This window comes from Nomascus leucogenys, chromosome 10 (genome assembly GCF_006542625.1).
Source record: "Nomascus leucogenys isolate Asia chromosome 10, Asia_NLE_v1, whole genome shotgun sequence".
In the NCBI taxonomy this organism is placed as follows: domain Eukaryota; kingdom Metazoa; phylum Chordata; class Mammalia; order Primates; family Hylobatidae; genus Nomascus; species Nomascus leucogenys.
This window is the reverse complement of record NC_044390.1, coordinates 2,591,419-2,652,366: the sequence shown is the minus strand read 5'-3', so window position 1 is coordinate 2,652,366 and position 60,948 is coordinate 2,591,419. Positions and strand designations below refer to the sequence as shown.

The 60,948-nt window shown below is 46.4% G+C and overlaps 1 protein-coding gene across 1 annotated transcript; it reads left to right on the top strand.

Annotated features, from left to right (window-relative positions):
* The first annotated feature begins 512 nt into the window (after nt 1-512).
* NLRP5 (NLR family pyrin domain containing 5) lies at nt 513-51,382 on the top strand. Its single transcript, XM_030821798.1, is given in 15 exon segments — nt 513-571; nt 4,419-4,798; nt 6,393-6,458; nt 13,241-13,297; nt 14,276-14,332; nt 15,308-15,364; nt 19,896-21,492; nt 25,587-25,757; nt 26,517-26,684; nt 30,982-31,152; nt 33,872-34,042; nt 43,060-43,230; nt 46,243-46,413; nt 48,096-48,266; nt 51,250-51,382. Coding segments are annotated over 15 exon segments (3,600 nt in total).
* Nucleotides 51,383-60,948: the final 9,566 nt, after the last annotated feature.

The following is a 60,948-nucleotide window of genomic DNA, read 5'->3' as shown; positions in this document are numbered from 1 at the left end:
TTTTTTTTTTTTTTTTTGAGAGAGAGAGTTTTGCTCTTGTTGCCCAAGCTGGAGTGCAATGCCACAATCTTGGCTCACTACAATCTCTGCCTCCCGGGTTCAAGTGATTCTCCTGCCTCAGTCTCCTGAGTAGCTGGGGTTACAGGTGCGCACCACCATGCCTGGCTAATTTTTTGTATTTTTAGTAGAAATGGGGTTTCACCATGTTAGCCAGGCTGGTCTCGAACTCCTGGCCTCAGGTGATCTGCCCGCCTCAGCAGTAGCGTCTTAAGCCTGAACGCTTGTGTACTGTAACATACTCTTCTGCTCAGGACGTCTCGATCTGGCCGGTAGCTTTAGAGCAGGTGGTGTTCAGGGTTCCCATGCATGCTCTGTGCCAGCCCTTCCGACCACCTCTCTTGTTGCATCACTGAAACCCCACAGTAACCCTTGAAGAGGTAAGTACTCTGATTTCCAGCTTCCAGAGGAGAGCCCAGCCTTAGATTTTCAGTTACTTTCCATGGGGATGTATCATGAAGGTTGCAGGACTTGAACTTGGAGCTGTCTCTCTGCTCTGAGCATCACCACGGGAGTCAACAGCCTCTTAGAGTGGAGTTACCTATGAGGAAACTGACCCTCGGCCTTGGTACAATGACACATGGATCTAATCCCCTGCCCTAGCTGCTGCCTGCTGTAATGTTATTAGCAATCTGTTGTAGCAGAACACTCCCCAGGGTAGAAAGAAAATGAAGGAATGCAGGAAAAAGCCTATTAGCTTCTCCAGGGAGGTGGTCAACCCATGACGGTTGTCCAGGGACTGCCACCTCTCCACTCTTTCCCATGACAGTTGTGCAGGGACTGCCACCTCTCCACTCTTTTCCATGACAGTTGTCCAGCGACTGCCACCTCTCCACCCTTTTCCATGACAGTTGTGCAGGGACGGCCACCTCTCCACTCTTTCCAATGACAGTTGTGCAGGGACTGCCACCTCTCCACTCTTTGCCATGACAGTTGTGCAGGGACGGCCACCTCTCCACTCTTTCCAATGACAGTTGTGCAGGGACTGCCACCTCTCCACTCTTTTCCATGACAGTCGTCCAGGGACTGCCACCTCTCCACTCTTTTCCATGACAGTCGTCCAGGGACTGCCACCTCTCCACTCTTTTCCATGACAGTTGTCCAGCGACTGCCACCTCTCCACTCTTTTCCATGACAGTTGTCCAGCGACTGCCACCTCTCCACTCTTTTCCATGACAGTTGTCCAGGGACTGCCACCTCTCCACTCTTTTCCATGACAGTTGTCCAGCGACTGCCACCTCTCCACTCTTTTCCATGACAGTTGTCCAGCGACTGCCACCTCTCCACTCTTTTCCATGACAGTTGTCCAGCGACTGCCACCTCTCCACTCTTTTCCATGACAGTTGTCCAGGGACTGCCACCTCTCCACTCTTTTCCATGACAGTTGTCCAGCGACTGCCTCCTCTCCACTCTTTCCAATGACAGTTGTGCAGGGACTGCTACCTCTCCACTCTTTCCAATGACAGTTGTGCAGGGACTGCCACCTCTCCACTCTTTTCCATGACAGTTGTCCAGGGACTGCCACCTCTCCACTCTTTTCCATGACAGTTGTCCAGCGACTGCCTCCTCTCCACTCTTTCCAATGACAGTTGTGCAGGGACTGCCACCTCTCCACTCTTTTCCATGACAGTTGTCCAGGGACTGCCACCTCTCCACTCTTTTCAATGACAATCGTCCAGGGATTGCTACCTCGCCCCTCTTTTCAGAGGCCCTTCCCATAAAGAGGGTATTTGTGATAACATGTTTCCTGTGTCCCAGGGGAAAATGTGTACCCACGTATATCACCTCATGTTTTTTTTGTTTTTTGTTTTTTTGAGATGGAGTCTCACTCTGTCACCCAGGCTGGGTGAACGACTCCCGGGTTCACGCCGTTCTCCTGCCTCAGCCTCCCTAGTAGCTGGGACTACAGGCGCCTGCCACCACGCCCAGCTAATTTTTTGTATTTTTAGTAGAGACGGGGTTTCACTGTGTTAGCCAGGATGGTCTCAATCTCCTGACCTTGTGATCCGCCCACCTCGGCCTCCCAAAGTGCTGGGATTACAGGCATGAGCCACCGCACCCGGCCACCTCATCTTGTAAAGCATATTAAATTACTAAATCAGAACAGGGTTAGAAATATTCAAACTTGGTCGGGTGTGGCCGAGGCAGGTGGATCACGAGGTCAAGAGATCGAGACCATCCTGGCCAACATGGTGAAACCCTGTCTCTACTAAAAACACAAAAATTAGCCAGGCATGGTGGTGCATGCCTGTAATCCCAGCTACTTGGGAGGCTGAGGCAGGAGAATTGATTGAACCTGGGAAGCAGAGGTTGCAGCGAGCAGAGATCACGCCACTGCACTCCAGCCTGGCAACAGAGCGAGACTCCATCAAAAAGAAAAAAAAATAATAATCAAATGTGGCTGGGTGCAGTAGCTCATGCCTGTAATCCCAACACTTTGGGAGGCCAGGGCAAGAGGATTACTTGAGCCCAGGAGTTTGAAACCAGCCCGGGCAACATAGTGAGACCTTGTCTGTACTTTAAAAAAAATTAATAAAAGGGCCTGGTGCAGTGATAGCAAGCCTGTGGTCGCAGTTACTAGGAAGGCTGAGGCGGGAAGATTGCTTCAGCTCAGGGGTTCGAGGCTCCAGTGAGCTGTGACTGCACCACTGTACTCCTGCCTGGGCAACAGCAAGACTCAGTCATTTAAAAAAAAAAAACAAAAAACTTGAGCTTATTAAATGGATTTTAGCTACCTGACCTCTCTAGGCTCTTGTCTCCCACCTCTATCCTCCTTTAAGTGTTTTCTTCTGTGTATTTTATAATTTATCTTCTGACTCTCCTAATTAATGGAAGTAATCTCAGCAAGCCCATCTTAAAACTTTCCCATGGAAAGAATGGTAGGCAGAAGGAAAGACAGGGGCTAACTACTGGGGACAAGTTTGTCCCTGCAGATCAAGGGAGTATAAAGCAGGTGCCCCGTCTAAGCAGGAAGAGCAGAAAATCAGTGTTAACAGAACCTGCCCCCTGCAGGCTGATTTTTACCTCGGTGGGATGCTTCCAGTTCCAGGGAGGTGACATGACAGGACCTTACTGTGTATCTGCAAGTTTAGCTCAAAAACTATAAATGCACAGATGTCAAGCAAGGGTGACCTCACACCAATACCGCCCCTCAGAAAATGACAAGCTGCTGTCTGCCCAAGTCTTTAAAATGTTTTATTACGTGGTATTCCTTCGATTGCTTTGTTGTCTACCACAAAGTAATGGTGGGGGAAAACAAGATTTGCTCAAACTGGCCAACCAGTACTGGCTGTCACTATTTATAGAGCTCTTATAATGAAAACAAAAAAAGGAAATTGGAGAGATTTCGGAATTATTCCTGGGGCCTTATAACAACTGCTACATTTTGATGTCATCACAGACCAGGCTTCTAGACAACTTGGAGGGGTAATTCACAGCAGAGGTCCTGGACGTGCACCTATAAAATGAGTTAGCAGGTAGGGATGGAATTGGTCCTGATGGTGACTTATGACATTAATCTTTTCATGTGCTCATTAGCCATTTGTGTAGCTTCTTTGGAGAAATGGATACTCAGACCCTTTGCCCATATTAAATTGGATTGTCTCCCTATTAGTGCATGTATATTATCTAGATATAAATCCCTTATCAGATATGACTTTCAAGTATTAGTTTATTTTTACACCAAAACTGTTTACTATGTTTATGGAACCTGATGTTAACAGGTGTAACAGAAATCAAACTGATCTAAGAACCCTGTAACTGGTTATTAGTAACTGGTAGGAATCTATTTGCCAGTGGTTTTTTGTTTGTTTTTTGAGACGGAGTTTCACTCTTGTCCAGGCTGGAGTGCAATGGCGCAGTCTCAGCTCACTGTAACCTTCGCCTTCCAGATTCAAGCGATTCTCCTGCCTCAGCCTCCTGAGTAGCTGGGATTACAGGCATGTGCCACCACTCCTGGCTAATTTTTTTATATTTTTAATACAGATGGAGATTCACCATGTTGGCCAGGCTGGTCTCGAACTCCTGACCTCAAGTGATCCACCTGCCTTGGCCTCCCAAAGTGCTGGGATTACAGGCGTGAGCCACTGCACCCAGCCATTGCCAGTGTTTTTGAGTATGACATACTAGCCAAGAGCATCTGTGGCACGCCTGTCCAATTTTATTCTAAGATGCTGTTTGGGAACTAAGGGTACAGACAACAAAATGTCCCAGCACTGATGTTCCAGTAACAGGATAAACAGATGCTGTGGCAACAAATGTTTCGTCCATGAAGAATTGAAAAAGAGAAGGCTGTTCATCTAGTGAGGTGATTGACATTAGTTGTATCAACTTGAGAATTTGCTGCAAGATCCTCTTTTGAGTCTTGTCACTCTTTCCACAGGTCCTACTTGCTCCATATTACCAAAGAATCCACTTTTCCCCAAAAACCTGAGTTCTCAGCCTTGTATCAAGATGGAAGGAGACAAATCGCTCACTTTTTCCAGCTACGGGCTGCAATGGTGTCTCTATGAGCTAGACAAGGAAGAATTTCAGACATTCAAGGAATTACTAAAGAAGAAATCTTCAGAATCGACCACATGCTCTATTCCACAGTTTGAAATTGAGAATGCCAACGTGGAATGCCTGGCACTCCTCTTGCATGAGTATTACGGAGCATCGCTCGCCTGGGCTACGTCCATTAGCATCTTTGAAAATATGAACCTGCGAACACTCTCGGAGAAGGCACGGGATGACATGAAAAGTAAGCGAGACTTGGGGCAAGTCTAGGGCAGGGGAGATGATTTCAGGTTCTCATGGGAACAGGGAAGAATCATTGTTCAGTAACCGGGTCCACCTCTGCAGTGTGAGTCTGAGCTGTGAGAAGGATCTCATTGGTCATCGTCACTGGCTGGAAATTAGTGTAGTCTCTAGCCTGTAAAATAATGGAGGAGGGAGAAATGGGTAGACAACAGCTCCACCCACACGGACTTCACTGAAGTTAATAGGATTTGAGTTGTAAGTGCTAAGCTTGAGCTCCGGCGCTATCACGGGTCGGCTGTGAGACTTTGGGAATGTCTCCTTCTGTTCTGACCCTTGGATCCCACATCTTGGAACAGGAAATGTGATACTGTGTGTGCCATTGCAAAAGTTCAATAATGTAATGCATAGAAAGTGGCTAAGAACCTCATTGGCTGATAACATTGGTAGTTGTTGGGTGCGAGTCTCGTGCTTGGCCATGGGATGAAGGACTGAGGTTCCAGGTGCTCATCTAAGGCTTGGACTTCCTTAGACTATTGGCGTCCATAGTGCAGCAAGAATTCGGATCAGATTCTGTGATTATTTTAGGGTATGTAGGAGAAAGGTCATTTAGAAAATAGCAGTTCTTTTTTATCTGGAGGATCTCTCCAACTGTAGACAGAAAACAAATCCCTTGACTGAGCCCCTGAATTAGCCCTACAAATACAGGTGTGGGCTGGACGCAACGACTCACGACTGTGGTCCCAGGACTTTGGGAGGCTGAGGTGGGCGGATCACCTGAGGTCAGCAGTTCAAGTGGTGCGATCTCGGCTCACTGCAAGCTCCGCCTCCCGGGTTCACGCCATTCTCCTGCCTCAGCCTCCCAAGTAGCTGGGACTACAGGCACCTGCCACCACGCCCGGCTAATTTTTTGTATGTTTAGTAGAGACGGGGTTTCACCGTGTTAGCCAGGATGGTCTCGATCTCCTGACCTCACGATCCGCCCGCCTCGCCCTCCCAAAGTGCTGGGATTACAGGCGTGAGCCACCGCGCCCGGCCACAAGACAGTTTTTAAGAACTAAATGCAGAGAGAGAGAACACAGTGTCATGGGTGATACCCAAGTTTCTGGCATGATAAACTGGGTGGATGGGGTTCCATCACCTCACCCCATGGAAGAGATGTTTTGCGAAAAGTAGATTGGGGGATGGGTAGTCAAGTTTGGACCTTGTAAGTTGAAGGCACTTGTATTTGGGTAATTCATAGGCACCTAGTGAGTCATTGACTAACTGGGTCTGGAGTTCAAGACAGGTCTTGAGGAGGACTCCTGAAAAGAAGCTTAATCACCATAATTAACCTCATTGTGTGACTTACCCAAGGCCATCCAGCAAAACGGGGGCCAGAGAATTCTTTGTAAACCTCTGTTTCTTCATTGTGCTTCTTCTGGCTCAGGAAAGTCTGACTCTGTTGTCTCCGTTATAGGCCAATCATGGAATAAACTGAGATCCTGAGGGTTGTCTTGGTTCCCCTCCATAATCTGGGCACAGGACATTCTTATCCTTGGCTTGGGTAATTACAGTGACTTCGTTGAGGCCAATCTCCCTTTTTCTTTGTCTTGCAGGACATTCACCAGAAGATCTTGAAGCAACAACGACTGACCAAGGATCAAGCAAGGAAGAAGTGCCAGGTTAGTGGGGTGGAGCTGGGGGAAATAGGATGTGCTTAAAGACATGTGGCAGCCAGTCTGCATCTCTAGGTGGTACGACCATGACTTCTGATAGTCCAGTGTTCTTTCTAGTCTAACTACCCTACCATTAGCTGACTGGATGGGTTCTGAGGATCTGGTAATTCTGGTCTTTCTCTTTCCAAGTTAAAGAGTTCTGTGGCCTGGGGCCAGGCCAGTGGCTCACTCCTGTAATCCCAGCAGTTTGGGAGGCCAAGGTGGGTGGATCACCTGGGGTCAGGAGTTCAAGACCAGCCTGGCCAACATGGTGAAACCTCGTCTCTACTAAAAATACAAAAAAATAGCCAGACGTGGTGGTGGGTGCCTGTAATCCCAGCTACTTGGGAGGTGGAGGCAGGAGAATCACTTGGACCCAGGAGGCAGAGGTTGCAGTGAGCCGAGATCACACCACTGCACTCCAGCCTGGGTGACAGAACAAGACTCCATCCAAAAAAAAAAAAGTTCTGTGGTCTTCAGGCTTTGTTATAACTTGAGGACTTCCCGTCTTCAGTTTGGGTAACCTTATGACCCTACTATGACAAGCTCCTCCCAATAACCCAGTTGGGAGACTTTGGTGGAAAGAACCAGATAGCATGAAACCAGATTCAATACAATTCCCCAAACATTTGAGCACTGACCTCGTGCCAGCCACTGCTCTGCATATTTACAATACATCATTGGCCGAAGCACACGTGTTCGTGAAATTCACATGTTGTGGGACAGGAAAGACAAACCAAAAAACTAAGATGACACCAGGGAAGGCAAAACACACAGGGAGAAAGGCAGGCTGCCTAGACACCATGAATTCTCCGCTGCTACCTGCGCCACCACCATCTTGCTCAGCTCCCAGCAGCCACTGTTGACCGTGAAACCTAACCTGGTTTGGAAGGGGTTGAAACCAACCTCATTTTGATGGAGCTTTGCTCAGGCTGTGGGTGGGAAAGAACTCTTCAAAGCTAACATCTGAGTAACTGGCATCTGAGTCAGAGGCTCTGAGTCCCTAAGGTTCTACATTGCTCACAGTTTGTCAATCTAGGCTTCACCAGGTGAGTGACGTGTTATCCTTCATGTGATAAAACTGCATCTCAGAGGTTTTATAAGTTACTGAATGGTGGCTTAGAGCATAAAATAAACACACAGACTAACCTTGATAGTAGGACTGAAACAAACCTGACAAAAGCCGGGGGTCTTGCCATCAGCCACGTTAGGAGATCCCTCTGAGCTGCTCCTGGACATGAGAACTACCACTTCTCGAGACCACGTGGATCACGCACTGTGCCAGTACTTGAGCTCTTGCTTCTCAATCCTATGTGGTACTGACTGTCGTTAGTTGTCCAGTGATACCCAGAAGCGCAATGGCACACCAAAATCTCACATGGTTAAATTGAGGCAAGGTGGGCTTGTGCCAGAAAGACTTGACTGCAGGTGTTATCCATGTACAAAGATGAAGGCCATCAGAGACACTCTACCCTCAAGGAGCTTACATCATAGGGGATCACAGGCCTTCATCATTGCTCCTAATTGGCTGGGTATGGAAAGGTGTCCCTCAAAGGCTGGGAGCAGTGGCTCATGCCTATAATCCCAGCACTTTGGGAGGCCGAGGTGGGTGGATCACCTGAGGTTGGGAGCTCGAGACCAGTCTGACCAACATGGAGAAACCCCATCTCTACTAAAAATACAGAAAAAAAAAAACTAGCCAGGCATGGTGGCACGTGCCCATAATCCTAGCTACTCAAGAGGCTGAGGCAGGGAATCACTTGAACCCAGGAGGTGTAGAGATTGTGGTGAGCCACTGCACTCCAGCCTGGGACACAAGAGCTTAACTCCATCTCAAGAAAAAAAAAAAAAAAGAAAGGTGTCCCTTGAAACTAAGCCAACCCAACAAATGCAGTTGTTTTTTATCGAGCTATAGAATCAAATGCGGTATATGTATACAATAGTATATTATTTGGCATAAAAAGGAATGATGTGGCTGGACACGGTGACTCATACCTGTAATCCCAGCACTTTGGGAGGCTGAGGCAGGCAGATTGCTCGAACTCAGGAGTTTGAGACCAACCTGGGCAATGTAGCAAGACCCCACGTCTACCAAAAAATAATAAAATTAGCTGAGTGTGGGAGTGCGCACGTATGGTCCCAGCTACTTGGGAGGTTGAGGCAGGAGGATTGCTTGAGTCCAGGGGGTTGAGGCTGCATTGAGCCATGATTGTGCCACTGCACTTCAGCCCGGGTGATAAAATGAGACTGTGTCTTAAAAAAAATATATATATATATATATACATACACACTAATGTATGCTGCAAGATGGATGGACCTTGAAGACAGTAGGCTAAGTGAAGGAAACCCCTCACAAAAGGATATATATTGAATGATTCCATTCATATAAAATGTCTAGAATTGGACAATCCATTTAAATACTAGAAGCAGATTAGTGGTTGCCTAGGGCTGGGGCGAATGGGGAAACGTAGAGGGTGAGGACTAAGAGGGCAGGGTTTTTCTCTTTGAGGGTGATTAAAACGTTCTAAAATTGTAGTGACGGTTACAATCTGAATATTCTGTCATGATTGCACACTTTCAATGGGTGAATTGTGTGATTTGTGAAATTTATTTCTATAAATCTATTACAAAACTCTAGAGAAGACAATAAGATACATCCATCCGAAGTCAGCATCGTACATATGATGATTCCAAAGCCCAGAGAGACGGATTTGCCCAAGAAAGATCAGCCAACGGCCTGATTTTTTTTTTTCTTTCCAGACTGAGATGTCATCTTCGTGTTAGATCTTTTTTCTTTTCCTATTTCTTTTTTTTCTTTCCCCCCCAGAGTCTCGCTCTGTCACTCAGGCTGGAGTGCAATGGCTTGATATTGGTTCACTGCAACCTCTGCCTCCCAGGTTCAAGCGATTCTCCTCTCTCAGCCTCCCAAGTAGCTGGGATTATAGACACACGCCACCACGCCTGGCTAATTTTTGTATTTTTGGTAGAGATGGGGTTTTACCATATTGGTCAGGCTGGCCTAGTACTCCTGACCTCAGGTGATCCACCCACCTCGGCCTCCCAAAGTGCTAGGATTACAGGCATGAGCCACCACACCCAGCCTAGATCTTATAAATTTTATGTAACTTCAGATTCTTTCATCTCTTACGTGGCGAATCTATTTAGTCTAATAGATTGAATGTATTATGATGCTCAAGGCATAGTGGCTGCTTGCTTTTTTTTTTTTTTCTTTTTTGAGACGGAGTCTTGCTCTGTTGCCCAGGCTGGAGTGCAGTGGTGTGATCTCGGCTCACTGCAAGCTCTGCCTCCCGGGTTCATGCTATTCTACCGCCTCAGCCTCTCGAGTAGCTGGGACTACAGGCGCCAGACACCACACCCAGCTAATTTTTTGTATTTTTAGTAGAGACGGGGTTTCACCATGTTGGCCAGGCTGCTTTAGAACTCCTCACTCGTGATCCTCCTGCCTTGGCCTCCCAAAGTGCTGAGATATTACAGATATGAGCCACCGTGCCTGGCCTTTTTTTTTTTTTTCCAGATAACTCGATGCAGGTTTACGTATCATAAAATCTTCAGAATACAATTCAAAAATGTATAAACATGAAACTATCATCATAATCCAGTCTTAGGACATTTCCATAACCCCCCAAAACAATCCTTCAGCAGAGACAGCAAGGGGGAGAAAACTGGCCTGTCTTATTTTTGCATAATTTGGAATGATCTTACGATTTATTTTCCCAGAACCTGTTGCTGTAATGAATGACACTTACAGACTTCTTTCAAGTGTTAAACTGCTGTTGCTTTCCTGGAGTATCTGTGACATAAGCACTATTACATACCTTTGATACACTTCTGATACAGTTTGCTGATTAGTCACTTCGAATTTGGCATTTGTGTTTGAGTGAACTGGTCTGTAATCTCTTCATATACTTTCCTTGCTTTTTTAAAGTTGAGAGAAAATTCACATATCATAAAATTCATCTTAATACAATTCAGTGTTTTATTGTATTAACAAAATTGTGTAACCATCACTGCTATCTAATTTCAGGAAATTTTCATCACCCCAGAAAACCACATACCTATTAGCCATCATTCCCCCATACCCAGCCCCTGGAAACCAGTCACCCACTTTGTGTCTGTGAATTTTGCCTTTTCTGGACTTTCCATATAAATGAAACCAGACATTTTATCGTATTGTGTGACTGGCTTTCTTCATTTAACATAATGTTTTTGTTTTGAGACGGAGTCTCGCTCTGTCATCCAGGCTGGAGTGCAGTGGTGCGATCTCAGCTTACTGCAACCTCTGCCTCCTGGGTTCACACCATTCTCCTACCTCAGCCTCTCGAGTAGCTGGGACTACAGGTGCCCGCCACCATGCCCGGCTAATTTTTTGTATTTTCAGTAGAGACGGGGTTTCACTGTGTTAGCCAGGGTGGTCTTGATCTCCTGACCTCGTGATCCGCCCACCTCGGCCTCCCAAAGTGCTGGGATTACAGGCGTGAGCCACCGTGTCCAGCCAAAAGCCTTTTCATTTCTTTAAGGTTGTTAGCTGTGATCCTTTTTCATTCCTGACTCCAGTAATTTTAGCCGTCTCTTTTTTTTCTTGGTCTGGCTAAAGGTTTGTCAATTTTGTTCTTCTCAAAGAACAAACTGCTAGGTTTATTTTCTCTATTGTATTTCCATTCTGTATTTTGTTTACTTCTGTTCTTTATTCCCTTTCTCTGCCCATTTTGGGGTTAGTTTGCTCCTCACTAATCCCAAAGGGGGTTCTTTCCTACTTTAAGGTGGGAAGTTATATTATATTTCAGATCTTTCTTAGGCATTTATGGCTATAAATTTTCCTTTATGCACAGCTCTACCTATACGCTGTAAATATTGCTGTTTTGTTTCCACTCATTTCAAAGTATTTAATTCCCTTTTGTTTCCCCTTTGACCTACTGAGGATCGTGTGGCTTCACTTCCATATATTTGGAAATTTTCAAATTTTCTGACTGATTTCTAATCTTATTTCATTGCGTTAAGAGAGCATACTTTGTGTAATTTCAAGGCACATCAACTTGAAACACGTTTTATGCCTGATATATCTATCTTGGAGAAGGTCTGTTTGCAGTTGAGAAGGGCATGTTTTCTGCTGTTGGGTGGAGCGTTCATTTGATACCTGCCTTCACTGTTTTCCGTATCGGTAAATAGCATCACTGTATGCCTGGTCATTTACACCAAAAGCTTAATCATATTTTTTGTTTGTTTGTTTGGTTTTGAGATGGAGTCTCACTCTGTCTCCCAGGATGGAGTGCAGTCACACAATCTTAGCTCACTGCAACCTCCACCTCCCAGGTTTAAGCAGTTCTCGTGCCTCGACTTCCTGAGTAGCTGTATTTTTTTAATATTTATTTTCTCCACCTTATATCTAGCAAATCAGAAGATCATATGGTCTCTACCTGTAATATATGACCCATTTTTACATAGTTCTTCCCATCTGCTGTATTTAAAGGCATTTCATTTGCGTCTCAAACACAATCCACTTTTACATACAAGCAATTTTTCATACAATAACCAAGGCGATCTAAAAATTTACACCTGTAACTTTACTCCCATGCTTAAAAATCCTTAAATGGTTTTTATTCTGTTTGTGATTTTTAAAAATCTATAATTTTTCTCTAATTGACAAGACAAAGACCACCCTAATGATTATTCTTTAAAATGGCAAATCTATTCTCATATATCCTAAGATGAATTTGTATTTAGCCTCACATGGTAACTATTTCCTGATAAATATATATAAGTGGTTATTCTCAGTCAGTGGTAGCTACTGTATGCCAGAGGCTGTGTTATTACTCTACTAAATCATCTCCACAGCAACTCAACAACATAGGAACAATTTCTTTGCTTTTGTAGATGAACATACAGAAACATGTAACATCAGTAACTTGATGAAGATCTTACAAGTAGTTTATGACAACTCACATTTGAGTCCTGTGTCTAATTCAAATCCTTAATTCTTTTTTTAAGAGAGAGAGTTTTGCTGTATTGCTGGGACTACAACGCAGTGGCTATCCACAAGCACGACTGTCGCGCATTACAGCCTCAAACTGCTGGACTCAAGTGATTCTCCTGCCTCAGCCTCCCAAGTAGCTGGGACTACAGGCATGTACCACAACATCTGGCTCGAAGATGCTAAGATCCTTAATTCTTAACTGTAGGTTTTACCCCTCATTTAATTTTTGTATTCTTATTTTTTATTTTTATTTTTTGGAGTGCAGTGGCATGATCTCAGCTTACTGCAACCTCCGCCTCCCAGGTTCAAGTGATTCTCCTGCCTCAGCCTCCTGAGTAGCTGGGATTACAGGCACGGGCCACCATGCCTGGCTAATTTTTGTATTTTTTAGTAGAGATGGGGTTTCATCATATTGGTCAGGCTGGTCTCGAACCTCTGACCTCTGGTGATCTGCCTGCCTCAGCCTCCCAAAGTGCTGGGATTACAGGCGTGAACCACCACGCCCAACCTACCCTTCATTTTAATAACTTGTGCGAGGCTCTCCAAGGAGAAATGAGCCTGGGACCCTCACCCTCAAGCTTTGAATTAGTGCTCATTGTACTAGTGCACTCTGTCTTCTAACTGAGCCAGTGGTCGCCATGTTTTCAACTGGCCAGAAAATTAAATATGGCATGACTAAGCTTATCTTGGGGGGTGTCTGACATCTCTGACTTGAATAATAAACACAAGTATGTTGGAATTCATTCTTCTTTTGCAGAAATTTCACAAGCTATGGAACAAGAAGGTGCCACAGCAGCAGAGACAGAAGAACAAGGTGAGGAAAATAGATTTATTCCTTGGTTGCCCTCCTGGAAAAAAGCTGGGTGAAAGAAGTGTAAGTAGTTTAGATTTCAAGGGTATGTAGTTCAGATTGCCTTTCTTCATTCTGATTTGTCTCTGGTGTCAACCCCTTCCCTTCAAGCTCTTGATCAGTACCATGGATAGAGCTACACAAGTTCACTGTGGTTATCTACAGTCAGATACTATGAAGACAAAATTCTAAAGAACCCATAATTCTAGGGGACTCGAATCAATCACAACTTTCTGTGATGGATGCTAAACATATGGCCAAGAGTAGTCAAATGCTTTCTTCAAACTTAAGTGGCAGTAATTATTTTCGTAATTCCTTCTATCAACTAATATGTACATGAATACCTGCCACTGAAGAATTGTGCTGGAATTACAGTGGTAAGAAAAACATGTCTTGCCTTCATGGCATTTTTTTTTTTTGAGAAGGAGTCTTGCTGTGTCACCCAAGCTGGAGTGCAGTGGCACGATCTTGGCTCAGTGCAACCTCTGCCTCACAGGTTCAAGCGATTCTTCTGCCTCAGCCTTCTGAGTAGCTGGGATTACAGGCACCTGCCACCGTGCGCAGCTAATTTTTGTATTTTTAATAGAGATGGGGTTTCACCATATTGGCCAGGCCAGTCTCGAACTCCTGACCTCGTGATCTGCCCACCTCGGCCTCCCAAAGTGCTGGGATAACAGGCAAGAGCCACCACACCCTACCTACCCTTCATTTTAATAACTTGTGCGAGGCTCTCCAAGGAGAAATGAGCCTGGGACCCTCACCCTCAAGCTTTGAATTAGTGCTCATTGTACTAGTGCACTCTGTCTTCTAGCTGAGCCAGTGGTCGCCATGTTTTCAACTGGCCAGAAAATTAAATATGGCATGACTAAGCTTACCTTGGGGGTGTCTGACATCTCTGACTTGAATGATAAACACAAGTATGTTGGAATTCTTCTTTTGCAGAAATTTCACAAGCTATGGAACAAGAAGGTGCCACAGCAGCAGAGACAGAAGAACAAGGTGAGGAAAATAGATTTATTCCTTGGTTGCCCTCTTGGAAGAAAGTTGGGTGAAAGAAGTGTGGGTAGTTTAGATTGGGGTATGTAGTTTAGATTTCCTTTCTTCATTCTGATTTGTCTCTGGTGTCAACCCCTTCCCTTCAAACTGTTGATCAGTACCATGGATAGAGCTACACAAGTTTACTGTGGTTATCTACAGTCAGATACTATGAAGACAAAATTCTAAAGAACCCATAATTCTAGGGGACTCAAATCAATCACAACTTTGATGGATGCTAAACATCTGACCAAGAGTAGTGAAGTTCTTTCTTCAAACTTAAGTAGCAGTAATTATTTTTGTAATTCCTTCTATCAACTAATATGTACATGAATACCTGCCATTGAAGAATTGTGCTGGAATCACAGTGGCAAGCAAAACATGTTTTGCCTTCGTGGCATTTTTTTTTTTGAGAAGGAGTCTCGCTGTGTCACCCAAGCTGGAGTGTAGTGGCATGATCTCGGCTCAGTGCAACCTCTGCCTCCCGGGTTCAAGCGATTCTTCTGCCTCAGCCTCCCGAGTAGCTGGGATTACAGGCACCTGCCACCGTGCCCTGCTAATTTTTGTATTTTTAATAGAGATGGGGTTTCACCATATTGGCCAGGCCAGTCTCGAACTCCTGACCTCATGATCTGCCCACCTCGGCCTCCCAAAGTGCTGGGATAACAGGCAAGAGCCACCACACCCTACCTACCCTTCATTTTAATAACTTGTACAAGGCTCTCCAAGGAGAAATGAGCCTGGGACCCTCACCCTCAAGCTTTGAATTAGTGCTCATTGTACTAGTGCACTCTGTCTTCTAGCTGAGCCAGTGGTTGCCATGTTTTCAACTGGCCAGAAAATTAAATATGGCATGACTAAGCTTATCTTGGGGGGTGTCTGACATCTCTGACTTGAGTAATAAACACAAGTATGTTGGAATTCATTCTTCTTTTGCAGAAATTTCACAAGCTATGGAACAAGAAGGTGCCACAGCAGCAGAGACAGAAGAACAAGGTGAGGAAAATAGATTTATTCCTTGGTTGCCCTCTTGGAAGAAAGCTGGGTGGAAGAAGTGTAAGTAGTTTAGATTTCCTTTCTTCATTCTGATTTGTCTCTGGTGTCAACCCCTTCCCTTCAAGCTCTTGATCAGTACCATGGATAGAGCTATGCACGTTTACTGTGATTATCTACAGTCAGATACTATGAAAATTCTAAAGAACCCATAATTCTAGGGGACTCGAATCAATCACAGCTTTGTTTGTTGGATGCTAAACATATGACCAAGAGTAGTCAAGTGTTTTCTTCAAACTTAAGTGGCAGAAATTATTTTTGTAATTCCTTCCATCAACTAATATGTACATGAATACTTGCCATTGAAGAATTGTGCTGGAATTACAGTGGTAAGAAAAACATGTCTTGCTTTCATGGCTTTTTTTTTTTTTTTTTTTTTTTTTTTTTTTTTTTTTTTTTTTGAGAAGGAGTCTCGCTCTGTGGACCAGGCTTGAGTGCAGTGGCACAATCTCAGCTCACTGAAACGTCTGCCTCCTGGGTTCAAGCAATTCTTCTGCCTCAGCCTCCCGAGTAGCTGGAATTACAGGCATGCCACCACGCCTGGCTAATTTTTGTATTTTTAGTAGAGATGGGGTTTCACCATATTGGCCAGGTCGGTCTCGCACTCCTGACCTCGTGATCTGCCCACCTCAGCCTCCCAAAGTGCTGAGATTACAGGCATTTGCCACTGTGCCCAGCCGCCTTCATGGCATTTATCGTCCAGACTTACACATTAGCGAAATCATATGGAGTGAAGATGAGTCTAAAGTGCTATAACTTTGCAGGATGATGATTAAACAGCCAAGGATGTAAGAGCAGGTTTCCCTGAGAAACTGTTGATTGAGGCTTTTTCGTTGAGATATAATTAGGATTTTATATACCATAAAGTTGACCCTCCTGAAGTATATGATTCAATTATTTTTAGTCTATTCAGTTATCCAACTGTCATCACTAATTCCAAAACATTTTTTTCTCCCAAAAAGAAACCCCATACGCATTTGCAGTCACCAATTTCCTCTCCCTCAAAACTCTGGACAACCACTAATCTACTTTGTGTCTCTAAACTCTCCAATTCCAGATCGGTCATGTAGATGGAATCATATGATACCTAGTTTTCCGTGACTGGCGTCTTTCACTTGGCATAATATTCCAAAGCCCGTGTTGCAGTGTGTATGGGCACTTCGTTTTTGTTGCTGAATAATATTCCATTGTATGGAAAGACCCCATTTTCTTCATCTGTTGTTCAGTTTGTGGGAATTTGGCTTTTTTCTCCCTTTGGGGCTGTTAACAGTGCTCCGTGAACACTTGCGTCCTAGAAGGCAGTGATGGAAAGAAGTGACTTGACTAGCATGAGATATTCAAGATATGAAGCTAACTGGAATTGGTGATTGGCAGAGTTCTGAAAAAAGGGGCTCTGGGAATTGCTCTGACCTTCCTTCTGGAACGATCTGGTGGGTGGTGATGCCAGGAGCCAATGACTAACATTTTGAGCTCTGAGACAGCTTCAAGCTGGGCTATTATCCCACCTATGCAATATAATGTCAATCCTATGTGAGCTACGTAATCATTCACTCAACCAATATTTGAAAAACTAATGGTTGCCAGTGTTGTCAACTTTAAATTGGGATGAATAATATACACAAATATTGGTGACATTTTTAGAATAGTTACTCTGGTCTAGGCACTGTTCTCCACATTTTGATTGTCAAGACACCTTCATGCTAACCTAGTAAGGGGAGATACTCACACTTTCCACTCCACCCCCTTTTTCAAACAGGGTCTTGCCCTGTCACCCAGGCTGAAGTACAGTGGCACAATCACAGCTCACTGCAGCCCCTAACTCCTGGGCTGAAGCAATCCTCCTGCCTCAGCCTCCTAAGTAGCTGGAAATTAGGCATATGCTACAACATCTGGCTAATTTTCATATTTGTTATAGAAAGGGGGGATGGGGTCTCGCTATGTTGCCCAGGCTCGTCTTGAACTCCTGGCCTCAAGTGATCTGCCCATCTCAGCATCCCAATGCACTAGGATTACAGGGATGAGCCGCTATGCCCAGCCAATATCCCTATTATGGAAATGAACAAATTACCATATACAGGATTAATGGGAAGCTACAATTAAATTTATGTAAAACAAGAAAAACAATGAGCTCAGCATCTGCTCCAAAGTAGGGTCACAAACACAACCTTGTTTTCTTGTTATCACTTAGAAAAAGCCTATGAGAGAGTATTTTTGGTTAGAAGTAAAAGATGAGGTTTTTTGTTTTTTGTTTTGAGACTGAGTTTAGCTCTTGTTGTCCAGGCTGGAGTGCAATGGTGTGATCTCGGCTCACTGCAACCTCCGCCTCCCAGGTTCAAGCGATTCTCCTGCCTCAGCCTCTCAAGTAGCTGGGATTACAGGCATGCGCCACCATACCCAGCTAATTTTGTATTTTTAGTAGAGACGGGGTTTCTCCATGTTGGTCAGGCTGGTCTTGAACTCCTAACCTCAGGTGATCCACCTGCCTCGGCCTCCCAAAGTGCTGGGATTACAGGCGTGAACCACTGCACCCAGCGAGACAAAAGATGAGTTTTTGATGCTTTGAATTTGCGGTCCTGTGACCCCTTAAGGGGCGAGTTAGACACATGAGTCTGGAATTTTAGGAAAGAAGCCCTCAAGGAGAGGATTGGAACCCTGAGTGTAGACGTGATAATTAAATTCATAGAAAAAGAGGTGTTTGAGGAAGAACCGAAGGAGGCCTGAGTTTAAACGCAGACTGTCTTCCTGGGGTTTCCCTCCCTCTGTAAAAACCTACATTCCAGTGGCACAGCCAGTCCTCTGAGGACAACAGGGTCAGTCTGAGCTCAGCAAATAGAGGCTCCAATCTTAAGGTGTCCTTCCCGTGGTTTTAACACGGGTCTGTTAATGGCTTCCCCTGACGTGGATGACAGACGGCCCTCCGTTTCCATGGGTTCTGTGTCCATGGATTCAACTTAACCATCGATCAAAAATATTCAGGAAAACTCCACAAAGTTCCAAAAAGCAAAACCCGAACTTGCCACATGCCAAGCAGTGCGTCGAGTCCACACAAATGAAGCGAAGGGTAGGCATCGTGTTAGATATTATAAGCAGCCTAGAGATGTCTTGAACTACGTGGGAGGATGCGCGTAGGCTATTTGCAGTTACACCATCTTATATCAGGGACTTGAGTATCTGGAGATTTTGGTATCATTTGGGAATATCCTGGAACCCATCCTGGACAGATTCAGAGGATACAACTACAATGAAGTGTAATTTCTAGAATTTTTATGTGGAGACTTTGCATACAGTTAGTAATTGTATTACACATTTGTGCAGAGAGACTCTTGCTGCCTTTTTAAAGTAAATGGTAGTACCAGTAAACTTAAGGTCCCAGGATATGAATCTTTTTCATGTTCATTGAGTACCTATCAGATATCAGAGGCTGAAGAGGCTGGAAGTATTGAGGCAAAAAGACAAGGTATTTTTCTCATGGAGCTTACATTATAAGCTAGGGGCTGACAAAAACTAAATGCATAAAAGAATTGAAGTTTGTGATAAATGTCAGGTGGTATAAAATAATTATAGTTTGTGCTAAGTTTCATTTTTTCACATTTTCAGGCCCTGTGCTAATGTTGAATGCATATTCTTAAATCTTTATCAGGTGGGCCGGGCACAGTGGCTCACGCCTATGATCCGAGCACTTTGGGAGGCCGAAGTGGGCGGATCACTTGAGGTCAGGAGTTCGACACCAGCCTGGCCAACATGGTGAAACCTCATCTCTGCTAAAAAAAAAAATATATATATATATGTATATACACATTCAAATTCAGATTGGCTTCAGCTGGGCACAGTGGCTCATGCCTGTAATCCCAGCACTTTGGGAGGCCGAGGTGGGCAGATCACGAGGTCAGGAGATCGAGACCATCCTGGCTAACATGGTGAAACCCCATCTCTACTAAAAATACAGAAAATTAGCTGGGTGTGGTGGCGGGCGCCTGTAGTCCCAACTACTCGGGAGGTTGAGGCAGGAGAATGGGGTGAACCCCAGGAGGCGGAGCTTGCAGTGAGCCGAGATTGTGCCACTGCACTCCAGCCTGGGCAACAGAGCAAGACTCTGTCTCAAAAAAAAAAAAAAATCAGACTGGCTTCAAATTTTGTTTCCTGATTTATTTTTATTTTGAGATGGACTCTTGCTCTGTCACCAGGCTAGAGTGCAGTGGTGTAATCTCAGCTCACTGCAACCTCCAGCTCCTGGGTTCAAGCGATTCTCCTGCCTCAGCCTCCTGAGTAGCTGGGACTACAGGTGCCCACCACCATGCCTAGCTAATTTTTGTATTTATTAGAGACGGGACTTTGCCATGTTGACCAGGCTGGTCTCAAACTCCTGACCTCAGGTGATATACCCATCTCAACCTCCCAAAGTGCTGGGATGACAGGTACGAGCCACCGTGCCTGGTCTGTTTCCTGATTTTCATTCTACCCTCTCTGACCTCAGGCCTTGGAGGTGACAAATGGGACTACAAGAATCACGTGATGACCAAATTCGCTGAGAAGGAGGATGTACGTCGTAGTTTTGAAAAAACTTCTGCTGACTGGCCAGAAATGCAAACGTTGGCTGGTGCTTTTAATTCAGACCAGTGGGGCTTCCGGCCTCACACGGTGGTTCTGCATGGAAAGTCAGGAATTGGGAAGTCGGCTCTGGTCAGAAGGATCGTGCTGCGCTGGGCGCAAGGTGGACTGTACCAGGGAATGTTCTCCTACGTCTTCTTCCTCCCCGTTAGAGAGATGCAGCGGAAGAAGGAGAGCAGTGTCACAGAGTTCATCTCCAGGGAGTGGCCAGACTCCCAGGCCCCAGTGACGGAGATCATGTCCCGACCAGAGAGGCTGCTGTTCATCATTGACGGTTTCGATGACCTGGGCTCTGTCCTCAACAATGACACGAAGCTCTGCAAAGACTGGGCTGAGAAGCAGCCCCCATTCATCCTCCTACGCAGTCTGCTGAGGAAAGTCCTGCTCCCTGAGTCCTTCCTGATCGTCACCGTCAGAGACGTGGGCATAGAGAAGCTCAAGTCGGAGGTCGTGTCTCCCCGTTACCTGTTAGTTAGAGGAATCTCTGCGGAACAAAGAATGCACCTGCTCCTTGAGCGCGGGATCGGTGAGCATCAGAAGACGCAAGGGTTGCGTGTGATAATGAACAACCGTAAGCTGTTCGACCAGTGCCAGGTCCCCGCCGTGGGCTCTCTGATCTGCGTGGCTCTGCAGCTGCAGGACGTGGTGGGGGAGAACGTCGCCCCCTTCAACCAAACGCTCACAGGCTTGTACGCCGCTTTTGTGTTTCACCAGCTCACCCCTCGAGGCGTGGTCCGGCGCTGTCTCAATCTGGAGGAAAGAGTTGTCCTGAAGCGCTTCTGCCGTATGGCTGTGGAGGGAGTGTGGAATGGGAAGTCTGTGTTTGATGGTGACGACCTCATGGTTCAAGGACTCGGGGAGTCTGAGCTCCGTGCTCTGTTTCACATGAACATCCTTCTCCCAGACAGCCACTGTGAGGAGTGCTACACCTTCTTCCACCTCAGTCTCCAGGACTTCTGTGCCGCCTTGTACTACGTGTTAGAGGGGCTGGAAATCGAGCCGGCTCTCTGCCCTCTGTACGTTGAGAAGACAAAGAGGTCCATGGAGCTTAAACAAGCAGGCTTCCATATCCACTCGCTTTGGATGAAGCGTTTCTTGTTTGGCCTCGTGAGCGAAGACGTAAGGAGGCCACTGGAGGTCCTGCTGGGCTGTCCCGTTCCCCTGGGGGCAAAGCAGAAGCTTCTGCACTGGGTCTCTCTGTTGGGTCAGCAGCCTAACGCCACCGCCCCAGGAGATACCCTGGACGCCTTCCACTGTCTTTTCGAGACTCAAGACAGAGAGTTTGTTCGCTTGGCATTAAACGGCTTCCAAGAAGTGTGGCTTCCGATTAGCCAGAACCTGGACTTGATAGCAGCTTCCTTCTGCCTCCAGCACTGTCCGTATTTGCGGAAAATTCGGGTGGATGTCAAAGGGATCTTCCCAAGAGATGAGTCAGCTGAGGCGTGGCCTGTGGTTCCTCAGTGGTGAGTGCCCCAGGCAGATTTATCCTATGCCATGTGCTGAGCTCTGTGTCTCCACTGCTGGGACTTGACATGACTTCCAGGAACTTCAAGGTCCCAGATAATTCTTTCAGGATGAATGGCCCAGATGACGTCCAGCTGGCTAAAATGCCAGGACCCGAATCTGGCTCATTGTCCACACCTGGGAAAGGTCTTTCAAAATACAGGACCCCACCCAAGACTCGAAAGGAAAGGCTCTGGGGTTGAAACCCAGGAATATGTGGTTTATTTTATTATTTTGAGTCAGAGTCTCGCTCCGTCACCCAGGCTGGAGTGCAGTGGCACGATCTCAACTCACTGCAAACTCCACCTCCCAGGCTCAAGCGATTCTCCTGCCTCAGGCTACCGAGTAGCTGGGACTACAGGCGTGCACCACCATGCCCAGCTAATTTTTGTAATTTTAGTAGAGGGGATTTCGCCACGTCGGCCAGGCTGGTCTCAAACTCCTGACCTCAGGTGATCCACCTGCCTCAGCCTCCCAAAGTGCTGGGATTACAGGTGTGAGCAAGCCCCTCCCATCAATGTGACCGCTCAGGTTTGTGGACTGCTTATTTGGTGTGGGGTCCAGGGCCGTGCTGTCCAGTAGAGGGTTCTGTGATGGAAATATTCCACGTGCGTTGTCCAGTAGGGCGGCCACCAGCCTCGTCAGCCTGTTGAGCATCTGAAACGTGGTGAGTGAGACTGCGGAGGTGAAACTCATCTCACTCCATTTCAACTCATTTGTATTTTTTTCTTTTTTTGAGACAGAGTCTCGCTGTGTCACCAAGGCTGGAGTACAGCAGCATGATCTTTGCTCACAGCAACCTCTGCCTCCCGGATTCAAGCGATTCTCCTGACTCAGCCTCCCGGGTAACTGGGATTATAGGCAGCGCCACCATACCTGGCTAATTTTTGTATTTTTAGTAGAGACAGGGTTTTACCATGTTGGCCAGGCTGATCTCGAACTCCTGACCTCAGGTGAGCCACCCGCCTCGTCCTCCCAAAGTGCTGGGATTACAGGCATAAGCTGCTGTGCCCAGCCTCATTTGTATTTAAATAGTCACATGTAGCTGATGCTTACTGAATAGTGCAGGTCTAGAAAACACACTTTGCTGGACCGTCTCGATGTCATCCTCCTATGACCCAGAACACAGCAGTGAAGAATGTGGACAGGATTGGTAGATGAGGATTGCTTGAGACCAGGTTTTTGAGACCAGCCTGGGCAACAAAGTAAGACCCTGTCTGTGGACAGGCCGGGTGCCGTGGCTCATGCCTGTAATCCCAGCACTTTGGGAGGCTGAGGTGGGTGGATCACGAGGTCAGGAGTTTGAGACCAGCCTGGCCAACATAGTGAAACCCTGTCTCTACTAAAAATACAAAAATTAGCCAGGGAGTGGTGGCACGCGCCTGTAGTCCCAGCTACTCAGGAGGTTGAGGCAAAAGAATTGCCTGAACCCAGGAGGCAGAGGTTGCAGTGAGCCGAGATCATGCCACTGCACTCCAGCCTGGGCGTCAGAGTGAGACTCCATCTCAAAAAATAAAAAAATTATAAAGCATCAAATTATCACATGGGGCTGGGCGCGGTGGCTCACGCCTGTAATCCTAGCACTTTGGGAGGCTGAGGCAGGTGGATCACATTAGGCCAGGAGTTCGAGACCAGCCTGGCCAACATAGTGAAACCCCATCTCTGCTAAAAAATACAAAAATTAGCCGGGCATGGTGGTGGATACCTGTAATCCCAGCTACTCAGGAGGCTGAGGCAGGAGAATTGCTGGAACCCAGCGGGTGGAGGTTGCAGTGAGCCAAGATGGTACCACTGCACTCCATCCTGGGTGACAGAGTGAGACTCCATCTCAAAAAAAAAAAAAAAAAAAAAAAAACAATTCTCACATGGAAGAGGTCTGGCACAGCACCTGGTGTGTGCTGCAGCCTTGATAACATGGCAGTTACCCTTGGTTGGAAAACAATTAAGTACAAATGCTTGCTTTTTAGGAGGCGAGCTCATGTCAGTGCAGAAAGAAAGAACAGCTTGCCCTTTACCTTGTTCTTTCCACAGCCAAGGGGAGTCACAGCCTGGGCAATTTTCCTGTAGATTGGCTGAAAATGTGCACAGCCACAGGCTAAGCACTGAGATGGGAAATTTACATATCATAAAAAGTCACAGCTACTCGTGTTCACAGCTACCCTGTGCTATACTTCCCATTCACTTTTTTCGAGACAGAGTCTCGCTCTGTCACCCAGGCTGGAGTGCAGTGGCGTGATCTCGGCTCACTGCTACAACCTCCACCTCCTGGGTTCAAGCGATTCTCCTGCCTCGGCCTCCCTGGTAGCTGGACTACAGTTGCCCACCACCACACCCAGCTAACTTTTGTATTTTTAGTAGAGATGGCGTTTCACCATATTAGCCAGGCTGATCTTGAACTCCTGACCTTGTGATCCTCCCGCCTCGGCCTCCCAAAGTGCTGGGATGACAGGCGTGAGCCACCGCGCTTGGCCTCTATTTTTCTTTTATTCTTCGGGGCAAAGCTGTGAGGTTAGCTCCCTGTTCACAAACGTGGGAAGGTATACACTCAGACACGTGGGAAGGTATAAACTCAGACAGGAGATGATTGCCAGTGGATGGGAGACTAATTGCTCCGGTTTTTAGGTGTACGATATAATATTAACTACAGGCACGACATTGTACAACAGACCTCTAGAACTTTTTCATCTCACATCACTGACACTTCACGCCCATGGAACAATAACTCCATCTCCCCTGCTCCCCAGTACCCTGGCAGCCTCTGTTCTACTTTCTGCTATTTTAGATATTTCAAAGTAGAATCATGAGCTGAGTGTGTTGGTGGCTCACACCTGTCATCCCAGCACTTTGGGAGGCCAAGGTGGGTGGATCACTTGAGGTCAGGAGTTCAAGACCAGCCTGGCCAACATGGTGAAACCCTGTCTCTACTAAAAAATACAAAAACTAGCCAGGCATGGTGGTGGGCACCTGTAATCTCAGCTACTTGGGAGGCTGAGGCAGGAAAATCACTTGAACCTGGGAGGCGCAGGTTGCAGTGAGCCAAGATCATGCTACTGCGCTCCAGCCTGGGAAATAGAGACTCCATCTCCAAAAAAAAAAAGGTAGACTCATGCAGCATTTGTGCTTCTGTGACTGGTATAGCTCACCTAACATAATATCCTCCAGGTTCATCCACGCTGTCAAAAATGGCAGAATGTCCTCCTTTAATAGTCCATTAACGTATGTATCACGTGTTCTTGATGTGTTCGTCCATGGATGGACATGTAAGTTTTCCAGATCTGAGCTATTATGAAAATGCCAGTGAGCGTGGGAGACCAAATGCCTCTTCCACATCCTGATCTCAGTTCTTCCGGGTATATACCCAGACGTAGGATTGCTAGGTGGTACGGGTAGCTCTATTTTAATATTTTTTAGGAACCTCTGTACTGTTCTCCATAGCTGTTGCACAGTTTCACGTTCAAGTGGGGCTGGAATTGAAGCAAAGATCTGATGCAGGGCCGGGTGTGGTGGCTCACACCTGTAATTCCAGCACTTTGGGAGGCCGAGGCGGGGGTAGATCATGAGATCAGGAGTTCGAGACTGTCCTGGCCAACATGGTGAAACCCCATCTCTATTAAAAATGTAAAAATTAGCTGTGCATGGTGGCATGCGCCTGTAGTCCCAGCTACTCGGGAGGCTGAGGCAGGAGAATCGCTTGAACCCAGGAGGCAGAAGTTGCAGTGAGCTGAGGTCACGCCACTGCACTCCAGCCTGGGCGACGGAGCAAGACTCCATCTCAAAAAAAAAAAAAAAAAAAAAACAAAAAAAAAAACTGGTTCAGGAGCTAGCAGTTCCTAGTCATGCCTGCATACCCCCTCGGGTACTGATATATCTGGGAGGCAGGGTGGATGCAGGGCTAGTCATGCAAAGCGTGATGGAAGCTGCTACATTGCCTCAGAGGCTCTAAAGCCACCCCGGTCTCACCTGGATAGCTTGGTCCCTCTCCTCCACGTGTTGCCACGACTGCTCACGTTAAACTCCATCCCACGAGCCCGTGTTTCTATCCCCCCTGACATAGGATGTGGGGTAAGACCCTCATTGAGGAGCAGTGGGAAGATTTCTGCTCCGTGCTCGGCACCCACCCTCACCTGCGGCAGCTGGACCTGGGCAGCAGCATCCTGACAGAGCGGGCCATGAAGACCCTGTGTGCCAAGCTGAGGCATCACACCTGCAAGATACAGACTCTGATGTAAGGCTGCCCGCCCCCTACAAGAGAATCCCTTCCCATGACGCTATCCCAGCTCTCCTCTACCTCCTGAGAGAAGACCCATATGAAACCCCTCAAGTGCAGCCTGAGGGCATAAGTGCCACCAAAGGTGTAGGAACCAAGTTCCCAAAAGCACAGAGTGGGGAGTCGCTAAAGACCTTGTGATCGGCCGGGTGCGGTGGCTCACGCCTGTAATCCCAGCACTTTAGGAGGCCAAGGCGGGTGGATCACCTGAGGTCAGGGGTTCAAGACCAGCCTGGCCAACATGGTGAAACCCCATCTCCACTAAAAATACAAAAAAAATTAGCAGGGTGTGGTGGTACGTGCCTGTAATCCCAGCTACTTGGGAGGCTGAGGCAGGGGAATTGCTTGAACCAGGGAGGTGGAGGTTGCAGTGAGCCAAGATCGCACCACAGCATTCTAGCCTCAGTGACAGAGCGAGACTCCATCTTAAAAAAAAAACAAAAAAACCTTGTGATGATGTTACTGAAGCAGGCTCCTTGACACCAGGTTTGGACGGGTTTGGCTGGATTAAGCTCCCCAAGGCAGGGATTGGTAATACTGTTTCATACACTATTCCCAGTAGCTGGCCCATCACAGGCACTCAGGTATTCATTGCTTTAAAAGGAAATACAATTAATTAGAAATTTGCAAGTTAGAATGGGAGAAGGATGGGAAGGAAAAATGAGGATACAACTAAACGTCACCAGTGTTGAATGTGTCTCCCCTTCCCTATTGCAGGTTTAGAAATGCACAGATTACCCCTGGTCTGCAGCACCTCTGGAGAACCCTCATTGCCAACCGTAACCTAAGATTCCTCAACTTGGGAGGCACCCACCTGAAGGAAGAGGATGTAAGGATGGCGTGTGAAGCCTTAAAACACCCAAAATGTTTGTTGGAGTCTTTGAGGTACGTCTCTGGTAGGGCTTTTGCCTTGTGTTTCTTCATTTTTACTTGTGTTTGAAATTATTACAGAAAACGGCAAAAATTAAAGAGCTGCAAAGATGGAAAAGTTTTGGTGATGGATGGTGGTGACGGTTGCAGGAGTTGAGTGCCACTGAATTGCACACCTAAATAGTTAAAATAGTCCATTTTCGGTTATAAGTACTTTATCACAATTAAAAAAAAAAAACTCAAAGTTTCATTAAAAAAATTTTATGCAGAGGCAAGGTCTCATTTGGTTGCCCAGTCTGGTCTTGAACTCCTGGGCTCAGGTGGTCCTCCCCGCTTGGCCTCCCAGAGCACTGGGATTATAGGCGTGAGCCACCATACCCGGTGAGATTTTAATTGTATAGAGGTCAAATGTGCCCTTCTGGGCTGGGGGCGGTGGCTCATGCATGTAATCCCAGCACTTTGGGAGGCGGAGGCGGGCAGATCACTTGAGGTCAGGAGTTCAAGACCAGCCTGGCCAACATGGTGAAACTCCATCTCTACTAAAAATACAAAAATTAGCTTGGCGTGGCAGGCACCTGTAATCCCAGCTACTCAGGAGGCTGAGTCAGGAGAATCTCTTGAACCCGGAGGCGGAGGTTGCAGTGAGCTGAGACTGTGCCACTGCACTCTAGCCTGGGCAACAAGAGCAAAACTCTGTCTCAAATGAAGAAAAAAAAAAAAGTGTCCTTCTGGCAGTTTCTCCCAGTGGTTAATCTTACATACTATCACATAATATCAAAACTAGGAAACAGATCCTGGTACAGTGTGTGTACATTATTCTACAGTAGTTTATTACATCTAGGTTTGTGTAACGATCACAGTAACCAAGACGCTCTGTAGTCACACACGCCTCCCCAACTGCACCGTTCCTCATCCTCGTCCTCAGCAGCCACGTGTGTTTTCCATCTCTGTATAACCTTGTCATTTCAACAGTGCTCTTAAATCAGTGTGGTACATCATTGCCTGAGACTGGCTTTGGTCCATCAGCGCTTGAGATCCACCCAAGCAGTCATGTGTTACACATTTTCTTCCTTTCTGTTGGTGACAGCCATTCAGTGCTGTGGAGTACCACAGCTGGAGTGTTCACCTATCCAGGGACACGTTGGTTGGTTGGTTGGTTGGTCGGTCGGTCCCAGTTTGTGGCTCTTACTGTGGTTTGTAAGTCCTGGGAAGGTGGTTTTTTCATTAGATTAGCTTGGTCTAGAGATACAACTATTTAATGTTTATATAGTATTCTTTTTTTTTTTTTTTTTTGAGACTGAGTGTAGCTCAGGCTGGAGTGCAGTGGCACGATCTCAGCTCACTGCAACCTCCACCTCCCAGGTTCAGGGGATTCTCCTGCCTCAGCCTCCCAAGTAGCTGGGATTACAGGCACACACCACCACACCTGGCTAATTTTTGTATTTTTAGTAGAGATGGGGTTTCACCATGTTGGCCAGGCTGGTCTCGAACTCCTGACCTCAAGTGATCCACCCGCCGTGCCTTCCCAAATAAAGTATTCTGAGACAGACAAATACAAGCCCTGCTTTGAGCTTTGTTAGTTGGCACATCAACTAACATCGAAGAATAATAAGAAAGAAGAATTTGCTTTGCACCATGTGTGTGTTTGCCTGGCAGCCAGGGAATTGCACTTTAAGAAGATGTAACCCAGGGAAATTGGCCAAAGCATAGATCTTGTCTCAGGATGGAAATGCTGTGCCTGACATCATGTGGGGTTTATCTGGGAACAGATTGGAGGAAGCTGCATGCTCACTCTTTTGCTCACTCTCTGCACCACAAGTGCAGAGAGCTGGAGCTTAGATTCAAAGAATAAATAAGATACATGTTGTCGGAAAAGATGGATGGAGGCTATTTGGGGCCAAGGAAGGAAAAAGCATGAAGTCACTTAGGTCCAGTTTCTTGGAAGTCTAACGAATTTACCTACTCATAACTCATGGAGGCAGGAGTATTGCTTTCTTCTCTTCACTCCTGTGTTCCCAGGACCTAGAACTGCTCTATTCCTGACACCTGGCCCATATTCCCCAAAGTATTTATGGGATAGAGGGATGGGATGATCAGCTAACTCTCTAAATGGGAGACTTTGATGTTGAATGATGGATTGGGCCCCATTGTGAAGGGTTTCCATTCACTATCACATTGAGGAGTTGGAACTCTCTTGTATTCAATAACGACAGATGCTTGATTCTGCGTTATAGTACGACATGTTCCAGGGATGTGCTGATGAATGAAACCAGATTCTTTTTTTTTTTTCTTTTTTTTGGGACAGAGTCTCGCTCTGTCGCCCAGGCTGGAGTGCAAACTAGATTCTTTTATTCAATAACGACAGATGCTTGATTCTGTGTGTACTACGACGTGTTCCTGGGACGTGCTGATGAATGAAATGAGATTCTTTTTTCTTTTTTCGAGACAGAGTCTCGCTCTGTTGCCCAGGCTGGAGTGCACTGGTGCAATCTCGGCTCACCGCAAGCCCTTCCTCCCAGGTTCAAGCTATTCTCCTGCCTCAGCCTCCCGAGTAGCTGGGACTACAGGTGCCTGCCACCACGCCCGGCTAATTTTTTTGTATTTTTTTAAGTAGAGACGGGGTTTCACCATGTTAGCCAGGATGGTCTCGATCTCCTGACCTCGTGATCTGCCCATCTCGGCCTCCCAAAGTGCTGGGATTACAGGCGTGAGCCACCGCACCTGGCCGAGATTGTTTTATTCAATAACGACAGATGTTTGATTCTGCGTGTAGTACTACGAGCTGATGAATGAAACGAGATTCCTGCTCTCATGGTGCTCACAGGCCAGCACAGGGAGAGCAAAACAAGACAAAAATAATGATGTATGCACACACACGGCAGGAACACACACAGCAGGAACACACATGGCAGGAACATGTATAGGCTTGGAGAGCTCTAAAAGTTCTGTCTAAAATTCAACACAGACCAGGCACGGTGGCTCATGCCTATCAACCCAGAACTCTGGGAGGCTGAGATGGGTGGCTCACCTGAGGTCAGGAGTTCGAGACCAGCCTGGCCAACATGGTGAAACCCCGTCTCTACTAAAAATACAAAAATTAGCTGGGCATGGTGGCAGGCGCCTGTAATCCCAGCTACTCGGGAGACAGAGGCAGGAGCATCACTTGAACCCGGGAGGCAGAGGTTACAGTGAGCCAAGATTGTACCACTGCACTCTGGCCTGGGTGACAGAGTAAGACTGTCTCAAAAAATAATAATAATAATAAAATAAATCTGCTTCCTTCATCTCTGTCCTAGCCAGGCACTGGCCTAAGTGTTTTGTGGCGATTCTAATATTCTAATCCTCACAACCACCTCTGAGGTCGGTAGTGCTGTTGTCCTCATTTCCAGGGCATAAACTGAGTCACAGAGATGCTAAGCTACTCGGTGAATAGGGAATTAAGTGATGTGTTAGACGTGGGGGTGGACGTGCTGGCTCGTGGGGTAGCTGTGTACGTTCCTCTTTCGTAAATACCGCCGGTCATCCCGGAAGCTCGTGCCCTTCGGCAAATGCTCGAGTGCCCTTTGTGTACTAGGCACAATCGCAGCTGCTGAGGGGACCATAGAGAACAAAGCAACCAGGCCCCCACCTTCATGGAGATGACATTCTAGGAAGGAAGACAGGCAGGAAACAAGCACTAACATAAGTGTGTGGAACGTTGGCTGGAGGCCGGGCGTGGTGGCTCACGCCTGTAATCCCAGTGCTTTGGGAGGCCAAGGCGGGTGGATCACAAGGTCAGGAGTTCGAGACCAGCCTGGCCAACATGATGAAACCCTGTCTGTACTAAAAATACAAAAATTAGCCAGGTATGGTGGCGGGCACCTGTAATCCCAGCTACTCAGGGGGCTGAGGCAGGAGACTTGCTTGAATCCGGGAGACGGAGGTTGCAGTGAGCCAAGATTGTGCCACTGCACTGCAGCCTGGGTGACAAGCAAGACCCTGTCTCAAAAAAAAAAAAAAGGGTTGGCTGGGGTGGGTTGCTATGAATGTTGAGACAATGGAGGGAAGTGGAGTAGGCACCGTTTAAGGTCTGGCTTACCCGAAAGGAGACCTTCAAGAGACATGAATGAGGACGTGAACCCCATGAAAACCTGAGGGAGGGAGGAGGGGAGGTTGCAATGGAAGGAGCAGCGACTTCTCACGCCTGGAGGCAGGAGCAGACAGAGTCCGAGGACCAGGAAAATGGCCGGCCCTGCTGGCGTATGCTGAGTAGAGGGGAGATGGACTGCTTTGGGTGAGAGCTGGGATTGCTTCATGCTGCCTGTCTCTGCAGGCTGGATCGCTGTGGATTGACCCACGCCTGTTACCTGAAGATCTCCCAAATCCTTACGACCTCCCCCAGCCTGAAATCTCTGAGCCTGGCAGGAAACAAGGTGACAGACCAGGGAGTGACGCCTCTCAGTGATGCCTTGAAGGTCTCCCAGTGCGCCCTGCAGAAGCTGATGTGAGTGCCACTTCCTTTCACCGGGATTATCGTAACTTCGATTCTCCAGGTCATGGTGGGAGGGAAATGAGCAGATGCACAAACCAGGGGTGAGGAAGGAAGTTGGGACCTCCCAAGACCTGCACAATGTGGGGTGTAAGAGTGACCTGAAGAACATCTGTTCTTGCTCCCAGACTCTAAATGGAGATAAAAGGTGGACGCAAGAATCAGCCAGGTGGAAATTGCATAATGACCTTCCCTCCTGATAAAGCTCTCTTGGGCGTGAGGCTCATGTGTGCGGCTTACACTGTGGGTTAGTGAATGCTGGGCCCCACGACTGGAGAGGTATACCCACTCAACCACTCAAAGAACGCGGGTGGGGGTCAGGCTCCCCTCTGCCTGGTAAAGTCCAGGCCAGAGCTCATGCATTCCGGGCTTCTGGGCGCAGAGGCTCAAAAAGGAGAAGGGTCACCCAAAATCCCAATCCCACCTCCTTCTACGGAGACGAGGGAGCCCAGAGCAGGGATGAACCCAGGCCTGTGTTGTTCTAGCAGAAGTGCCTCCAAGTGGAAACACAGGGGACAGCAGTTCTGCACCCCTAACACCTAAAGGGATATCACTTCTTTCCTCTTCCGTGTCAGAGTTTTGCTGTTGCCCAGGATGAGTGCAGTGGTAAGATCTTAGCTGACTACAGCCTCAACTCTTGGGCCCAAGCGATCCTCCTGCCTTGGCCTCCCAAAGTTCTGGAACTACAGGTGTAAACCACCATGCCTGGCCCACTTGCTTACTGATAACTGATCTAGGGAGGGAGGCGAAGCAGCAGCAACAGTTACAGCAACCACTATTCAATACTTACTGAGCTGTGCCAAGGACAGCGCTAAAATCCCACCAACCCTTCCTCGCTGAGTTCTCAGAACAGGTCTACGGAGCAGGTGCTGTTGATAACCCTACTGACAGATGAGACAGCTTCCGAAAGGCTGTGTCACTTGTCCACAGTTGGACGGTGCTCCGATGGTGATGGCAGGAGTCAAGGGTTGGGCTGATTCAGCTGAGCCACCCAGCGTGGCAACCACGAATCCACGTGTGGCCGGCCAAACCTAAATTAAATGGGAAAGTCAGTTTCCTCATCACACTAGACCCATGTCAAGAGCTCAGTAGCTATGTGGGGCCAGCAGCTCCCATTCTGGACAGCACAGCTCTAGGTGACCTTCAATCTTACCTGGATGGCAGTGCTGGAATCAGCAGTGAGACATCCAGGCTCAGAGGGTGACGCAGTGTGGCCCCATCACACCCTGAGCTCTCTGTCTCGGGTGTCATATTCTCAAGGGGAAGGGGCGTTCACTCCCAGTTCTTGTTACAGCAAAACACCTATCACTTATGTAGCGACTGTGTCTGGAATCACTTCAGTGCTACATAAAAAGCTGCTTAAATGGCCAGGTGTGGTGGCTCACACCTGGAATCCCAGCACTTTGGGAGGCCAAGGCACACGGATCACCTGAGGTCAGCAGTTCAAGACCAGCCTGGCCAATGTGGTGAAACCCCATCTCTACTAAAAATACAAAAAAATTAGCTGGGTGTGGTGGCAGGCGCCTGTAATCTCAGCTACTCGGGAGGCTGAGGCAGGAGACTCACTTGAACCCAGGAGGCGTAGGTTGTGGTGAGCCAAGGTCACACCATTGCACTCCAGCCTGGGCAACAAGGGCGAAACTCTATCTCAAAAGCAGGCATGTATCTAGTTTATGCCTAAGGGTCATGATGTGTTAAATGTACTGTTTTGGGGGGTGGTCTTGCTCTCTGTTCACCCAGCGGGAGTGCAGTGGCACAGTCACAGCTCACTGCAGCCTCTACCTCCCAGGCTCCAGGGATCCTCCTGCCTCAGCTTCCCAAGTAGCTGGGACTTACATGCATGTAGCACCATGCTTGGCTAATTTTTTCTTTTTAGAGACAGAGTCTTGCTATGTTGCCGAGGCTGGTCTCGAACTCCTGGGCTCAAGCAGTCCTCCTGCCTCAGCCTCTCAAAGTGCTGGGATTACAAACATAAGCCATGGTGCCCGGCCTAAGCATACTTTTAAATTGGAAAAATTGGCCCAGTACGGTGGCTCATGCCTGTGATCCCAACACTTTGGAAGGCCGAGGCAGGCAGATCCCCTGAGGTCAGGAGTTGGAGACCAGCTTTGATACCAGCCTGACCAACATGGTGAAGCCGTGTCTCTACTAGAAATACAAAAATTAGCCAAACGTGGTGGTGCACGCCTATGATCCCAGCTACTCGGGAGGCTGAGGCCGGAGAATCATTTGAACCCGAGAGGCGGAGGTTGCAGTGAGCTGAGATCATGCCACCGCACTCCAGCCTGGGCAACAGAGCGAGACTCCATCTCCAATAAATAAATAAAAATAAATAATAAATAAATTGGAAAAATTACTCATTTCGGCAAAGCCTTATATCATAGCCATGTGGGGACTGGAAATGGCCGAGCAGTGAGCAGACCAACATTACCCAGCCATTCCCCATTGTGACTGGCAGATCTAATCACCCACAATACTTAGAGTCTTCTTTTGGGGCTGATGCACTGGAGTTGAGTTTGCAAGTTAAAGGCAGAGAGGATGCGACTTCACCATATGTCTGCAGGGACATGCCAACTCTGGGGGTGATATGTCTTTCCCCTCCTTGTAAAGGAGGGAGAGATGGCACTTTAAGAAAGCACCCCCTCACATCCTCTCTGGGGCTCTCTTCTTGCAGCCTGGAGGACTGTGGCATCACAGCCACGGGTTGCCAGAGTCTGGCCTCAGCCCTCGTCAGCAACCGGAGCTTGACACACCTGTGCCTGTCCAACAACGGCCTGGGGAACGAAGGTGTGAATCTGCTGTGTCGATCCATGAGGCTTCCCCACTGTAGTCTGCAGAGGCTGATGTGAGTCTGGCTTGCTCCCCTGTAAGGACTTCCTAGCTTTCTAACATAGCGTGGTGTAGCTCTCAAAGCAGAAAGCAGTGGGGAGGGGTGTGGACACCGTCACATGAAGGGACTGGTATGTGCTGAATTCTGTCCATGTCTCCTAGGTTTCATCCTTTCTTGGAAAATTCTGTGTCTGCCTCTGTGTTATCTTACAGTGGGAAGTCATTTGTTCACGGACGGTCAGTTCTCATAATTGCAGGTCATCATGTTCTACGAAGTCACTCTTGAGCACTGAACCAGCTCGCACGGAGCCGTTGCCTCTGAGAGAGGTGCAGGGTTAGCTTCCTGTGAACCTCTAGTCACGTTTTCATCAATCAATGAAAACTTCGTATTTCTTGTTTCCATTCAATGGCTTTTACTTGATACACATCATTGATTCGTTAACATTGAGCACATGACCAACGGCACCATGACTTGTGCCTGACAAAGCCCATCTGACACAAGTGATGGACCTCATGGCCTCCCCACGCTCCCCAGCATTGGAGAGCACTTTGGCAGCTACGCTAGGAGGTCATTTTAAACAACGAAATTGCAGCGGGGCGTGGCGGCTCACGCCTGTAATCCTAGCACTTTGGGAGGCGGAGGCGGGTGGATCACTTGAGCTCAGGAGTTTGAGACCACCCTGGCCAACATGGTGAAATCTCGTCTGTACTAAAAATACAAAAAATTACCCGGGTGTGGTGGTGCATACCTGTAATCCCAGCGACTCAGGAGGCTGAGGCAGGACAATCACTTGAACCTGCGAGGCGGAGGTGGCAGTGAGCTGAGATCGCGTCATTGCACTCCAGCCTGGGCAACAGAGTGAGACTGCATCACAAAACAAAACAAAATTTCCCACAAAAAGCACAAAAATCCAACAAACACGGCACTAAATACCCTCAAAAAGGACATTGTTGACAGTGGAGAGCTGAAATCAGTTCAGCCTCCACTGGGAGCAACATGTGAGCCTGGAGACACAAGTCTCTCTGCTCTGCACACATGCATGTCCAGGAAGGACTGAGAACTCCCGGTATTGATTTGGAGAATTACCAACACGTTTTAGCAAGTAGGAAAATTCACAAATACAGAATCCATGAATAATGAGGATCAATTGTGTTGATTACTACTGCGTTTATTAGTTGCTAGTGACACAGACACAATACAGATGCAGTTCTCATTATTTTTCCAAAAGTTATTGGGGTACAGGTGGTTACACAAGTAAGTTCTTGTTGTATTTTGAGACAGTCTGGCTCTGTCACCCAGGTTGGAGTGGCGTGGTGCAATCTCAGCTCACTGCAACCTTCACCTCCCCTCCCAGGTTCAAGCGATTCTCCTGCTTCAGCCTCCCAAGTAGATGAGATTACAGCTGTGCACCACCACACCTGGCTACTTTTTGTATTTTTAGTAGAGACAGGGTTTCGCCATGTTGTCTAGGCTTGTCTTGAACTCCTGACCACAGGTGATCTGCCCGCCTTGGCCTCCCAAAGTGCTGGGATTACAGGCGTGAGCCACCGTGCCCAGCCAGGTTACATGAGAAGTTCTTTAGTGGTGATTTGTGATATTTTGGTGCACCCGTCACTCAAACAGTGTACACTGCACCATGTTTGAAGTCTTTTAACCCTTGTCTCCCTCCCATTCTTCCCCCAAAATCCCCAAAGTCCGTTGTATCATTCTTATGCCTTTGTGTCCTCATAGCTTAGCTCCCACATATCAGTGAGAACATACGATGTTTGGTTTTCCATTCCTGAGTTACTTCACTTAGAATAATAGTCTCCAATCTCATCCAGGTCACTGCAAATGCTGTTCATTCCTTTTTATGGCTGCATAGTATTCCATCGTATATGTGTGTGTGTGTGTGTGTATGTGTTTCTTTATCCACTCATTGATTGATGGGCATTTGGGTTGGTTCCACGATTTTGCAATTGTGAGTTGTCCTGCTATAAATATATGGGTACAAGTATCTTTTTCGAATATTGACTACTTTTTCTCTGGGTGGATTCCCAGTAGTGGGATTGCTGGATCAAATGGTAATTCTACTTTTAGTTCTTTAAGGAATCTCCACACTGTTTTCCACAGCGGCTGTTCTAGTTTAATTTCCCACCAGCCGTGTAGTTGTGTTCCCTGTTCACCACATCCACCCCAGCACCTACTGTTTTTTTTTTTTTTTTTTTTATGGCCATTGTTGCAAGGGTGATGTGGTATCACATTGTGGTTTTCCTTTGCATTTCCCTGATTATTAGTGATGTTGAGCCTTTTTCATGTTTGTTGGCCATTTGTGTATCTTGAGAATTGTCTATTCATGTCCTTAGCACACTTTTTGATGGGATTGTTTTTTCTTACTGATTTGAGTTCATTGTAGACTCTGGATATTAGTCCTTTGTCAGATGTCTGGATTGTGAAGAGTTTCTCCTACTCTATGGCTTGTCTGTTTACTCTGCTGACTATTCTTTTGCTGTGCAAAAGCTCTTTGGTTCAATTAGGTCCCAGCTATTTATCTTTGTTTTTATTGCATTCACTTTTGTGTTCTTGGTCATGAAATCCTTACCTAAGCCAATGTCTCGAGGGGTTTTTCCAATATTATCTTCTAGAATTTTTATAGTTTCAAGTTTTAGGTTTAAGTCTTTTTTTTTTTTTTTTTTTTTTTTTTTTTTTTTTTTTTTGAGACAGTCTCGCTCTGTCACCCAGGCTGGAGAGCAGTGGCACGATCTCAGCTCACTGCAACCTCCACTTCCCAGGTTCAAGTGATTCTCCTGCCTCAGCTTCCCCAGTAGCTGAGATTACAGGCATGCGCCACCACGCCCAGCTAATTTTTGTATTTTCAGTAGAGACGGGGTTTCACCATGTTAGCCAGGCTGGTCTCGAACTCCTTATCTGCCTGCCTCAGCCTCCCAAAGTGCTGGGATTACAGGCGTGAGCCGCCGCACCCGGCCAGGTTTAAGTCTCTAATCCATCTTGAGCTGATTTTTGTGTAAGGTGAGAGATGAGGATCCAGTTTCATTCTCCTACATGTGTCTAGCCAATTATCTCAGCACCGTTTGTCGAAAAGGGCGTCATTTCTCCACTTTATGTTTTTGTTTGCTTTGTTGAAGATCAGTTGGCTGTAAGTATTTGGGTTTATTTCTGGGTTCTCTATTCTGTATCATTGGTCTATGTGCCTGTTTTTGCACCAGTACCACACTGTTTTGGTGGCTACGCCTTATAGTCTGAAATCAGGTAGTGTGATGCCTCCAGATTTGTTCTTGTTGCTTAGTCTTGATTTGGCCACGCAGGCTTTTTTTGGTTCCATTTGAATTTTAGAATTGTTTAATTCTGTGAAGAATGATGGTGGTATTTTGATGGGGATTGCATTGAATTTTGTAGATTGCTTTGGCAGTATGGTCATTTTCACAATATTGATTCTACCCATCCATGAGCATGGGATGTGTGTCCATTTGTTCGTGTGGTCTGTGATTTCTTTCAGCAATGTTTTGTAGTTTTCCTTGTAGAGGTCTTTCACCTCCTTGGTTAGGTATATTCCCAAGTTGTGTTGTGTTGTGTTTTGCAGCTGTTGTAAAAGGGGTTGAGCTCTTGATTTGATTCTCCACTTGGTTGCTGTTGGTGTATAGAACTATTGATTTGTGTACATTAATCTTGTATCTGGAAACTTGAATTCTTTTATCAGTTCTAGGAGCTTTCTGGAGGAGTCCTTAGAGCTTTCAAGGTAAACAATCATATCATCAGCAAACAGTGACCATTTGACTTTACTGACTTGGATGCCCTTTATTTCTTTCTCTTGTCTGATTACTCTGGCTAGGACTTCCAGTACTATGCGGAAGAGGAGTGGTGAGAGTGGGCATCCTTGTCTTTGTTACGCATGCATCTAAGTGAAGAGACAACCTGAACAGGCTGAGTGTGAGCAACAAGGCTGTGTATTCACTAGGGTGCGAGCGGACGATGGGATTGGAGCTAGTTTTTGTTTTTTTTTTATACTTTAAGTTTTAGGGTACATGTGCACAACGTGCAGGTTACATATGTATACATGTGCCATGTTGGCGTGCTGCACCCATTAACTCGTCATTTAACATTAGGTATATCTCCTAATGCTGTCCCTCCCCCACCCCACAACAGGCCCCGGTGTGTGATGTTCCCTTTCCTGTGTCCATGTGTTCTCATTGTTCAATTCCCACCTATGAGTTGAGAACATGTGGTGTTTGGTTTTTTGTCCTTGGGATAGGGGTAAGTAGTGGAAAGTAACAGTCTGGGACCATTTATTGCGGGTGGGGGAAGAATGTCACATGGTACATTGTCACAAGGTGAGAGGGGTCACGGCATAATGTCACAAGGTTGATTATCAGTTAGGGTAGAGCATGTTACAATGATAGAATGTTGCAAGGTTGGCTAATCAGCTAAGACAGGAGCTAGCTGTTTTTCTTTTGTGGTTTTCCTGCTATCCTAGACTTTCTGGCTCCAAGAGGCCTTCTGGATGTGTACATGTGGGTCACAGAGGTCATGATGGCTTGACCGTGGTGCATCCTGCTCAGAAGACCTCAGTCTTATTCCAGTTCTCAAAGGGAATGCATTCAACTTTTCCCCATTCAGTATTATGTTGGCTGTGGGTTTGTCATCGATAGCTTTTATTACATTAAGGTATGTCCCTTGTATGCCAACTTTGCTGAGAGTTTTAATCACAAGGCGTTGCTGGATTTTGTCGAATGCTTTTTCTGCATCTATTGAAATCATGTGATTTTTATTTTTAATTCTGTTTATGTGGTGTATCACATTTATTGACTTGTACATGTTTAAACCATCCCTGGTATGAGACCCACTTGATCATGGTGGATTATCTGTTTGACATGTTGTTGGATTTGGTTAGCTAGTATTTTGTTAAGGATTTTAGCATCTATGTTCATCAAGGGTATTGCTTTGTAGTTTCTTGTGTGTGTGTGTGTTTTTTTTTTCTGTTATGTCCTTCCCTGCTGTTGGTATTAGGGTGATGCTGGCTTCATAGAATGAATTAGGGAGGGTTCCTTCTTTCTCTATCTTGTGGAATAGTGTCAAAAGTATTGGTACCAATTCTGGTGCCTCTTCTTCTTCTTCTTCTTTTTTTTTTTTTTTTTTGACACAGAGTCTCACTCTGTCGCCCAGGCTGGAGTGCAGTGGCGTGATCTCAGCTCACTGCAAGCTCTGCCTCCTGGGTTCACGCCATTCTCCTGCCTCAGCCTCCCTAGTAGCTGGGACTACAGGCGCCTGCCACTGCACTTGGCTAATTTTTTTTTTGTATTTTTTAGTAGAGACGGGTTTCACCCTGGTCTCGATCTCCTGACCTCGTGATCCGCCTGCCTCGGCCTCCCAAAGTGCTGGGATTACAGGCGTGAGCCACCACGCCCGGCCACCACTTCTTCTTTGAATGTCTGGTAGAATTCTGTGAATCCGTCTGGTTCTGGACTTGTTGGTAATTTTTAAATTACCATTTCAATCCCGCTACTTGTTACTGGTCTGTTCAGGATATCTAATTCTTCCTGATTTAAGCTAGGAGGGTTGGATCTTTCTAGGAATTTATCCATTTCTTCTAGGTTTTCTAGTTTATGTGCATAAAGGTGTTCCCAGGAGCCTTGAATGATCTTTTGTATTTCAATGGTGTCAGTTGTAATATCTCCTGTTCCGTTTCTCAGTGAGGTTATTCGGATTTTCTCTTATCTTCTTGGTTAATCTTGCCAATGGTCTATCAATTTTATATTTTCAAAGAACCAGCTTTTTGTTTCATTTATCTTTTGTATTTTTTTGTTTGTTTCACTTAATTCTGCTCTGATCTTGGTTATTTCCTTTCTTCTGCTGGGTTTGGGGTTGGTTTGCTCTTGTTTCTCTGCTTCCTTGAGGGTGTGACCTTAGAGTGTCAGTTTGTGCTCTTTCAGCCTTTTTGATGTAGGCATTTAGGGCTGTGAACTTTTCTGTTAGCATTGCCTTTGCTGTATCCCAGAGGTTTTGATAGATTGTGTCATTGTTGTTCAGTTTGAAGAATTTTTTAATGTCCATATTGATTTTATTTTTGACCCAGTGCTCATTCAGGAACAGGTTATTTAATTTCCATGTGTTTGCATGGTTTTGAAGGTTCCTTTTGGAGTTGATTTCCAGTTTTATTCCACTGTGGTCTGAGAGAGTGTTTGATAAAATTTCAATTTTCTTAAATTTATTGAAGCTCATTCTATGGCCTGTTATGGTCTATCTTGGAGAAAGTTCCATGCACTGTTGATTAGAATGTGTATTCTGCAGTTGTTGGGTGAAATGTTCTGTATAGATCTGTTAAGTCCATTTGTTCCCAAGTATAGTTTAAATCCGTTGTTTCTTTGACTTTCTGTCTTCGTGACCTGTCCAGTGCTGTCAGCGGAGTATTGAAGTCCCCAGTATTATTGTGTTGCTATCTATCTCATGTTTTAGGTCTATTAGTAATTGTTTTATGGATTTAGGACCTCCAGTGTCAGGCGTATGTATGTTTAGAATTTTGATATTTTCCTGTTGGACAAGGATTATATAATTATATAATGTCCCTCTTTGTCTCCTTAACTGCTGTTGCTTTTAAGTTTGTTTCATCTGATCTAAGAATAGTTACCCCTGCTCGCTTTTGGTGTCCATTTGCGTGAAATGGCTTTTTGTACCCCTTTACTTTATGAGAGTCTTCATGTGCTAGGTGAGTCTCCTGAAGGCAGCAGATGGTTGGTTGGTGAGTTCTTCTTTATTCTGCATTCTGTATCTTTTAAGTGGAGCATTTGGGCCGTTCACATTCAATGTTAGGATGGAGATGTGAGGTACCATTGCATTCATCATTCTCTTTGTTGCCTGTGTACCTTGGGTTTTGTTTTTGCTTTGGCTTTTTAACTTGTATTTTGTTTTGTGAGTCCTGTATGATTTATGCTTTAAAGAGGTTCTGTTTTGATGTGTTTCCAGGATTTGTTTCAAGATTTAGAGCTCCTTTTAGTGGAGTCTTGGTAATGGCAAATTCTCTCAGCATTTGTCTGTCTGAAAAAGACTGTATCTTTCCTTTGTATAAGATGCTTAGTTTCGCTGGATATAAAATTCTTGGCTGATACTTGTTTTGTTCAAGGAAGCTGAAGATAGGGCCCCAATCCCTTCTAGCTTGTAGGGTTTCTGTTGAGAAATCTGTTAATCTGATAGGTTTTCCTTCATAGGTTACCTGGTGCTTCTGTCTCACAGTTCTTAAGATTCTTTCCTTCATCTTAACTTTGGATAACCTGATGACGTTGTGCCTAGGTAAAGATCTTTTTGTGATTAATTTCCCGGGCGTTCTTTGTGCTTCTTGTATTTGGATGTCTAGGTCTCTAGAAAGGCCAGGGAAGTTTTCCTCAATTATGCACCCAATTAGTAGAATTCTTTTTTCTCAGGAATACCAATTATTCTTAGGTTTGCATTTAACATAATCCCAGACTTCTTGGAGGTTTTGTTCAAATTTTCTTATTCTTTTTTATTTGTCTTTGTTGGATTGGGTTAATTCAAAGACCTTGACTTCAAGCTCTGAATTTTTATTTATTTATTTTTATTTTTTATTTTATTTTATTTTATTTTTTTTTTTTTGAGACAGAGTCTTGCTCTGTCACTCAGGCTGGAGTGCAGTGGTGCAATCTCGGCTCACTGCAGCCTCTGCCTCTTGGACTCAAGTGATTCTCCTGCCTCAGCCTCCCAAGTAGCTGGGACTACAGGTGTGTGCCACCACCCCCAGCTAACTTATTTTTTATTAGTTTGTATGTATGTATGTATGTATATATGTATGTATGTATGTATTTATTTGAGACGGAGTTTTACTCTTGTTGCCCATGCTGGAGTGCAATGGCATGATCTCGGCTCACTGCAACCTCTGCCTCCTGGGTTCAAGCAATTCTCCTGCCTCAGCCTCCTGAGTAGCTGGGATTACAGGCATGTGCCACCATGCCTGGCTAATTTCTTGTATTTTTAGTAGAGATGGGGTTTCTCCATGTTGGTCAGGCTGGTATCGAACTTCCAACCTCAGGTGATCCACCTGCCTCGGCCACCCAAAGTGCTGAGATTACAGGCGTGAGCCACCGAACCCAGCTTGTATTTTTAGTAGAGATGAGGTTTCACCATGTTGGCCAGGATGGTCTTGAACTCTTGACCTTGGCCTCCCAAAGTGCTGCTGGGATTACAGGGGTGAGCCACCGTGCCCAGCCTGAATTTCTTTCTTCTACTTGTTCAGTTCTATTGCTGAGACTTTCCAGACCATTTCACACTTCTAAAAATGTATCTAAAGTTTCCTGATTTTTTTTATTGTTTTTAAGCTATTTCCTTGAATATTTCTCCCTTTGCTTGTATCATATTTTGGATTTCCTTGCACTGGGCTTCACATTTCTCTAATCCGTCTCTAATTAGCTTAATAACTAAGCTCCTGAAATTTTTCAGGAAAATCGAGGATGTCTTCTTGGTTTGGATCCATTGCTGGTGAACTAGTGTGATTTTGGGAGGATGTTGAAGAGCCTTGTTTTGTCATATTACCAAAGTTGGTTTTCTGCTTCCTTCTCATTTGGGTAGGTTCTGTCAGAGGGAAGGTCTTAAACCTGGCCGGGTGCAGTGGCTCATGCCTGTAATCCCAACACTTTGGGAGGCCGAGGCGGGCAGATCACCTGAGGTCAGGAGTTCGAGACCAGCCTGGTCAACATCATAAAACCCTATCTCTACTAAAAATACAAAAATTAGCCAGGCGTGGTGGCGCACCTGTAATCCCAGCTACTCAGAAGGCTGAGGCAGCAGAATCTCTTGTGCCCAGGAGGCAGAGGCTGCAGTGAACTGAGAGCTTGCCACTGCACTCCAGCCTGGGTGACAGAGCAAGACTCCTCAAAAAAAAAAAAAAAAAAAAAAGAAAAGAAAAAAATACAAACATGACCCCCCCCTACACAGAAGCAGACTGGAGCTGGAAGGAGAGCCACAGCTCACTTGAGGTCATGCTGGGGAATGAGTGTTACGATCTTCTTTCCCATGTGGGCGCCCCACAGGCTGAATCAGTGCCACCTGGACACGGCTGGCTGTGGTTTTCTTGCACTTGCGCTTGTGGCTAACTCATGGCTGACGCACCTGAGCCTTAGCATGAACCCTGTGGAAGACAACGGCGTGAAGCTTCTGTGCGAGATCATGAGAGAACCATCTTGTCATCTCCAGGACCTGGAGTGAGTTTCCCATGGGCGTTGGGTCAACTCTACCATACTGGGGTTTGGAGTTCCTGAAAGGTCAAGAGGTAGGAGCAGGGAGACTGGAACCAAAAACGGCTTTCGGGGTGAGCTGACACTCGTTTTTCCAAGGGCAACCTAGGTAAGTTGAGGTGTTGACACCACGGTGAGCATGGGAAGGGCAAATGGAGCCTCATGGGAGGAACCATGAGTTCTGAGAAACCCTTGATACCTAAACACTGTTCATTCCTCAGAGGAAGGCATCTTGCCCTAAGTTCATCTTCAGCTATTTATGGAGAAGGGAGAGTGCTTGTCTCTTAATCTCTCCCTCTGGGGCTCAAATTTCTTCACCCTTTGTTGAAATGTTTCTATTGAATAGGAATATCCCATCATTAAACAGACTGTAGAAAAAGTAAAAGAGCTCAGTGAGCAAAAATCAATCTTTAGTCTAACAACCATGCAGTCATCCCTGTTAGTGGTTTGGATGTCTTCTGGGGTTCTCTTGTCCTAGATGCAAACATGCATTTGATGTTTTACAAAGAAAGGATCATAGTAGTCAGCACTTAATGCAACTTAATGCGTTCTCTTTTTTTCTTTTTGTTTATTTGTTTGAGTCTTGCTCTGTTGCCCAGTCAGGAGTGCAGCGGCATGATCTCAGCTCACTGCAACCTCTGCGTTCCAGGTTCGAGCGATTCTTCTGCCTCAGCCTCCTGAGTAGCTGGGACTACAGGCGTGTGCCACCACGCCTGGCTAATTTTTGTACTTTTAGTAGAAATGGGATTTCACCATGTTGGTCAGGCTGGTCTTCAACCCCTGACCTCAGGCAATCCACCCGCTTTGGCCTCCCAATGTGCTGGGATTACAGGTGTGAGCCACTGCACCCTGCCAAGCACTTAATGCATTCTTAACATGTGGCAGGCAGAGCACGAAATATTTTGTATATCTAATCTTATGTAGTCTCACCACCCCCCATCATATCCAGTGGAGAATTGAACTCCCAAGAAACCAAAACTTTGGCGTTGGTCTCACATTGTGTCTGAGGATATGTCTATTATAATAAATGAAGTATGGTAAGGTATTTCATTGAATGGTGTAGCCTTTAAAAATCTCCTAAACTTTAAAAATTTCCTAAAGCTGGACCACGTACCTTATATCTAGTGTTTTCATCATGAGCATAAATGATTTCATTCTAAACCCTTGTACACTTGGTAGCATTTGCTTATTCATTACAAAGATAGAATTAATGGACCACAAGTGGGGTATCATTTTGAGATCTCTCCCTTCCCAAGAATAAAATAAAGGACTTTGGTATGGATTCTAGTTCACAAACTTCTGAGTGCCCCCAAGTATTAATTCTACCATTTGTTTTCATTGTTTCAAGCCCTACTTCTGCATGGTATAGAATCTTAATCTTAATCTTAGTCAATTGGAGACATCGTTTTTTTCGAGACAGCGTTTAAGTGCTGGGAGATTATCTGGGTCTCTCCATTACCATTTATCCAAGACTGGGTCACCTCCACCTGACCTTCAAGGGTTGGCCCTCACAACTGCATCTGTATTTTCTTTCGTTTTTTTGCTTCGCTTTGTTTTGTTTTGTTTTTGTGTGTGTGTGTTTTGTTTGTTTTTGGTGGCTTTTGTTTTGTTTTGGTTTTGTTTTTTTGAGACAGAGGTTCTCTCTTGTTGCCCAGGCTGGAGTGCAATGGCACAATCTCAGCTCCCTGCAGCCTCCACCTCCTGGGTTCAAGCGGTTCTCCTGCCTCAGCCTCCTGAGTAGCTGGGATTACAGGCACCTGCCACCATGCCCAGCTACTGTTTTGTATTTTTAGTACAGGCAGGGTTTCACCATGTTGGCCAGGGTGGTCTCGAACTCCTGACTTCAGGTGACCCACCCACCTTGGCCTCCCAAAGTGCTGAGATGACAGGGGTGAGACACTGCGCCCAGCCTGCATCCCTCTTTATTCTTGACCCGATGGCTCCTGAGGATGGACTCTCCCCGCCCCAGTGCTATCATCCTGCCCTTAGCCTCCCAAGCTGAAGACAGACTTGGGGGCCGTTTCAGTCATTTCTCCCGCGATAAACCATTCAGATGTTATTTTGGGGGCCGCCCACCCCATCTTCCCCATTTTTCCTTGGAATAGAAGCACAAAACTTCCCCTTTTGGATTCCAGACCTATCAGCACTTCAGTAACTTCTGTCCCCTTTTCTCTCCGCCTCGCTCTGTCAGAGTCTTTCCAGTTTCTCCACCTCCCCCATGGAGAATCTTGACTTCATCTCCAAGTGGAAGCAAACTCTGCTGTGCTCATTTCTTTTAAAGATACCTTTAGCCGGGTGTGGTGACACGTGCCTGTAATCTCAGGTACTTGGGAGGCTGAGGCAGGAGAATCGCTTGAACCCAGGAGGTGGAGGTTGCAGTGAGCCGATATCGCACCACTGCACTCCAGCCTGGGCCCCAGAGTGAGACTTTGTCTTGAAAAAAATAAAACATAGGTCGAGCACGGTGGCTCATGCCTGTAATCCCAGCACTTTGGGAGGCCTAGGCAGGCAGATCACCTGAGGTTAGGAGTTTGAGACCAGCCTTACCAACATGGAGAAACCCCGTCTCTACTAAAAATACAAAATTAGCTGGGCATGGTGATGCATGCCTGTAATTCCAGCTATTCGGGAGGCTGAGGAAGGGAGAATAGCTTGAACCTGGGAGGTGGAGGTTGCGGTGAGCTGAGATCACACCATTGCACTCCAGCCTGGGCAACAAGAGCAAAACTCCATCTCAAAAAAAAAAATAATTAAAAAATAAAGATATCTTCAATCACACCAGACACTTTCCCCGCCCTCCACTATCATCCCTCTCTCGAGCCAACAGATACCACATGGTGTCAGCCGTTCACAGGAGTGGGCAAAACAGTGGCCCGTCAGGAAGGAATAAAGGAAACTGCAGTTAATGCTGCGAACCTTCTCCCGCTGTTCCACTTTCCTCGAGAGAAGCACACTTGCTCTATTTCCCGCCTCTTGCAGGTTGGTGAAGTGTCATCTCACCGCCGCGTGCTGTGAGAGTCTGTCCTGTGTGGTCTCAAGGAGCAGACACCTGAAGAGCCTGGATCTCACGGACAATGCCCTGGGTGACGGTGGGGTCACCGCGCTGTGCGAGGGACTGAAGCAAAAGAATAGTGTTCTGACGAGACTCGGGTAACTTCCTGGGGCGCCTCTTTGCCGGCCGGGCTGGGAGGAGGTGGGGGACCCCAGCATGAGGTTGCTTGAACAACGATGATGATGATCTGGTTTCCATGAGTCCCTCAAGTTAGATGGAGTGCAACCTTTGCAGCAGCACAGATCTGGGTGTAAGTTCCAGCCCGGCTCCTATGGATGAGACGGATGAAGTGGCAAATGCTTGGGAACAAGGGCTGGAGGTAGAAAACCCTCAACTGCCTGTTGAATGACCCCTGCTGCTAGTCCTGGTGCTAAATGGCGGAAGTATGGAAGTGAAAAGACCTTTGTGTTGTAGTGTGAACAGTCTAGAGACAAAGATGGGCAGAAAGCAAGTGATTACCTGAGCGGTCCTTAAAACGTCAGTGAGCATCAGAACCAGCCGGGGGCTTAAGACCGAGGTCCAATATGGTGGGCTATTGTTCAGCTGTAAAAGGGAGAGTGCTGAGGCCAGGCACAGGGGCTCATGCCTGTAATGCCAGCACTTTGGGAGGCCGAGGTGGGCAGATCACTTGAGGCCAGGAGTTCAAGACCAGCTGGGCCAACATGGGGAAACCCTGTCTCTACTAAAAATACAAAAATTAGCCAGGTGTGGTGGTGGGTGCCTGTAATCCCAGCTACTCAGGAGGCTGAGGCAGGAGAATCACTTGAACCCAGGAGGTGGAGGTTGCAGTGAGCCGAGATCACACCACTGCACTCCAGCCTGGGTGACAGAGTGAGACTCCATCTCAAAAAAAGTTAAAAAAAGGCTGGGCGCGGTGGCTCACACTTGTAATCCCAGCACTTTGGGAGGCCGAAGGGGGCTGATCATGAGGTCAGGAGATTGAGACCATGGTGAAATCCCATCTCTATTAAAAATACAAAAAAATTAGTCGGGCATGATGGTGGGCGCCTGTAGTCCCAGCTACTCGGAGACGCTGAGGCAGGAGAACAGCGTGAACCCGGGAGGCAGAGCTTGCAGTGAGCCGAGATGGTGCCACTGCACTCCAGCCTGGGTGACAGAGCAAGACTCCATCTCAAAAAAAAAAAAAAAAAAGTGCTGATACCTTCCACCACGTGGATGACCCTTGAAAACGTCATGCTGAGTAAAAGAAGCCAGCCACAAAAGGTCACGTGGTATATAATTCCATTTGTGAGAAGCAAGCACAGTAGCCTCACCTGGGAACCCGTTAGAAATGGCAATATTTGGCCGGGTGCAGTGGCTCATGCCTGTAATTCCAGCACTGTGGGAGGCTGAGGCAGGTGGATCATCTGACGTCAGGAGTTGAAGACCAGCCTGGCCAACATGATGAAACCCTGTTTCTACTAAAAATACAAAAAATTAGCCAGGCGTGGTGGCATGTGCCCGTAATCCCACCTACTCCGGAGGCTAAGGCAGGAGTATCGCTTGAATCCCAGAGATAGTTTGCAGTGAGCCAAGATTGTGCCACTGCACTCCAGTCTGGGCAACAAGAGTGAAATGCTATCTCAAAAAGAAAAAAAAAGGCAAATATTTGTGTCTTTCATCAGAACAACTAAACCAGAAACTGGGAGGCAGAGCCCACCAGTTTCGTTTTTTGTTTTTTTTTTTTTCCCAAAGAATCTCAAGGTGAAATTCATACGGGTTGAATGAAGGGTCCATCATCGATCTTTGGGGTTATTTTCTGGGTGTCCTGACCCTGCAGGTTGAAGGCGTGTGGATTGACTTCTGATTGCTGTGAGGCACTCTCCTCGGCCCTTTCCTGCAACCGGCACCTGACCAGTCTAAACCTGGTGCAGAATAACTTCAGTCCCAAAGGAATGATGAAGCTGTGTTCGGCCTTTGCCTGTCCCACGTCTAACCTACAAATAATTGGGTAAGTCCCCAGCAATTGTCTTCTGAGATACAGACCTGCTTCTGTTCCAGGCTTGTTAGCTGGTGGAGAAGCAGTTTATGGGAAAAGAGGTCATAGCTTGGCAGCCAGGTTTTACTCCATTGGTGAGTGCCCACTACATATTCTGAGTACCATGCTGGATGCTGGAGATACAGGAATATTGGAGATAGATGCCAGGTGCCTGAAATCATGGAGCTTACTTTCTGGGTGGGTTGGAAAGGGTACACAGAACATTATAAAAGTTTATGCTGAAAAAACTAGAATTGCTGTATGATCCAGCAATCTTCTGGGTATGTACTCAATTAAAAACAAGATCTCAGAGTTCACACCCATGTTCATAGCAGCAAAATGCACAATAATAGCCTAGAGGTGGAAGTAACCCAGGCGTTCGTGGATGAAAGGATAAACAGAATGTGGTATATACCTACGATGGAATCGTATTCAGTCTTAAAAAGAAAATTCTGACACATGCTACATGATGGAATCTGGACACGCCAAGTGGAATAAGCCAGTCCTAAAAAGACAAATACTGTAGGATTCTGCTTCTATGAGGTACGTAGAAGAGTGAAATTCATAGAGACAGAATGGTGATTTCCAAAGGATTGGAGTGAGGGGTTGGGGAGTTGTGTAATAGGTGCAGAGTTTTAGTTTTGCAAGATGAAGAATTCTGGCGATAGATGGTTGTGGTGATGGTTGCACAGCCGTGTGAATGTACTTAACACCACTGATCAATTCACCTAGCAGAAAGTTTCTTCAATAGCTCACACACAGCATTTCAGCTTCCCCTCTCGTTCAGTCCTTGTACAAGTCTGGAGGGCTGAGTTGATGGAGTTCACAGAAGTTCTTCAGGACCATCTCTTAAGACTAGAAGTTTCTTTCATGAGAAAGTGGCAGTTCATTGATGTCTTCAGTGTTTAGTGGTAGAAAAAGCATGTGTTATTTAGGACCCCACATTCATAGACAAACAGGATTTCACAGACATCCCTGAGCATGAAGGAACACAGTTGTACTTGAAGGGAGTAAAATCTTGACCAGAGAAATATACAGCTGGCAGCATTGATAGCCCATTTGAGGTTGGTTGTGGTATATTTATTTAAGTTTTTTGAGATGGAGTCTCACTTTGTTGCCCAGGCTGGAGTGCAGGGGTGCAATCTTAGCTCACTGCAACCTCTGTCTGGTGGGTTCAAGCAGTTCTGCTGCCTCAGCCTCCCGAGTGGCTGGGATTATAGGTACGTGCCACCATGCCCGGCTAATTTTCACATTTTTAGTATAGACGGGTTTTCACCATGTTGGCCAGGCTGGTCTCAAATTCCTGACCTCATATGATCCACCAGCCTCAGCCTCCCAAAGTGCTGGATGACAGGCATGAGCCACCACGCCTGACTTCCTTGTGGTATATTTATATCAATAGAAAATTTCTCAGTTGAGTAACTGTTTTCTCCAGTATGGTCCAGCTGATGGCAGTTGAGTTTATCCAGGCTTCAAGTTATGGCACATGGGTATAACCAGGAAGAAGTCAAGAGTGGCTGTGGTAGACCCTGGAATCATAGGAGGAAAGTGAAGACAGGATGGGAAGATGAATTAGAAACATGACTCAGTGAATCTGGGAGTCTTGGTTTGGTCAGAACTGTTACAGTGACAAAATGAGCTGAAAAAGTGGAGTGCTGTTGAAGGAATGTGTTTGTATCCTTGACTTATGAGGCACTAGAGCCGTTGACAAGATCAGTGGTGACTATGGGACTTAGTAGTTGAAGTAGGATAGAAGTCAGACCTGGATTTACGGATTGACCTATTATGGGTCTGTTTCCCCATCTGTGAAATGGGGGCAGTGCTATGTATCTATTTAAATATGTTTATTTCTCCTCTAGTAGACTATAAGCTCGGTAAGGGTGGGAAATTTGCCTTGTCCATCCCTATATGGGAAGTCCTCATTTAATGTCCTTGATACATTCTTAGAAACTATGACTTTAAGCAAAACGACTTATAATGAAACCAATGTTTTCTCATTGTTATAACAATGACTCTGAAGAAAATGATGTTCTTCGAGAATCTGCTGTAGTAGTTTTGCTTAAAGTCACTGTTTCCAAGAACCTATCAATGACATTAAGGGAGAATTTACTGTACCTTCCCAAACCCTATAACAGGACCTGGCACAGACACTCTGAGGAAGGAATTCATGGATGGACTGAAGGATCATGCCTGCATCTTAGGACTGTTAGGAATGTTGTAAGGAGCAGATGCCTTTAAAAGCTCAGCATAGTATCTGACATGTCCAAGTTTCTTTACATGCAGAGAATTACTTTTATTCTATAGGGAACATGCTACTGTTATCAAGCAAAAGTGGCTCACTGCCTGATGTGCTAGAGGCTGATACTGTGACACTGGAGATTTGAGGGGGAAAAGAAGCCCTATATTGCAGGTCAACTCACAAGGAGACAGTAGTCAAGCTCAAATCTGTCTCCCCATGCTGGCTTTAAGGCAGTATTTTTATTAGAAAAGGTTCAGGGAGTAGATTCTGAGATTAGTAGGTGATTGGAAGAAAAGGGGAGATCTGGAAAGTCCTTGGGCATGCATAATTATCTATTCATGCTACCTCATGGGTTGCATGTGCCAATTTAGGGAGAGTTAGCATAAAACATGGTAGAAATTCAGGCTGTGACATCAGCAATTCATTCTGTGCAAACTCCAGTCTGCCATACTTTTTCTAACCGTTTTCAGCCATTTCTTTCATAAGTGGAGGGGGAGTCTCCATGTTTCAGCAAGCTGTTTCTTTTCTTGTCTGCCATCCTGCAAACTCAATTTGTTAGTCATTGGTTTCTTTAACTCTATGGGGCACATTTCACTACTGTTCCTTAAGAGTACAAGAAAGGGTTTGAAATCCTTGATGAGACTTCCAGGAATTTTGAAGAAGGGAGAAGAAGTCGAAAGCAACGTCTCAGTAACGAGTCCTCTCCTGCTTCCTCAGGCTGTGGAAATGGCAGTACCCTGTGCAAATAAGGAAGCTGTTGGAGGAAGTGCAGCTGCTCAAGCCCCGAATTGTAATTGATGGTAGTTGCCATTTTTTCAATGAAGATGACCGGTACTGGTGGAAAAACTGAAGATACGGAAACCTGCCCCACTCACACCCATCTGATGGAGGAACTTTAAACGCTGTTTTCTCAGAGCAAACTGTGCCCCTGGGAGTTCCTTCTCAAAGATGGAAAATGATTTCTGATTCTCACAAAGCCCTCAATAGTAGTGATTCTTCTGTGTTCACTATACCTTGGTTACTGGATTTGAAGGCTAGAGACCTTCAAGTCATAGGACTCAGTATCTGTGAAATGTCAGTCCTACCTCAGAGCATACAGAGGGAATGAAATAAACACAGAGCATTCGGAAAAGGTGTCAATTGGTTTTCTTAACTAGTGGGGATATGGTTTGGGAGCAGAGAGGTTGGGAGGAGGACCTAGATCCTCAAAGGCGGCCCCTGAATTTGGGTACCACAACTAGTGGTGGTGGTTTGTTTTTTGTGTTTTTGTGTTTTTTGGTTTTTGTTTTTTTGTTTTGAGATGGAGTCTTGCTCTGTTGCCCAGGCTGGAGTGCAGTGGCACAATCTTGGCTCACTGCAAGCTCCGCCTCCCGGGTTCACGCCATTCTCCTGCCTCAGCCTCCTGAGTAGCTGGGGCTACAGGCACCCACCACCATGCCCGGCTAATTTTTTTATATTTTTAGTAGAGACGGGGTTTCACCGTGTTAGCCAGGATGGTCTCGATCTCCTGACCTTGTGATCTGCCCACCTCAGCCTCCCAAAGTGCTGGGATTACAGGTGTGAGCCACCGCTCTTGGCCAACTACTGGTTTTTTAAAGCACATACCTGAATACCAAAGGATGGTGTTACTGTCACTCAATATCGGAACCTATAAACACAAAGCTGAATTTATTCCTTAGTGTAATGAAAAGCTGGTCTACCACAGTCTCTCTGAGTAAAGCAGACTTCTGATCTTTGTAGGTAGGAATTTGGGGAGGTACAGAATGAGGCTGAACCTTGAAGGTATGAGTTGGCCTGTGGTTACTCAGGTGAGGCTGATTGGTACAGGTGTGTTCATCAGAGTGCATCCCTTCCTGACTGGCTGAATTTCCGATGCAAAGGGCAGCTGTTGGTTGGCTTGCAAAAAAGCATGTTCACTGAGGTAAGTTGTCTTGGATCCATTGAATGGATTTAAACCTGTCTAGGTAGCTACTTATTACCATGGCTACAACAGAACCATCAGTCTATTCCTAGGAGAGTGGAAAACTCTTACATTCTTACCAAAATGTACTACTTATGATTTCTTGTATTTATTTCTCTCATCCATGATGACGATGAATGATGATATCTAACACAGCCCTTACTGTATACCATGCCCTGTCCTAAGCAGTATGAATTAAATTATTTGGTCTTTACAACACCTTAGAGGTAAGTATATTTTTTGCTTCCATCTTACAGATGAGGACATTGAGGTGCAGAAAATAACAACGCACAGCAAGGCCAGGCATGGCGGCTCACACCTGTAATCCCAGCATTTTGGGAGGCTGAGGCAGGCGGATCACCTGAGGTTGATGGTTTGAGACCAACCTGGCCAACATGGTGAAACCCCATCTCTACTAAAAATACAAAAATTAGCCCAGTGTGGTGGTTTGTGCCTGTAGTCCGAGCTACTCAGGAGGCTGAGGCAGGAGAATCACTCGAACCCGGGAGGCGGAGCTTGCAGTGAGCTGAGATCATGCCACTGCACTCCAGCCTGGGTGACAGAGCGAGACTCCATCTCAAAAAAAAGAATGCACAGCCAATAAGTAGCAGAGCTGCCATTCAGGAAATCCATTTCTGGGGTTCATTCTACTAATTGAAATGTTGCCTCTACAATACAGCCACGTTCCATGAGCCACTCACTGTGCTGTGTGTAAATCTATAACTCCAGTAACCCCTTTCAAACTGGAGGAATGTTTTAGCCTCATTCCCTGTCAGCATATATTAGACAGGGACTGGCATGCCCCCTTTTCTGCTCCCATTGCAATGGAGCTAATAAAGTTTATACCAGGTATAGGAGAAATGTCAACTCTGCAGTTTATTTGTGCTTATAGTATTAGCATTATCTTCAACCTATGGTTTCTTTGCAGGAATACTTTTTAAATACTTGCATGTTCTGGGAGTGTTTGTTTATAAAATACTTGGACATTGGACCAATGTGATAGGGTTTACGAGGTGAATGGGTGGAGTAGTGGGGGAAAAGTTAGCCCTTCCGAATCACAGTATCTGTCTTCAGGATACCTTTTCTCCCACATGGGACACAGGCCCATCTAACAAAGACAGGGCAAGGAGGCCAGGCGCGGTGGCTCATGCCTGTAATCCCAGCACTTGGGGAGGCCGAGGCGGGTGGATCATGAGGTCAGGAGATTGAGACCATCCTGGCTAACACGGTGAAACCCCATCTCTACTAAAAATACAAAAAATTAGCCGGGCGTGGTGGTGGGCGCCTGTAGTCCCAGCTACTCAGGAGGCTGAGGCGGGAGAATGATGTGAACCCGGGAGGCGGAGCTTGTAGTGAGCCGAGATCATGCCACTGCACTCCAGCCTGGGCGACAGAGCGAGACTCTGTCTCAAAAAAAAAGAAAAAGTGGGGGAGGGGGGCAAGGAAACCACCATTAGTGTTTGTGTTAACAAAGCATTACTATGTTAATCTTGCTAAAGGTTAATCACCTTATACATAGCTAAAAATACACAGTGCCCTCCTGTGTCCGGTGCATTATCTTGAGCACTGCTGCCTACCCAACCCCCAACACTTACAAATATCCCACTTTGTAAAGTTACAGCCAAAGGGAAAGTCAAAGGGAAAAGCCAAGTTTAAAAACAATATTTTATTTTTTAGAAACATCTCATTATCTTGCCCAGGCTGGTCTTGAACTCTTGGGCTCAAGTGATCCTCCTGCCTCAGCATCCCAAAGTGCTGCAATTACAGGTGCGAGCCACTGGGCCTGGCTTCAAGTTCTGGATGCTGACCTGTGTTAAAATTCTGGCTGTTTCGAATGATTTTTGTGACACTATACAAATGTCAACCTCCATGGGCTTTTGATTTCTTATCTATAAAGTAGGAAAAATTGTACTTACCCTACAGAATCAGTTTCAAGAAGAGATGAATCTCTGTAAATCAGCTGTAGAAGTGGCTGGAGCATTCACTCCACCAATATTTACCTACTTATATTAGTTGTCTGTTGCTGTTTACCACAAACTCGGCAGTTAAAACACGTGATCTCAGTGTTTGAGTCCAGATATGACTCAGCTGGATCCTCTGTCTCAGGGTCTCATAAGGCTGCAGTGAAGGTTTTGACCAGGGCTGTGGTCTCATCTGAGACCCAACCAGGACAAGGACTTTTTCCAAGTCCACGTGGGTCCCGGGAGCATCTATTTTCAGGCTGCTGGACTGAGGGCCTTGGTTTCTCAACTGTCAGCCCCGGGCCATCCCCAGCTCTTTTCTGCTTGGCCTTCTCCATATGGCAGATTGCATCTTCAAAGCCAGCAAAACAGTCGCTCAGCAAGACAGACTTACAATCTCATGGCATCACAGAAGTCAGATCCCATCAACCCTGCCACATTCTGTTTGGATAGAAGTAAGTCACAAGCCCCTCCCACACTTGAGGGAAGGAGATCTGGCAAGATGGGAAAACCAGGAGGAGGATCGTGAAACTGCCTAGAATCTGATGTGCCACTCCGCACTGGCAGAAAGCTGTGTTGTACTCACTGCTGCCTGTTGGAAAAGAGTTTATCTCGAGCCTCTTGGCCATTTCCAAGGGTAGAGGAGGGAGTTACCCAGGTGCTAATGGCTAGGAAGGAGGAAAAACTGGACCTTCTAAGTGCTCTTCACAAGCTTCCTGTCTCCAGATGTGTACACACTTTCCTCTTTCATGCAGCAAGCTTTGTGTGGGTGGAATGGATGGGCAGAAGACTGTGGCAAAGTGCTAGGAAGCTGCAGATTCAGGCCACCTGCCTCAGAGTCTTTCAGTGTATGTGTGTGTGTGTGTGTGGTGTCAGTTTTTTGTTTGTTTTTGAGACAGTTTTGCTCTTGTCACCCAGGCTGAGGTGCAGTGGTGCAATCTAGGTTCATTGCAACCTCCGCCTCCCAGGTTCAAGCAATTCTCATGCCTCAGCCTCCTGAACAGCTGGGACTACAGGCGCCCGCCACTATGCCTGGCTAATTTTTGTATTTTTAGTAGCGATGGGGTTTCTCCATGTTGGCCAGGCTGGTCTCAAACTGCTGACCTCAGGTGATCCACCTGCCTTATCCTCCCAAAGCTCTGGGATTACAGGTGTGAGTGACCATACCCAGCCTGGCCTCAGAGCTTTGAATAATAGGGATGATACCTTGATTTCTACCCAACTCCTTGTTTCTTACTCTAAATTCCAAAAGTAGAGGATGAAGTTATGATGAGTCTGTAGAAACCCTATAACCCTATATGCTGGCCGCTGCCCTCAGGCTGATGGTGCAGGACAAAGATGCCTGTTCTCCTAAAATGTATTACCTTCTAATGGAGGACAAATGCATGGATTGCAGTTGTTCTCACAGCTAAAATGGCAGGTTCGCAAGAGACTGGGACTATTCTATTTTTCTAGCTATCTTTGAGGTCTGAGAAAAACTTTTTTCTGCACTGCTGTTTTTTCGTCAAGTTCGGGACACGACATACAATGAAAACATCCCCTTCCTACATAGTGTTTTTTGTTTCGTTTTGTTTTGTTTTGTTTTGTTGTTTGTTTTTAACATTTTTACCACAGGGAGGGAAGAACATCAGGAAGGCAACGGACCCGGTCCTGGAGGGCAACCGTGGTGAGTCTCAGGGCCCTGGACCGGCCTGATGCATCACACCGTGGGTGGGACAGGTGGGGGCGCTGTCTCCCTGCTGATCTGGGCTCTTATCTCTCTGAGGAGGGACCCTTTCCTCACCCGCGAGTCAAACGATAGAGAATTCACCTCCATCTGCCCGCCACGCTGTAGCGGGAGTGTGTGTGCAGCCGCACAAACTCTGATGCTTTGAGCTGCATGGCACAGAACGTCCACCTGAGATCGCTGAGTAGAAGCTTCCTGAGTCGGTGTAGTGGGAAGGCAATTCCAGGGTCAGTGGACCCCGCGGGATACCAACTCCCTGGTTGAGTTTCCCCTGATGCCCGGTGGGTGGCAGCAGAGCGTCTTCTTCCCTGAGACCCTTCCGGGAGCAGGGCGGGCTCCTCCCCACATCCCCACTGTGGATTTTCTCCCCTTGGGCACTGCTGACAGTGGGGCCGGCCACTTCCCCATCGGGGTCCCGCCTGTGGGCTGTAGGGTATGCAGTGACGTCCCTGCTTTTACCTGCCAGGTGCCTTCCCTCCCACAGTTGTGAAAACCAAGAAAGTCTCCAGACACAGCCAGATGTTACCCGGGACACCAGCCTGAGACCCGCTGGTCCACGTGAGGCAGGGAGCCCTCCCTCCCCAGCACACCCAGCGGCCTCCCCTTCCCCTCGCTGGACGGGACTGGTTCACAGGAAATCTGTGTCAGCCGTGCTCAGAAGGTATCAGCCACTTTTTGGTTCTATTGGAGGTGACAGCTGTTTAGCAGACACCCAAGAATGTAGGTTTATTCTTTAGCTTTATTCCCCATTGTCAAAATGGAATCAACCAAGATCATCTGGAGGCCCAGGCGTAAAATGAAAATGTGGGTGCTTTGTTCAAAAATTAAGAATTTCAAGATGACTGTGAGTCGCTATACTGAGCCGGGGCCCTGGATGAATGCTCAGGCCCCAGACCCAAGCAGCTGGCCTCCATTGCAGCTGATCGGACCAGGAGCTAGCGTTTGAAGAACAGCCAGTCTTTAAGCTGCCTAATGACCTGTAGGCCGCCTGTGACCAAGGTAAGAGATGAAGTAGGTATCCTTGTTCACAACAGCCAAAAGGTGCAGACAACTCACGTGTGTCTATCAACAGATGAATGGGTAAACAAAATGTCTATGCACACAATTAAATATTATTCAGCCATGAAAAAAGAATGCAGGCTGGGTACAGTGGTTCATGCCTGTAATCCCAGCACCTAGGGAGGCTGAGTTGGGAGGCTCACTTGAACCCAGGAGTTTGAGACTAGCCTGTGCAACATGGCAAAACCCCGTCACTACTAGAAATACTAAAAATGAAACAGGTATGGCGGTACATGCCTGTAGTCTCAGCCCGTTGGGAGGCTGAGGTGGGAGGATCACTTGAGCCTGGGAGGTCAAGGCTGCAGTGAACCGAGGTTGTACCACTGTGGTCTCCAGCTTGGGTGACAGAGTGAAACCCTGTCTCATTTAAAAAACAAACAAAAAAAAGGTGCAGTGGCTCATTCCTGTACTTCTAGCACTTTGGGAGGCTGTGGCAGGCAGGTCACCTGAGGTCAGGGGTTCAAGTCCAGCCTGGCCAACATAGGGAAACCCCGTCTCTACTAAAAATACAAAAATTAGCCCAGGGTAATAGCGTGTACCTGTAATCCCAGGTATTCAGGAGGCTGAGGCAGGAGAATCACTTGAACCCGGGAGGCAGAGGTTGCAGTGAGCTGAGATGGCGCCACTGCACTCCAGCCTGGGCAACAAAGTAAGACTCCATCTCAATTTAAAAAAAGGAATAAAGGAATATAGTAGCGATACGTGCTACAACATGGATCAACCTCACAAACGTTATCCTCTGTAAAGAAGCCAGACACAAAAGGCCACTTGTATGATTCCATTGATATGAAATGACCAGAAGAGGGAAATCCACAGAGACACAAGATGAGAGTTTGCCCAGGGCTGGGAGGGGAGCAAGGAATGAGTGACTGTTCCTGGTACGGGGTTTCCTTTTGGAGTTGATAGATGTACAACTATGTGAATATACTAAAGCATCATTTAATTGTACACCTTAAAATGGGTGAATTATATGGTTTGTAAATTATTTTTTAAAAAGCAAAAAAAGATGAACCAATATAGTTGCCTCCATCCGAGATCTGATTCAGAATTCCTGAGGAAATAAAGCAGTTAAAAGGCAGGAAATTAGGCTGGAAATTTATTAGACAGTGAAAGTGAAAGATGTGGTGTGCAGAGTGGAGAGAGCTCAGAGCTGTGCTTTTATGCAGGGGGTGTTATCAGCACAGTATCCAGGGCTTGTGAAGTTTTCATTAGCCTGAAAATATAGTGGAAACCTGGCAGGGTGTGGTGGCTCACGCCTATAATCCCAGCAATTTGGGAGGCCGAGGTGGGTGGATCACTTGAGGTCTGGAGTTCAAGATCAGCCTGGCCAATGTGGTGAAACCCTATCTGTATTAAAAACAAAAAATTTAGCTGGGTGTGGTGGCAGGTGCCTGGAATCCCAGCTGCTTGGGAAGCTGAGGTACAAGTATCACTTGAACCCAGGAGACAGAGGTTGCAGTGAGCCAAGATCATGCCACTGCACTCCAGCCTGGGCAACAGAGTGAGACTGTCTCAACTGGGGAGAGAGCAAGCTTCAGGTTTCTGAGCCCCACGGCCAATTCTGGTATGGTGCGACCCAGGTGAAGCCTGGGAATATGAATTTTAAAAAGCTTTCCTAAGCTATTCTGATGCAAGTGCTCTTCGGGTCACACTCCCAAAGCCAGAACTGCAAAAAGGAAGCTCTGAGTGTACCCCAAGTGTTGGTCAGAGAGAATGCGGGCGGGAGGGTGAGGACCCTGTTTGAGGGAGACAGAAAAGGAAACTCTGGAGGAGAAGATGCTGGGACAAGTCCTGCCTAAGACCGTAAATCAGGAGTTGGCAATTTTTTTCCGTAAAAGGCCAAACAGGCCAGGTATGGTGGTTCATGCCTACAATCTCATCACTTTGGGAGGCCAAGGCAGGAGCATCACTTGAGCCCAGGAGTTCAAGACCAGCCTGGGAAATGTAGTGAGACTCTGTCTCTACAAAAAATAAACTTGAAAAAAATTAGCCAGGCGTGGTAGTGCACGCCTGTGGTCCCAGCTACTCAGGAGGCTGAGGGGCAAAAATCACTTGGCCCCAGGAGGTCAAGGCTGCTGTGAGCCATGATCGCACCACTGCACTCCAGCCGGGGCAATAGAGTGAGATCCTGTCTCCAAAAAAAGGCCAAACGGTAAATATTTTAGGCTTTGGGGGCCATTTAGTCTCTGTTGTAACTGCTTGGCTCTGCTGATACAAGGTAAAGGCAAGCATAGAAAATACAAAGAAAATTTTGTCACTTGCAACATGGATGCACCTGGAGGATATTACGTTAAAGAAAATGAGCCAGGTACAGGAAGATACAGATGGTCCCTGACTTGTGATGGATTTGACCTTACTTACAATGGTATGAAAGTGACATTCATTCAGTAACAACTGTACTTCGAGTACCCACAGAACCATTCTGTCTTTCACTTTCAGTATGCAATCAATCACATGAAATAGTCAACACTTTATTCTAAAATGGACTTTGTGTTGGATGATTTTACCCAACTGGAGGATAATGTAAGCATTAGGAGCAGATGTAAGGTAGGCTAGGCTAAGCTATGACCTTCTGTGGGTTAAATATATTAAATGCATTTCCCTAGACTGGGCAACATAGACCCCATCTCTAAAAAAAAAAAATTTGTTTTAATTAGCCAGACATGGTGCACACCTGTAGTCCCAGCTGCTCAGGAGGCTGAGGCAGGAGGATGGTTTGAGACCAGACCAAAGCTGCAGTGAGTCATGATTGCACCACTGCACTCCAGTCAGGGTGACAGACTGAGACACTGTCTCAAAAATTAAAAAGTATTTTCAACCTGTATTTTCAACTCATAGTGGGTTTATCAGGACGTAGCCCTGTCGTAAATTGAAGAGCATCTGTATTATATGATCTCAGTTATATGTGGAATCTAAAGTCAAACTCACAGAAGCAGAGAGCAGAATGATGGTTACCAGAGGCTGAAAGTGATGGGGAGGTAGAGCCTGGGGAGGTGTTGGTCAAAGGATGTAAATTTTGATGTTACAGGAGGAATAAGCTCAGGAGATCTATTATCATACAACATGGTGACCCTAGTTAACAGCAAAATATCATGTACTTGAAACTTGCTAAGTGAGTAGATGTTAAGTGTTTTTTTGTTTTGTTTTGTTGAGACAGGGTCTCCCTTTGTTGTCCACGCTGGTCTTGAACTGGGCTCAAGGGATCCTCCTGCCTCGGCCTCCCAAAGCACAGGGATTACAGGCACGAGCCACCACGCCCAGCCCTGATGTTAAATATTCTTACCACAAAAAAAAAGCATGTAAGGTAATGTACAAGTTAATCAGCTCAATTTAGCCATTCCATAAAGTATACAATTTTTTTTTATGGAGTCTTGCTCTGTCACCCAGGCTGGAGTGCAGTGGCAGGATCTTGGCTCACTGCAACCTCTGCCTCCCAGGTTCAAGCAATTCTCCTGCCTCAGCCTCCCAAGTAGCTGGGATTACAGGTGCCCACCACCACACCCAGCTAATTTTTGTATTAGTAGAGATGAGGTTTCACCATGTTGGCCAGGCTGGTCTGGAACTCCTGACCTCAGGTGATCTATCTGCCCCGGCCTCCCAAAGTGCTAGGATTACAGGCATGAGCCACCACACCTGGCTGTAAACAAATTTCAAAACAGCAAATTGCACACCATGAATATATAGAATTTTTGTCCATTTTAAATGTTTTT